Raw genomic sequence first — 70,412 nt, forward strand, 5'->3', positions numbered from 1 at the left:
AAGACTGAACTGTTTGAAACAATCTTCTCCTTAGTCTTCCTAATATATAGCTTATATTTTCAATACAGGGGAGGTGCTCCAGCCCTCTGATCATCTTCATGACCTCCTCTGGACTTTGTCTAACAGATCCATGTCTTTCCTGTGCTGAGGACTCCAGAACTGAATGCAGGAGTCTAGGTGCGGCCTCTCAAGTGCTGATTAGAATCAAGAAAATGGAGAGTTTCAAATGAAGTCAAGAAGGCTCTGTATCAAAGCCAGCGCCTGCACTTTTCCAAATACTCACACAGCGCATGGTCCCTCAATTCTTGCCCTGGAGGTAGATGAAGGAGGCCTCCAGGAAAGCTGAGCGGCACTCTTTATCAAACAGTGAAGTGGCAGGATGAGGGTTAACAGTTTTAAGCTGAAAGATGGGAGATTTAGATGAGATATTAGGAAGATTTTTTTTCCTTTGAGGGTGGTGAGGGATTGGAAGACGTTGCTTAGAAAAGTTGCAGATGCTCCATCCCTGGAGGTGTTCAAGGCCAGCCTGAATGAGGCTTTGAGCAACTCCATCCAGTGGGAGGTGTCCCTGCCCATGGCAGGAGGTTGGAACTGAATGATCTTTAAGGTTCCTTCCAACCCAAACCATTCTGTGATTCTGTGATTCCCAGCAGGACCTTCCCAGCCTGGTAATTGGGCAGTGTGAGCCAATCTTTTGGGATATTATGGGATTTGGAGACTATTTCCAGCATGGATGCAACTGCTGCAGGACTGCTCACATCAGATGAAGATGCCTCCACCCAGAAATTCTGTCAGCTGGCCAGGTAGGAAGGTTTGGCACAGGTTTCTCAGGCTCAAAGTAAACATTTGTCCCTTGACTTTCTCTTTAATTTCTGATAGTAGACTCCTCTGAAATGCAGAGAGTTCTTGTACTTGTTTGCCTTTGAACACATACCTTAGAAAAAGTCTTTTTTCCCCAAGTCTGTCCTGTGGGTTGCTGAGGCACATTTATACAGCTTTGGCCTTTTTTTCTTTTTTCCTTGTAGTTAATGGACCCCCCCCAACACAATAGGCTGTGATTACCCACAAAAAACAAGTTCAATAAAGAGCTGTTTGGATGTTGTGATTCCTTCTTGTTATTTCTCTGGTGACTTGCCAACACTACAAGGCAATCGTGTAGGGTGTGAATAAAAGCAGAATTATTTCAAGACATGCTTAAAGACGTAGATAAGATCAACTGAAACTATAAACAAGTAAGGTATGTTGTCACCCCCTCCCCCTCCAACAACCCTCCAAACTGAAGGAGGTCACAGGATTTAAGCAGGGTGTTGGCATGTGTTCTTCCATCCAAAAACTTCTAAGGTAATGAAGATCACATTTCAGATGTGCGTGTGAAACAAATCAGTGAGCACACATTGTTCGGGGCCACTTAATACCAGAAACCAGAGACCACACCTCTTTCCATGTTTAGTTGTTTGTTTTTTTCTTTTTTTCCTAAGAACAAAGGAAACACAATCAGTGTATACCACCTTTATTAATAGGATTATAAAATTCTCTGCTGAACGTGAGGAATGACAAACCAAGAAAATGCCAAAATGCCTTTCCCTAGATAATTTTGGGCTGGAAATAGCTGCTTAACTTTCATAATCAACATAATGACTGTATTGTGGACGTGAAAACAATGGGTCAGAATTCCTGAGAGTGTAGATCACCCAGAAGGGCTCTTTGTAACTGAGGCATGGTTTGCTAAAATGATGAGATGGTCACCAGAGCTTTGGAGAGATGAAGACTGGGTTGTTTATCAAGGAATAACCAGATTTTTCAGCTGGAGTACTGCATTCAGTTCTGGAATCCTCAGCACAGGATGGACGTGGATTTGTTAGACCGAGTCCAGAGGAGGCCATGAAGATTATCAGAGGATTGGAGCACCTCCTATATGAGGACAAGCTGAGAGAGTTGGGACTGTTCAGCCTGGAGAAGAGAAGGCTCCAGGGAGACCTTATAGCAGTGTTCTAGTGCTTAAAGACAGCCTACAGGAAAACTGAGGAGAGACTCTTTATCGGGGAGTGCAGTGATAGGATGAGAGGGAATGGTTTTAAGCTGAAAGAAGGGAGATGTAGATAAGATATTAGGAAGAATTTTTTTTCATGTGAAAATGATGAGGCACTGGAACAGGTTGCCCAGAGAAGTCTTGGATGCTCCATCCCTGAAGGTGTTCAAGGCCAGGCTGGATGAGGCTTTGAGCAACCTGATCTAGTGGGAGGTGTCCCTGCCCATGTCAGAAGGGTTGGAGCTGAATGATCTTTAAGGTCTCTTCCAACCCAAACCATTCCATGATTCTATTGTCCTATAATAACAGAAGACTGTTTATATTTCTGAATTCAAGTGATGTTAACCATAAATAAAGTTCCTCCAATGGTGCAATAAATAAACAAAGGTGCTGGGAATGCCTCCAAGATCATCCGTGTTTTACTTTTGCTTCTTTACTTTCCTTATTAAAAGTTCGTGTTGGGGGAGTCACCTGGCATAACCACAAAAAGGTTCTCCTTTATAATTTTTTGCAATTCCACAATCAAACTTACCCAAAACACACTGTAGGAGGATTTACTTGCTGGGTCTGGCCTGAGGCACAGGAAAAGGAGGCAGATGCCTTGGACTGAAGCATTTGTTTATGGGAAAGTCCAAGGTGTTTGGCAAGCAAAGAAGTAGTGATGTTGCCGCCACACTCAGAAAGGGTTGGCTTAGAGCAGAGGGGCTTCTCAAGGCACCATTCTGGAGAACAAGGGGAAATGGCCTCAAGTTGTTCCAGGGGAAGTTTAGATTGGATATTAGGAAAAAAAAATCTGTACTAAAGGAATTGGAAACACTGCAACAGGCTGCCCAGGGAAGAGATGGAGTCACCATCCCTGAAGATGTGCAAAACCACACATATTTGGCACTGCGGACATGTTTTAGTAGGCAGAGTGGTGTTGGGATGATGGTTGGAGTTTACCTTCTTAGAGGTCTTTTCCATTCTTAATGATTCTATGATTCTATGAACAGCTTGGGGTAGTGAGCGAAAGAGACTCCCTTGGCCCAGACTTTCAGTCTAGTCCTGTTATCTTCCCAGAGTTCCCATCACCTGTCTCTGTAGAGGACGTGGAGAGAGGAAGACAGACTGCTCTCACTCACAGCCTTCCGAAACCCTGCTCACAGCTAGGGAGAGATTGTACAGTACCAAAACCTTAACTATGCTTTTTGCAGTGAGTGAGGGATTGCAGTTGGGCTTTACACTTCTCTTCCTGGTGATAACACTTCTCTTCCCGGCCATTCACAGGGACTTTGACAGACCTGTGAGGTGGACCTGTGAAAACCTCAAGAAGTTCAACAAGACCAAGTGCGAGGTCCTGCACCTGGATCACAGAAATCGCAAAAACAATTAGACTGGACAGAGAGTGGATTGAGAGCAGCCCTGAGGAGAAGGTTTTGGGGTGCTGGTGGATGAGAAGCTCAAATGAGCTGGCGATGTGTACTTGCAGCCCAGAAAGCCAATCGTGTCCTGGGCTGCATTCAAAGCAGTGGGACCGTCAGGGCGAGGGAGCGGATTTTGCCTCTCTACTCTGCTCTCATGAGACCCTCCTGGAGGCCTGTGTTCAGTTCTGGAGTCCTCAGCACAGGAAAGACATAGATCTGTTAGACAAAGTCCAGAGGAGGTCATGAAGATTATCACAGGGCTGGAGCACGTCCCGTATGAGGACAGGCTGAGAAAGGTGGGGTTGTTTGTCCTGGAGGAGAGAAGGCTGTGGGTAGACCTTAGAGCAGCATTCCAGTTCTGAAAGGGGGCTACAGGAAAGCTGTGGAGGGGCTGTTAATCAGGGAGTGCAGGGATAAGGTGAGGGGGAATGCTTTTAAGATGAAAGAAGGGAGATTTAGATGAGATATTAGGAAGAAATTCTTGACTGTGAGGATGGTGAGACACTGACACATGCTGCACAGAGAAGTCGTGGGTGCCTCATCTCTTGAGATGTTCAAGGTCAGATTGGATGAGGCTTTGAGCAACCTGATCCGGTGGAAGGTGTCCCTGCCCATGGAAGAGGGGTTGGATACAAATGATCTTTAAGGTCCCTTCCAACTCAAACCATTCTATGATTCCATGTTTCTGTGTTAAACTCTAGCCCTTGCTGAGGGGAAAAACATAGAGGAGAAAAGCACCTGGAGTTTCATGCCTTGATGTCCACAGCTACAGATGTTTTTTTCCCTGACCTTTATGGAAACAGCCTATATCCTTCTAACTGCTATGAAAAAGAAGACATATCCACAAGCTGCAAGGCAAGGGATGAACAACAGGATTATTTAATACCCCTGGGTTTACACATCATGCCTATATACAAAGCACCCAGCTTAAACAACCACAACTATTGTCCACCATGCAAACACTCATTTTCTTCTTCAAGGAACTTAAAAAGAGATGACAGTCTAGCAGGAGGTGGGGCCTGCTTTGTAGCTCATTCACTTCATTTATATCTCAAGCTGACTTGTTTTTCCAGTAGAATTGGATCTTGGGTTGGAATCGGCACACAGCAAGCCACCAGGAGGTGTCCCATTAAAGCTGGCAGTGAAGAGTGGTGGCAGTCCAGTGACCGGGAGACAAGTATCCATGCAAGATGAAGGTGTTTCTGTCTCTTCTGTTGGTTGCTGTCACTTGCATGGAGTTTGGTAAGTTCCTGCTCTGACTTTTCCAAACTCTTTTGGTAGATGCAGCATGACGGGTTGGGACGCATCTTGTTCCATCTGAAGTCCATGCCTCTCATTTTGAGCAGTTTTCAGCAATAAAATCTGTATTTGGAATATTTTCAGCCTGTCAGATGTTCAGGATCATCACGGACTCACTGGGATTGTTAGTTCAGGCTCGTTAGGAAGTGTAACAAGACAAAATGTGATTATATCATATCTATAATGCTAATTCCAGCTTTCACTTTTTTACTGTTCCTGTTTGACCTGACTCTCATCTTCCTTTTCTAGCTTTTATTTTTATTTTAACTTTCTGTTCCTTTTTTTATACTTAACACTGAAGCCAACTGGCCAATTTAGTGCAGTGTGTATAGCGGTTCTCTCTAATTATAAGCTGCATGTGTGGTTTATTAAAGTTTAGTCACTAGAATTGGGAAAGATAGGTTGGGACACAAAGCTGGTGGCACGGGTACTGCAGAGCTGATGTTTTTCCATCTCTCTTTTATAACCTAGTGAGGTTTGCATGAAGTTAAATACAGTTTAGGCTGACTATCTTGGAAAACTACCGAGCATGAGTTGTTCTGGGGATTTTTGCAGGAGAATTTGAGGGTTTGTCACCACAGAGAGTGACCTGTACCATCCGCCCTCTCTGCTTTTTGTCCTCGTTAGGCTGCCACCTCACTGGAGGGGGTTTACTTTAAACCCACTGTGGGTAGACAATGGCACCTTGATATTCAGGGTTGGTATTTGGGATGTGGAGTTAAGGAACAAGCCCCATGAGTCCAATCTGTACAGGGATGCCATGCAAAACTTAGCCCTCTACTTCCACCAGTGGGATTCAGTTGCTTCTTTTCCAGCACCAACTCCAAGAAGCTAAACACAGGGGAGTGTTTGGGATATGAGTATTTTCCCCTAGGAAACAGGGAATCATCTCATCGCAGGCAGCCTCACACGAGCCGTGATGCCATAACCTCTAATGGTGGAAAGGAAAGGACATCCTGGCACAGAATCCCCATCCTGGCATTGACTCCCCATCCTTCAATGCTGCCACCAGGATAACTTCTTGTACAAAACCTTCTTTTATACTGATAATCCCAATCTAAGAACTGGTATTAGCCTAGATGGCCAAGGTAAGTCCTGAGCAGGGTCAGTGCAGGAGCAGTGATTGCTAATTGGGATATCTACATGCTCTGCACAACTCCTTCTGAGTCAAGCAGTGTAGGGTCTGATTTTATCTATGCCTGACTCGGAGATGTAGCTATATTAGGATGTTTTCATAGAATCATAGAATGGTTTAGGTTGGAGGGGACCTTAGAGACCACTTAGTTCCAATTCGCCTGCCATGGGCAAGGATACCTTCTGCTGGATCAGGTTGCTCGAAGCCCCATCCAAGCTGGCCTTTCCTTTGGATTTATTTCTTTCTCATGTAAAGATGCTTTCCTTCCTCCATACTGGGGTCTGCAAAGCGGGTTCTGCAAAGGAAGTTGGTGAAGAAAGAACGGGGTTTGGGAGGAATTTTTTTGAGAATACGACTGCTGTTTGGAGAGGCAGAATTGGAACAGCAGCCTTCTCTGTTTTTTGTAATGCACTGACTGCGCTGTTCTCTCTAAGATGTTTCCTGACTCTGTTTGCTGGTAGGTCAAAGGGTTGGTATGCCTGTGCTGTGCCCAGATCAGTGGGAGCTTCATGTGCTCAACACAGGTGATACAGTAAAGATTAGTCATCAATAGTCTCCAGAGCAGGAGATATTTTCTCTCGTCATTATAACCCGTTCATCGTTAGGATTCATGTTTGCTTGTCGATGGAGACAGAGCAGTCCAGTGAAGAACATTATTAATCAATAGAAGATGACTTGCAGAGAAGGGTACTGTCTCTATAGACAGCTCTGCTTAAGAGATAGGCAGGAATCTGAAAGATAGAATGGAGTAGGAAAGTTATAGTTTGGAATACAAATTTGGTGTATGATTGACACATCAAACCAGTTTTGCCATCCTTCTTAATAAGACTTTGTCAAGAGTTGAGCAGCTGGGGAGCAGAAGCTCCTGCTGTGACCCAGTGCTACCACAACTTCTTCCTTCTGGTCCTTCCCACACTTCCTTGTCACATTCACTGACTCACACAGAATCACAGAATGGTAAGGGTTGGAAAGGTCCCCTGGAGATCATCCAGTCCAACTCCCCTGCTAAAGCAAGGTTACCTTGATTAGCTTGCACAGGAATGTGTCCAGGCAGTTTTCGTGTATCTCCAGAGAAGGAGACTCCACAGCATCCCTGGGCAGCCTGTTCCAGCACCCTGTCACCCTCACTGGAAAGAAGCTTTCCCTCATGTTTAGGTGGAACTTCCTGTGCTCCATATTATGCCTGTTACTGGGCACCACTGAGAAGAGTCTGACACAATCCTCTTGACCCCTACCCTTCACATATTGACCAGAATAATTTATATTCCCCCTTCAAGTCTTCTCTTCTCCAGGATAAATATATCCAGGTCTTTCAGCCTTTCCTCGTAAGAGAGATACTCCAGACCCCTCATCGTATTCATGGCCTCTGCTGGACTCTCTCCAGTAGTTCCTTGTCTTTCTTGAGCTGGGAAGCCCAGAGCTGGACACGGGACTCCAGGTGGGCCCTCACTAGGGCAAAGCAGAGGGAGAAGAGAACCTCCTTTAGCCAGCTTGCTATATTCTTCTCAGTGCATCCCAGGCTACCATTGCCCTTCTTGGCCAAAGGACGTGTTGCTGTCTCACAGTTAGCTGGTTCTCTACAAGAACACAGTTTCTTCTCCTCAGAGGTGCTTTCCAACAGGTTGGTATGGTCAAAATGGATGCATTGATTTGATGGGCAAACTGATAGATTTTGGAAACTTCATGATGGATTTGGCAAGTAGAATTTTCTTCTGCACATTCTCTCCTCTGCAAAGCCTGGATGAACCCATAACATATCTGCAGTCCCTCCGATCTTTTCTCTGAGCATGAGTGGAATCTGTAATTTTGGAATTTCCTAGAAAAGCAGTCAGAGTTGAAGGACAGAAGATCTGCCAATATCCAAGTGAAGCTAGTAAAATTTCTTCTAAGAAATTCCACGCTTTTCTGTATTTTTATCTCCCCTTTTGCTTTTACATCTCAGAAAATGTGCTGTAACTGAATTGAATTATTTTGGGATTTTATATTTACCCCTTATTTTAAAGGCTTCTAATGTGACTTTATTCCTTTTGATAGTGGGAAAACTTTGTTTCTAGGCTACTATATACCTGTTTGTCCATGTATAATTTTGTAAGCTCTTAAAACAAAGAGGGAACACTACATTTTTGTTACCTTCACAAATATCGAGCCTTCAAAAATAGGCCAGATAGATATAACATCATAGAATCATAGAATGGTTTAGGTTGGAAGGAACCATAAAAATCATCCAGTTCTAAACTCCATGCCGTGGGCAGGGACACCTCCCACTGGATCAGGCTGCTCAAAGCCACATCCAACCTGGCCTTGAACACTTCTAGGGAGGAGGCATCCACAACATCCCTGGACAACCTGTGCCAGTGTCTCACCACCCTCATCACGGAGAATTTCTTCCTAATGTCTGTTCTAAATCTTCCCCCTTCCAATATAAAGCCATTCCGCCTTGTCCTATCACTACATGTCCTTGAAAATATATGCCAAAGCCTGTTTAAAACAGGGATTTTATACTGGAGGTCTGTAAGTCTCCAAGTCATTGTGTTTCCTACCTGCTTTGTGAGATGCCAGCTGACTACTGCTGCTGAAAAGCTGCCTAATTTGCAAAAGTAAAGCTGTTTTATTCCAGCTTTTTTTTTTTTTTATTTCACTGCATTAAGCATTTCCTGAACTGCTATACTCATAGCAATAGCTACTGTTTAACATATTTAGCCATGTCTGAACCTGTCAGTCTGAGTAAGATTAATGAAAATACCTGGTTTGCCCATGTTGGGAAAAATGCTCTCTTAATTTGATGTCCCTTTGTACTTATCTTTCGGCTTTTGTTTGTTTTATTCGTTCTTTTGTTTTCCCCAAAGAAGACAAATGCTATGGCTTTGACTTGTCCAGTGATGAGTACCATGAAATCTGAGACTAAAGACAAAGCTTCCTCCTTAAAGATATATTTGACAGCTGTCAGGTGTAGAGTTGATGCAAACAGGACATCACTTCGCAATGAGGAAAATAGAATAGTACAGTGAGCTTTTGATAAAAGCAAGATAATTGCTGTATTTGTTTATAAAAGGACTCTCTCTGGCTTACTTGTTAGGGTGAAGTTGCATTATGTGTTTTCATAAGGTGGATTGCTTGCTTGAGCCTGCTGCCATGACGCTCCATTTGAGGTGTGCTGAGATGAGCTGAACTGTTTTTCTTTCAATAGAGTTTAAAGGGATTTCACCAGGTTTGTCACACATGATGGGGGGAGAGCTATTTTCCAGGTAGACCAAGGAGGGTCTGCTTGTCTGTGATGGCACCAAAACACATTGATATGTCTATGAGGCTCACAAATTCAGATGTCTGGCTGGTGGATAGAAAGGAAGACCTACATCAGGCTCCGGGAAGAACTTATAGTGGCCTGCCAGGGGCTACAAGAATGATAGTAAGGGGCTTTTTTCAAGGGCTTGTAGTGATAGGACAAGGGAGAATGGCTTCAAAATCCTCATCCAACCTGGCTTTGAACACCTCCAGGGATGGGGCAGCCACGACATCTCTGGGAAACCTTTGCCAGTGCCTCACCACCCTCACAGGAAGACATTTCTTCCTAATATCTAAAACTCCCCTCTTCCAGCTTAAAACTGTTCCCCCTTGCCCCATCCCTGCACTCCCTGATCAAAAGCCCCTGACTGTCTTCATGGCCCTCCTCTGGACTCACTCAAGCAGATCCATATCCTTCGTGTTCTGAGGGCTCCAGAACTGAATGCAGGGCTCCACGTAACATCTAATGAGGGCAGATTAGAAGCTCTTGCAGGCTCACAAGAGCCTTTGCAGCTCAACAGAGAGGTGGTGAAGACTATCCAGGAAGTGCCGAGTGATGACTCAGGGTGATCTACCATAGACTAGATTTGGGGACTTTAGTACCAGAATCTGTTTCTGTGGTCTGTGTCTAGAGTGGAACGTGACCCAAGGAGTTTATTATGGTCATCTTTTTAAAATAACTTTTTACATGTTCTTTTCATGAAACCAGAATAACAGCACAGGGGAAGGACCTTGCTTAACTTGTTCTCATGGCTCAGTAAATTTGATAGAGACAGTTCCTTCTCTTTGGAATACTCTCCTACCTGAGTGCTTCCCATCTTTGAAATGCAAGTGAAGCAAGTGGTGCCCATTGCCAGAACAAGATGAAATGGACACAAACCAAAGCGCAGGAGGTTCCCTCTGAACACCAGGAAACACTTTGTTACTGTAAAGGTGACTGAGCATTGGCATGGGTTGGCCTGGGAGGCTGTGAATTCTACCTCCTTGCAGATATTAAAAAACTGTCTGGATATAGCCCTGGATAATTATCTCTAGGTGGTCTTGCCTGAGGACGGTGTTTGGATCAGATTATCCCCAGAGGTACCTTCCAAAATCCATCGTTCTTTTATTCTGGGAGTTTGTGATCATTTTCTGAGGCTCTGCTAATGCAAAGGCAAGGAGAAAGCAGATGCAAAGTAAGAAGAGAGTTGAGGTAAACCAGCCACAAGAGTGTTTACTCTCCTGTGGTGATAAAGCGGATTAAAAGAACTTGGAGATGTGATTGGCTGGCAGGCACAGTAGTTAGATTCTTGGCATAAACATATGAGGCATGGACTATTGAGCAATTGTGATAATGATTAAAATAAGGACACCTTCCTAATTTCACAATTGAAGTATTGGACTTCTTCTGGGTTTCTGTGTGTCTTAGCTGGCAGCTGGCACCCAAGGCAAGGACTTCAAAGAATTCAAGCATGAGATGTTAAGGTCATGTAATCATAGGACAGAGGGGAATGGCTTTAACTTGGAAGGAGGAAGATTTAGGCTAGACATTAGGAAGAAAATCTTTGCACTGAGGGTGGTGGGACACTGGCACACGTTGCCCAGAGAAGTTGTGGACCCATCCCTGGAGGTGTTCAAGGACAGATTGGCTGGGGCCTTGCACAACCTGGTCTAGTGGGCAGTGTCCCTTGCCCATGACAGGAGTTTGTAACTGGATGATCTTTAAGTTCCCTTCCAACCCAAACCATTCTTTGATTCTATGGCTCTATTTGCATTTTGCAAATTCTGTCTGCTGGCATCCAAGCACCACAACAAAGAGTCTCCTTTATGTCCGTTCTGTCTTGGGCAACCCAATTGCCCTCACTGAATGATGGAGAAGCAGGTGAATCGAGTAGCTCCTCCTCAGTATTGTTATGAATTTACTCCTGATTTTATTTGTTTGTTTGATTTTTAATCACCATCATAATTTCTTTAGATTTGCATGTTCCAGAACAATTGTCTCATATTTGATTAGCTCACAGTTTCAAGCAGAAGTACAGGCTGAGTGGAGAATGGATTTAGAATAGCCCCGAAGAGAAAGTGTTGGGGGTGCTGACGAGAAGCTCAACATGAGCTGGCAATGTGTGCTTGCAGCCCAGAAAGAAAGTCAACCATACCCTGGGCTGCATCCAAATCAGTGGGACCAGCAAGTTGAGGGAGGTGATTCTACCCTTCTGCTCCCCTCTCCTGAGACCTCATCTGGAGTCCTGCATTCAGTTCTGGAATCCTCAGCACAGGAAGGACACAGATATCTTAGAGCAAGTCCAGAGGAGGCCACGAAAATGATCAGAGGGCTGGATCACCTCCCGTGTGAGGATAGGCTGAGAGACTTGGGGTTGTTTATCCTGGAGAAGACTGGGGAGACCTTATAGCAGCTTTCCAGTACTTAAAGGGGGTCTACAAGAAAACTGGAGAGGGGCTCTTTATGAGAAAGTTCAAGAATAAGATCGGGGGTATGGTTTTAAGCTGAAAGATATTGAATCATAGGATAGTTAGGGTTGGAAGGGACCTTAAAGATCATCTAGTTCCAACCCCCGTGCCATGGGCAGGGATGTCCCACTAAAGCAGGCTGCCGAAGGCCCCATCCAGCCTGACCTTGAACACCTCCAGGGATGGGGCAGCCACAACTTCCCTGGCCACCCTGTTCCAGTGTCTCACCACTCTCATGGTGAAGAAATTCTTCCTAATATCTAGCCTAAATCTATCCCTCTCCAGTTTGTACCCATTCCTCTTGTCCTGTCACTCAAGCCCTTATAAATAGCCCCTCTCCAGCTTTCCTGTAGGCACCCTTTGTGTACTTGGAAGGTCGCTATAAGATCTCCTCTGAGCCTTCTCTTCTCCAGGCTGAACAAGCCCAACTCTCTCAGCCTGTCCGCATAGTGAAGGTGCTTCAGCCCTCCGATCATCTTTGTAGCCCTCCTCTGGACCTATTCCAGTAGTTCCATATCCTTCTTATGTTGAGGATTCCAGAATTGGACACAGTATTCCACATGAGGTCTCACAAGAGAGGAATAGAGGGGCAGAATCACTTCCCTTGACCTGCTGGCCACGCTTCTTCTGATGCAGCCCAGAATACGGTTGGCCTTCTGGGCTGTGAGCGCACGTTGCTGGCTCATGTCGAGCTTCTCATCAACTAGCACCCTCAAGTCCTTCTCTGCAGGGGTGCTCTCAATCACATCATCCCCCATCGTATACTGAAATTGGGAATTGCCTTGACCCAGGTGTAGGACCTTACACTTGGCCTTGTTGAACCTCATGAGGTTCTCAGAGGTCCACTTCTCCAGTCTGTCCAGGTCCCTCTGGATGACATCCCGTCCTTCCGGTGTGGCAACTATACCACTCAGCTTGGCCTTTAATGTCCCTTCTGATCCCAATCATTCTATGATTCTGTTATATTTACTACATGTTTTAGGGTGCAGATCAAAAGTACAATCACCCTTAAACTTTCTTGTGGACTACTTAAGAGCTACCTGCAATAAAAGCCAAAGTACTAAACTTCCAATAGCAAAGCAAGACCAGAATAATCATCGTTTTGGCCCAAACATTCAGAAGCCTGGTGTTGATAGGACTTTCCTGTATCATGAGGTCTTCTCCATGTGTGGCTCTGTCTTGCTCGAATTGTTACAAGGGGTCTGTACCCACATATGAGGCTGTGCTTTGCCAACCAGACTACTGTGTTTCTCATTCCTATGCGTAGAAATGCCTTTTACTATTCCATTTCTGTTCTCACTATGAGTATTTTGGAAAGATGTCCTCCTCATAGCTACCTGGAAGGGCACAGGCAGAATCTCCTGGTCCACACTAAGGCCAACCTCATGTCTTTCCTCTTTGCAGTGCAAACTTTGAAATGTTACACTTGCCATGAACCTACTGCTGTTGATAAGTGCCTGACAATCCAGAAATGTGGAAAGAATGAAACCATGTGCAAGACAACCATGTATTCCCTGGAGGAAGGTAAGAGCAATTACTTCTTTATCCATATTTTTAATATAGAACAGTGTTTCATAGAATCATAGAATGGTTTGGGCTGGAAAGGATCTTAAAAATCATCCAGTTCCAGCTCCCCTGCTATGGGGAGGGACACCTCCCACTAGACCAGGCTCCTCGAGGCCCCATTCAACCTGGCCTTGAACACCTCCATGGATGAGGCATCCACAACTTCCCTGGGCAGCCTGTGACAGTGTCTCACCACCCTCATCATGAAGAATTTCTTCTTCTTCCAATTTAAAGTCATTCCTCCTCATCCTGTCATGACCGGCCTTTGTAAAAAGTCCCCTTCCAGCTTTCCTCTAGCACCTTAAGATACTGGAAGGCTGCTATAAGGTTTTCCTTGAGCCTTCTTTTCTCCAGTCTGAACAACCACAACCTCTTAACCTGTCCTGATACGGGAGATGCTCCAGGCCTCTGATCATCTTTGTAGCCCTCAGTGAATGCAAATTCATAGTTAGTGCTTAGTGTTGAGCATGTTGAATGATGGCTGAGACATGAATCTGATGAGTTCTGTCTCTCCAGAGCATTTTGCATGACTTGCACAGTGAGGTGGGTTAAACAATGTTCTCCCTCCCAAAGGACTGTTTATGAAAGGTAGATGGAGTAGAGGGGCCATTAGAGATGACCCAAGCTTATTAAGGTGGGAACATCAACTTCTAGTCATTTGGAAGCAAAGCAGAACTGCCCTTAAATTCTTTGGAGGTCTTGGGAAGGCATCATCAGTCTGACTGGTGACCTTATAGTCATAACTTGTCCAAATAATTGTGGTGGAGTCATCATCCCTGAAGGTGTTAAAAAAACCCATGTAAATGTGGTACTTTGGGACATGTTTTAGTAGGCCTGGTGGTGTTTGGCTAACATTGGACTTGTTGATACTAGAGGTCTTTTCCAAACTTTATGATTCTATGATTCTATAAATAAAGAAATGCACTGTGAAAATACTCCTTTTTTTTTTTTGCACGGTCCTGGTAAGACTGATCACACATAGGAGAGGAAGGAAATAGAGAGTACAGTCAAAGTAGAGGCAGAAGAAGTGCCTTATTGACTTTTTGCAGGGTAAAACTGATCCGGGCAGATTACGGAGGATAAAAGATGCTGTTCATCTTGCAGCTACTCAGTGGGAACAGTTTCCTATATTCCTGGTTTAGACCACTTTGTGTTCGAACTGGATCTAAGACTTTGATGGTAAGGGAAGCTAATGCTTCACTACGGATAAGGAGAGTTGTCTTTTCCTCCCATTCCTAACTGTTCTTTCATGCTTTGTTGTAGTTTTTCCCTTCGTAGGAGTCTCGACTGTCACCAAGATGTGCTCTTCTGTCTGCATCCCATCTGATGTGGATGGGATTGGCATGACTCGCCCTGTCTCCTGCTGCTACACTAACTTATGCAACTTTGATGGAGCAGCTAGTTTGAAGATCGGCTTTGTGCCAGTTGTGATGGTAGCAAGTTCCCTTTGTGCCCTCTTCTGGACTAGGCTGTGATGAGCTGATAGGTCTTTCATGCTGAAGAACTCAATGAAGAAGAGAATAAGCCTCTACCAGCCCAGCTTTCTGTTCGGATGCCTCATGGACAACCCTCAACAGCTCCTAGAATTTGCTTTTTTAGTAGTCACCCTTTTCCCACAAGCAAGAGAGAAGTAAAACTCAGGAAGTCCTGACATAAATTTTTCAATTTTCAACAATTCCCACAGAATGGAGATTCTTTGCTATGCTTGTCTGGTTGGGTTTGAACTGAAAAATTCTGCTGTATGAAGAGTATTTAATGCAAAAAAAACCCTTTTCCTAAGGCCTTCCATACCTCCTTAGAGCATTTTTCCCCACTGGCTAGTCAGCAAAATAGCTGAATTGACCAGTCTTCTCAGATGAAGTTCAGTTATGTGGCAGGTCCTCTCCACCCTACAGTTCTGTGCTCTCCCTTTGTGCTCTCTAGATCTCCTTCTTTTTGCACAAGAGATTATGGAGACACTTCTATGGCCAAAATATGAGGCAGAAGACTAAACTTACCATGCCAGTGATGTGATTCAAAGAGGCTAAAGTCCCTTGTTTTCTGTACCCTTTTGAGCAGAATAAAAAGATTGTTGTATTAAAACTGCGGTGGTCACTGATTATTTGTAGTGCACATGTCCTCATAAATCCCCTTCCCTTCCCTTCCCTTCCCTTCCCTTCCCTTCCCTTCCCTTCCCTTCCCTTCCCTTCCCTTCCCTTCCCTTCCCTTCCCTTCCCTTCCCTTCCCTTCCCTTCCCTTCCCTTCCCTTCCCTTCCCTTCCCTACCCTTCCCTTCCCTTGTCCTATCACTTGTTACTTGGCAGAAGAGAACAACACCCACCTTGCTACAACCTCCTTTCATCCATCCTGGTATGGTTCTGCATTTTCCTATAACTCCCTTTACAGGATTCAGCAAAAAAGGCCTCCTTTAGTTATCACTCTGTTTGTGATGTTTGAAATAACCAATGAAGATGTGACTGAAAGATTCTATGTATCACATCTCATCATATCATATCATTTCATATCATATCATATCATTTCATATCATATCATATCATTCCATATCATATGAACGGGTTCAGAGTTCAGGCTGAGAGAGCTGGAGTCATTCAGCCTGGACAAGAGAAGGCTCTGAGGAAATCTTAAAGCAGCTTCCAGTACCTGAAGGGGCTCCAGGAAAGATGGAGAGGGACTTTCTGCAAGGGCATGGAGTGATAGGATGAGAGGAAATAGCTTTGAATTGGAAGGAGGAAGATTTACATTGGGCATTAGGAAGAAATTCTTCATAATGAGGGAGGGGAGGCACTGGCATAGGTTGCCCAGGGAAATTGTGGATGGTCCCTCCCTGAAAGTGTTCAAGGCCAGGTTGAGTGGGGCCTCGAGGAGCCTGGTCTAGTGGGAGGTGACCCTGTCCATGGCAAGGTGGTTGGAACTAGATTTATCTTTAAGGTCCCTTCCAAATCAAACCATTCTATGAAGGTTCTCCCTTCTTTTCTGTCAATTGTGGCAGTTGCTAGTCTCAGATTTTCCTGAGACAGAGGCTGTATCAGGACCACTGATATGGTAACCAATAGTGAAACAACACCAGTGTGTGCAGTGATAAGACAAGGGGTAATGATTTTAAACCGAAAGATTCAGATTAGATATTAGGAAGAATGTTTTACTGTGATAGTGGTGAGTCACTGGAGCAAGTTGCTCAGAGAAGTTGTGTGTGCTCCATCCATGGAGATGTTGGATGACGTTATGAGCAGCCTGATCTAGTGGGAGGTGTTCCTGCCCATGGCTGGGGAATTGGAACTAGATGATCTTTAAGGTCTTTTCCAATCCATACCATCCTATGATTCCATGATTCTGTGATTCTATGATTCTATGATTCTGTGTTTCTATGTCTTGTTCTTCTAAGATGTGTCAAATTTTCTCACCAGGCACAGGATATACATGAATGCCAAGAAATGATGTGAGCAGTTCATGATCTTGCTGTGCTGTCGTTAAGACCTAACACAAGTGATTTGTTATGGACTGGTAAAATGGAATGGTGACTGGCCACCTCATGACCATGGGGCTCCATCATTGCCACCTATCTTCTTCAAAAAAGCCAATGAGAGACCCTTTTATTTTGCATTGTTGCAAATGAAGGGTTTATTAGGACATGATTAAAATACCAATGCTCCTTCTCTTGCTAGGAGTAGGAAAACTATTAATATTTCCCATTCACTGCCCAGAAGTTCATGTCAGCACTTTTGCACGTGAAACCAATGTAAATTACATACCAGCAAAATGCAGAAAGAAATGCAACTTCCACAAATTTTTCACTACACAGCACTGCTCTGTCTCAGCAATGAGATACTGGGCTGAGAGAGCCAGTTCTTGTCCTGTGTTTGTTGATAAGCAATGCAGTCATGGCTCAGAATATCACAAAATTATCATGTCAAAGAGCATTTAAAACCAGATAAATCCGCAGCCAGATTATATTGTTATATCGTCATCTTAAAGAACAAGACTGAAAATATCACTGCAGTCATGGACACTGAGAGCATAAATCACGGGCAGAAATAGGCAAATGCTTGAAACCACATCACTGCTGGGCTTAGGAAGGTGAGTGGAGCATGTGGGAGCCTGGAACACTTCCCATACCAGAGCAAGCTGAGAGAGTTTGGGTTGTTCAGCCTGGAGAAGGCTCTGAGGAGACCTTATAGTTACCTTCCAGTACCTGAAGGGGGTCTACAAGAAAGCTGGGGAGGGACTTTTTACAAAGGCATGTAGTGGTAGGACTAAGGGGAATGGCTATAAATTGGAGAGGGGAAGATTTAGACTAGATATTAGGAGGAAATTCTTCACAATGAGGGTGGTGAGGTCCTGGCCCCAGTTGCCAAGTGAAGTTGTGGATGCCCCCTCCCTGGAGATGTTCAAGGCCAGGTTGGATGGGGCCTTAAGCAGCATAATCCAATGGGAAGTGTCCCTGTCCATGGCAGGGAGATTGGAATTAATTATCTTTAAGATCCCTTCCAACTCAAACCATTCTATATCTGGCTGATGGAGTTAAAATCATGTCACCAGAAAGGTGCACAGAAGAAAAACCATTGGCTTCCAGCTGCAGGATGACAATATTGCTCTCTAGACCAGTAGACAAAATAGTGGGAATACTTGTAATAGTCCACAGTTTTTTTACTGAGTTTGCAAGTCCTCAGGGCTGAGGCTTGTTGGGCTGAACTTGTCTTGACCTGCCTTCAGTTTTGTTTTTATTTTGCTCAGCTGTAACAGCAGCTTTGCTAATTGGCTCTGTGGCTATGCTGAATTACTTTTGTTTATCATTGTATGGTGCAACTGTAAGTTTACAGAGATAGCTGTAGCAGGGAGCTGCTGTACATAGAATGAGCTATTTACAGCTTCAACATAGTAATGGGGTGTAAAGAAATACAGACCTGACACAGCAGCAGAAGACTGGAGAGGTGGAGGTGCAGGACACGGCACAGAGGAGTACAGATATGGAGTGTTATATGGGGCACTGGCTTGGCATTAGAGATCCCTTGGCTGTAAACAACCCACCAACTCAGTCATTTAAAGAAACGTAAACACAGAGATGGACTGAATTTGCTTTATGGATGGCAAAGTGTAGTCACCATTCCTGGAGGTGCTCAAAAAATGTGTGGATGTAGCAATTTGGAATGTGGTTTAGTAGAAATGTTGGTGTTGTGTTGATGGTTGGACTTGATCTTAGAGGTCTTTTGCAAACTTAACGATTCTATGCTTCTGTGGTTAAGTAATTGTGGAGGTGTTGGGCTGACGGTTGGACTTGAGGATCTTAGAGGTCTTTTCCAAGCTTAGTGATTCTATGATTCTAAAGAAAACAAAGAGCAAATATCAAACCATTGTACCATACATGGCAAAATTAGACATGAGGGAGACCTGCACCAAGGAAAAAGGAGTAAAGTATGGAAGTGTTTTAGCAAACATAATCAAAAAACTTCCCAGAAGATCCTTGCTTGAGGAAGAAGTTTCCATCATCATACTCTTCCCAGTGAAGGACTTAAGATGCAGATGACTCATTCTACCTCCCTGTAAGGTAGGAGGCAGCAACACTGGGGAAGAGTGAACATGGAAATTGGGTAGAAACTAGTAAGTATGTGTGTAACAGCTTTAAATAGATTGTTATTAAAGCTTTTTCTGTAATAATAATAATCAATAACAATTAATAATTATGAATAATAATTAATTATTATTATTTCCTTTTTCTTTTTATGCCTGTAATAATTTGATCTTCACTAATCATAATTCTTTGATTAAACTGTTAAGATTTCATGGACGGTAATAATAAATTCTTGGCTTTACATATAAGATGTAGATGTGTTTCCTTTTTGCCAATAATGAGTTTTTGAGTGTAACAAAAATATGGAAATTCCCAGTTGGGTATGAAGAGGTGGCTAGATCTACAGATACTTAATTGGGTCTTGTTTTGAGGGCTGTGTAGTTGGCTGTAGTACACATCAATGTCCCCATGGGAGATGGTTAGTTTAGCTCCTCACCCTGAAGGCATCTTTGTGATCTCTGACAAACTCACAGTCAAGAGACATGTTATTCTCGGAAGCAATGATTTTGAAAATGACTGGATGTTGTGGGTCAACATCTGAAGAAGAGCTTCTAGAGAGACACCAAATCTCTCTGGGTTATTGTGGTAAGTGCTTTCAATGGGGCACAACACCACATGCTGTGTTACCTCTCTATTCTAGACTGGTGGGGCTTCTTGTGGCAGGAGAGTGAAAGAGTGGTGAAGCATTGGAAGACGCTGCCCAGGGTGAAGTCGCCGTCCCTGGAGGTGTTGAAAAATATATGTAGATGTGGTGCTTCAATACATGGTTTAGTAGGCATGGTGGTGTTGTGCTGATGGTTGGGCTTGATGGTCTTAGACATCTTTTCCAACCTTAACAATTCTATGGTTCTGTGACATAGGGAAGAGGAACACTTTTCTCCCTCTTTCTTTTGAGCCATAGCACTTATAGAAGATGCTCATTCTATGAGTCTGCTGACAAGCTGTGCAAGTACTTCCATGAAAAAAGGAAATCTAGTAACATAGAACTCTTCACTCCAGCAAGCAATGACATAACAAGATGCTATAAGATGAAGGCAGACAATTTCGGGCTGGAGATAAGATAAAGATTTTTAATCCCAGAGGAAACTGGCAAGGAACAGTTTACTAAGTGCTTGGATGAACTGAGGGGAAATATTTCTTTCGTAGACAGTGGTGTAATTGAGGATGAGGCAGAATTATGGTAGACTTTGACACCTGAACTGTTCCTTATGGCTCCCTTGAGAATCAGTGGAAAGGCAGAGAATCATGATTAATTTCATAGAACCATAGAATGACCTGAGTTGTACGAGTCCCACAGTGATCATTGAGTCCAACTCCTATCATTGAGTCCAACTCCTATCATTGAGTCCTGCACAGGACAACCCCAATATTCACACCATGTGCCTGAGGGCCTTGTCCAAAAGCTTCTTGAATATTGTCGGGCTAGATGCCATCACTACTTCCCTGAGGAGCTGTACCAGTGTGCCACCACCCTCCTTTTCCTAATGTCCAACCTAACCCACCCTAGCACATCTTTCTGCTATTCCCTAAGGTCCTATCATTGGTCACCAGAGAGAAAAAACCAGCTCCTGGTCCTTCTCCTTCTTTTGTGAAGAAGCAGTAAACTGCTGAACTAAATTGGCTAAACTGCTATACTAAACTTAATCCGGATAAAATTAGTGTGATATGTTGTTAATATCTCTTTTAAGATGGAGTACTCTGGAAATGGCCATTTCTCAGTGGTAACTGTTGAATGAAGTATAGAATCATAGAATCCCTAGGTTAGTAAAGACCTTTGAGATCAATTCCAACCATACCTGTCCACTACTAAACCATATCCCTAAGCAGTTAATCTTCCTGTCTTTTAAATACCTCCAGGGATGGTGACTCAACCACCTCCTTGAGCAGCCCCTGCCAGTGCTGGATGATCTTTTCAGTGAGGAAGTTCTTCCTAATGTCCAATCTGAAGCTGCCCTGGCACCACTTGAGGCCATTCCCTCTCATCCTATCACCTGTCACTTGGGTGAAGAGACCAACACTCACCTCTCTACAACCTCCTTTCAGGGAGTTGTAGACAGGGATAAGGTCTGTCCTCAGCTTCCTCTTCTCTAGGTTGAATAACCCCAGTTCCCTCAAACACTCCTCGTAGGACTTGTTCTCCAGCCCCTTCACCACCTTCACTGCCCTTCTCTGGATACACTCCAAGCCCTCAGTATCTTTCTTGTAGTGAGGGGCTCACAACTGAACACAGTATTTGGGGTGTGGCCTCACCAGTGCTGAGCACAGGGGCACAATCACTTCCCAGGCCCTTCTGGCTGTGCTGTTTCCAATACAAGCCAAGAGGCTATTGGCCTTCTTGGCCACCTGGGCACACTGCTAGCTCATGTTCAGTTGGCCACCAACCAGCACCCCCAGGTCTTTGTCTGCCAGGCAGCTTTCAATGAATGAATGTGGAGCCTTCCACGTTAAAAATAGCCCATTGGTCAGGCAAGCTCTATCTTCAGTACCTTTTCATGTTAGTATCAAGCCTGGCATCACAACAAGCCAGAAAAGAAGCATATATTCCCAAAGAAAATAAACTGTAACTAGGCAGCAACCCTTGATGAGGATTTTTCCAACTACACCAAAGCTCAGAGGCAGGTATGTGACAAATTGGGCTGGCATGAGAAGTGTCGACTGGGAGAAAAATCAAAGTCCCAAAAATCTGACTGTCCTGTGATTTCATTCAACGTCAGCGGTGAGAATTCTTTGCATAACTGTGTTCTTCAGCCATCCTCTTTATGATGCACATGAACCAAGGAGATTTTTTGAGATGCTCATCCTCCATAGCTTTAGCTTGTGCGTCTGTGTTGCTGTCAGAGCTTTGACAAGCTACGTGTGGAGGAGGTTAATTTTCCCCTCCCTTCATTGGCCATGGATGCCTTACCTCTTTGATCTCTGGCCAGTTTGTCAGCATGTTTCCCGTGTTTCAGCTATTATGGCAAGAATCACAGCTCCTGCATGAGATCTAGTCTGAAAAGCATAAAATCTGTGTGGGTGAGGCACTTTGTTTCATAATTTCACCCCCAGACCAAAACAGAGCTCTCAAACCATAGGACAACATGATCTGCTTAAACATAAACCTGAACCTCTCTTGCAAGGACCAGGTAGCATGGCATGCCAAATTAATCTATAGCTCTTTCCCACTGACCTGGTGTAAAAGTTCACTGCACCAAGGCTGCTTCTGTAAATGAGATCTCTGCATATTAATTTCCCCTCAACAGTTACAGAAGGTCTTTCTTTGTTCATTTTTTTGCTAACATGTAATTCCCTTCTCATCCAGTTTACCTCTCGGTCCATGTATTTTTTCTAGTTCTCCTCACTCCTGGGCACTGTCTGAGACTGATTCTGTCCCTGAAGGTTTGCCTGCACTTGTTTAGGAATGAGTCTTTTGCTCACTTATGATCTCTCCTCCTAAGTTCTACCAATACCTTGGGTCTGTTGTCTCTTATCCTATCACAGTGCATCTTCAAGAAGAGTTTAGCTCTGTTTTCTCTATACCTTCTTGTTGGGTAGTTGTAGACAGTAATAAGGTCTTCCCTTCACCTTCTTTTCTGCCAAATGAGGAAAACCAATCTCTTAGCCTCTCCTTATATCTCATAGGTTCCATCCCCTTGAAAAAAATGCCTGACTTGCTCCAGTTTCTCAACACCTTTCCAGTATTTGTGTTCCAAAGTAGAAGTACAAGTCTTATGAGGAGCAGCTCAGGGAATTGGGGTTGGGGTGCTGGTGGATGAGAAGCTTGACATGAGCTGGCAATGTGTGTTCACAGCCCAGAAGACCAACCATATGCTGGGCTGAATCAAAAGAAGTGAGGCCAGCAGGGTGAGGGAGGGGATTCTGCCCCTCTACTATGCTCTCATGAGACTCCATTTGGAGTCCTCTGTCCGGTTCTTGAATCCTCAACATAAAAAGGATATGAGACAGTTGGAATGGGTCCAGAGGGAGGCTACAATGATGATCTGAGGGCTCGAGCACCTCTGCTATGAGGACAGACTGAGAGAGTTGGGATTGTTCAGCCTGGAGAAGGCTCTGGAGAGACCTTATAGCAGCCTTCCAGTACCAGAAGGAACAACAGGAAAGCTGGGGAGGGACTTTTTACAACAGCATAGAGTGATAGGATGGGAGGGAATGGCTTTAAACCGGAGGGGGGAAAATTTAGACTAGACTTTAGGAACAAATTCTTCACTGTGAGGGTGGTGAGGCCCTGGCACCAGCTGCCCAGGGAAGCTGTGGATACCCCATCCCTGGAGGTGTTCAAGGCCAGATTGGATGGGGCCTTGAGCAGCCTGATCCAGTTGGAAGTGTTCCTGCCCATGGCAGGGGGGTTGATCTTTAAGGTCCCTTCCAACCTAAGCCATTCCGTGATTCTATGATTCTATGATCCATCCCACCTCTTCTCATCACTTCTATGGGACTGCCATGAGCTGCAACCTAATTTTTTGTTAATGTGAATTAATGCAGATCCAAAGGGATCTGGAAGTTCATAGTAGCTCAACTTGGTGGTGGATGTTTGCAGATCAATCTAGCTGCAGCTCGTGGTCTTCACTACCAGCTTGAGAGCCCTTCTTCTGGACCTCAGAGACATCTAAGAGGGAACCCCCAGGGAGTAGTAGATATCAAACAGGACTTTCCATAAATACAACATCTCTGCATGCAGTGCTAAGATACCTGCAACATATTTCTCTGAATATATTGTATATTCTCCCTCACCCCAGTAGGACAGCAAAGGAAGTGTGACAGGTGAATGCACTACTTGGAATCCCTCCAGGTAAAATCTGGCTTCATGACTGCATGATATTGCAGAGGAAAGGAAGCCAGGAGGCAGCAAACACCCCTGCCAGAATACTCAAGGTTTGAGACCTGGCATGGGTGCTTCTGTAAAGATTGATAAAAAGGACCTGTGTTGTGCTTCCAGTCTTCACAGATTACTGTGAATCTATTGTGTTTTCTAATGCGTGCTCTCGTCAGACCCCACCTGTAGTCCTATGTCCAGTTCTGGAATCTCCAACATAAGAAGGATATAGAACTGTTGGAATGGGTCTAGAGGAGGGCTACAAAGATGGTCCAAGGGCTGGAATACCTCCCTTGTGAGGACAGGCTGAGAGAGTTGCAGTTGTTCAACCTGGAGAAGAGAAAGCTCTGTGGAGACCTTCTAGCAGATTTCCAGTACCTAAAGGGGGCTGCAGAAAAGCTGGGGAGGGGCTCTTTATCAGAGAGTACAGGGTCAGGAGAAGAGTTAAGGGTTTTAAATTGAAAGAGGGGAGATTTAGATGAGATATTAGGAAGAAATTCTTCACGATGAGGGTGGTGAGGAACTAGGACAGGTTGCTCAGGGAAATAGTGGATGCCCCATCCTTGGACGTGTTCAGGGCCCTGTTGGATGTGGCCTCGAGCAGCCTGGTCTAGTGAGAAGTGTTCCTGCCCATGGCAGGAGGATTGTAACTGGATGATCTTTAAAGTCCGTTTCACCACAAGCCATTTTATGATTCTATGATCCCAATTCTTCCTTAGTGGAAGCATTTCAGAAGGCCAAGGCATTTGTGCCCTGCTGTTGAGATTGTGAAGCCATTCAGTAAGACCCATAGGAGGAGGCATGGAGTTTTCTTGTTATGTCCCTGCATAAACATGGACTTTGCTGCTGCTGACATGAGCTGCAGTCTGAGGTTCAAGGCTTGCTTGTGCTGTTCCCTCTGGAAAAGCACTACTCTAATTCCCTGCTGCACACAGAGCTGCACAGCAGGACCTCATCTCATTTACTGCTTATTTATTATTCATGGCTGTTCTTATTTGCTGTGTTACTCCACGTGCCTATCTTGAAGGACATGTATCTATTGAAGCGAGTCTGGAGGAGGCCACAAAGTTGATCAGAGGGTTGGAGCACTTTCCCTATGAGGACAGGCTGAGACATTTGGAGTTGTTTAGTCTAGAGAAGAAAAGCCTCTGAGGAGACCTTATAGCAGCCTTCCAGTGCTAAAAGGGGATCCAGGGAAGATGAGGAGGGCCTTTTATCAGGGAGCGCAGGGATAGGATGAGGGTGAATGGTTTTAAACTGAAAAAGGGGACATTTAGATGACATGAGGCACTGGTACAGGTTGCCCAGGGAAGTAGTGGATGCCCCATTCCTGGAGCTGTTGAAGTCCAGGTTGGTTTGAGCAACCTGATGCAGTGAAAGGTATCTCTGCCCGTGATGGGGGGTTGGAACTGGGTGATCTTTAAGGTCCCTTCCAACCCCCAAAACCCCTATGATTATAGGTTTCTGTCATTCTGTGATTCTATGATTCTAATCCAGCCTAGAGAGACCCATCTTGAGCAACGAAGTGCTATGCTACCCTCCTGGAAAAAAAACCTGGATAGTTGTACCCAGAGGGAGTGTGACAGTTTGCAAACAGAGATGCATGTGTGCATAGGCAGGAAAGCAGATATGTACACCTGCAAAATCAGGAAGCTCTTTTAAAAAACTTACTTTTAAAACAAATCCAGGAGGTTTATTTCAATCAGAGAATACCCCAGTTATATAACAAGCAGATTATCTTTCACTTAATGGCTACGTAAATATGACTCATGCCCATAAGGGTAAGGCTGTGTCATCAGTCAGTGCTTATGAATTTGCAAATCTATTCTCCCTACGGCAGCTTTGCCTTCCGGTTTGTAAATAAACCATGAGGGACAGGGGTATGCCCCCATCACTGCTCTGTAGTGCTCTGAAGGAGAATAGAGACTATTGCTGACATTTGCAAGGGTATCCAGCTCTGAGTGACAGCAACTGGTAAAAGGCATTTTGAGAGTAAAGCAGAAAACAAGAGCTTACCCCAGTGTGGATCTAAATCTGGAATTATAGAATCTTAAAATTATAGAATGGTTTGGGTCAGAAGGGACCTTAAAGATTATCCAGTTCCAACCCCTCCGCTATGGGCAGGGATACCTCCCACTCAGTTGCTCAATGCCTCATCCAACTTGGCCTTGAACACCTCCAGGGATGGAGCAACCATAACTTCTCTGTGCCAGTGTCTCACCACCCTCACAGAAAAAAAATTTCTTCCTAATATCTAAGGTCTCCTCTCCTCTCTTCTCTGCTCCTCTCTCAGCCTGTCCTGGTATGGAAGATGCCACAGCCCTTGGATCACTGTCGTGGCCCTCCTTTGGACTCGCTCTAACAGATCCATGTTCTTCTTGTGCTGATGAAGCAGATGATGTCGGAAGAGAGCTCTGGGTTCTGTGCCTTAATCCCCTCAGCAGAGCAGTGCTGGTTTGGGGTTCAATCCAGCTGATCTCTTCACCACCTGCTGTGATTTTGCATGTGGGCAGACCCCATGTGACTACAGCTTTGTCCTCCCCTTTCCCTGCCCTAAGGCAGCAGCGTGAGGAATAGTATCGCTTTGCACAATCAGACACCTAAGAAACATAAAATGAAGTCCTAATCCAAAGCCCACAGTACATTATTTAGGTTGAGAGACTTTCCCCATCCTACAGTAAGATGAGGGTGGGAACTGAGCCATCTTTCATAGCTGTCCTGAACTGGCAGATCTTCCTTTTTTCATGGATGAATAGTATTTCTTGCAAACAGAACTGTTTCTGTTATTTGGGACATGTTTGCAACCTGCTTCTGATTTTGTTTGGAGTAATTAGTCATTTAAAAGTGTTCAATAACCACACAGAGCCTTTGCTTTTTATATTTACAAAGGGCTTTTGTTCAGTGTCACATACAAGGATGTGCAGGCTTACAGCTCAGCCTCTCTAACTACAAAGTGAGAAGAATATTTATCACCCAGCTTTGATGCTGGAGTCCTTGTGTCTAAATTCAGACTCCGAGCTCCTCAGAGGGGGAGCTGTGCTAGAGCTTCAAAGCCTTGTTTCTTTGATTTGCTAGCTTAGCAATGAGTCCTTAAGAGTGTTCCTATTTGATTTATATCCAGGGAGTGTAGGATGTTTTCCAGATGCAAATGTACTAGTTTTCCTGAGAGGAAGATCTCACAGAAAGCCTGAAGCTTGACTGCAAATGTTGCATTCTTCATTCCCCCAAATCAAGGTCTGGGTACCCAGCACATCTTTGTCCTAGTTATCTGCCTGAATTAGAATACTCAGCTATTTATAATGGAAACCTACATCATGGTCCCAAAAATAGAGTGGAATAAAACCTCATGAGGAATTAGAAAAAAACACTAAAAATAACAGAGTGGCATTTCAAGAGCTGCAGGTCTGTTATGGACCTGGTTTGCTTTAAAAGCTGTTTACTTTGGTGATGGCTAACTCTGCTGCAACCTTCCAGACTTATTCTCACGGCACGATTTGGCCCAGGGCTTGGGCAGATATTGAACTTCAAGGAGAGAAGCGATGCTATGAAATGAGGAACAGGAAATATTTGGCCCTATGCCTCCTCCTGTGATCAGGAAAAAAAAATGATCCCACTCTGTGCTGGACCTGCCTGGGTTGCCAGAGATGGTTAGTGCAGCCATGCAGCAATTTGCCACCACTGATCCCTGTGGCATGGTCAATCCCTTGGGAGAGGAAGGACATGGATATGTTAGAGTAAATCCAGAGGAGGCCATGAAGATGATCCAAGGCCTGAGACACCTCTGCTGTGAGGACAGGCTTAGAGAATTGGGCTTGTTCAGCCTGGAGAAGAGGTGGCTCTGGGGAGACCTTAAAGCAGCCTTTAGTACTGAAAGGGGCTCCAGAAAAGCTGGGAAGGGTCTCTTGATCAGGGAGTGCAGGGACAGGACAAAAGCGTGATGGTTTTAAGCTGAAAGAGAGGAGATTGAGATGAGATTTTAGGAAGAAGATCCTGTGAGAATGGTGAGGCCCTGGAACATGTTGCCCAGAGAAGTCGTGTCTGCCCCATTCCTGGAGGTGTTCAAGGCCAGGTTGGATGGGACTGTGAGCAACCTGATCCAGTAGAAGGTGGCCCGGTCTATAGCAGGAGGGTTGGATCTGGGTGATCTTTAAGACCCCTTTCAACCCAAATCATTCTATTGTTCTATGATTTTACAATTCCATGACTGGGTGCATGTACAACACAGCAGAGACATTTCCTGGAGCTCTTTCTACCTGAGAGCTGGGGTCAGGAGAAGGTGACTATATCAATATTTCTCCCCCAAAAAGAAACCATGAGGATCCTGGAGACAATCATCTGCAGATTTCTGGGAGTGTGTATGTAGTGCTCGACAGCTAGCTGATGCCCGAATATAAACAAAGCATCTCCGAAAAGCCTCATTAATCTTAATGCATCTACTCCTCCTTAATAGAACAGTCATGTTGTCACACGATGTTTCAAGGTTTGCATGATTACAGGATACCATAAAACCCATTAACTCTCCCTTGGCCTCCAGGGCTGTCAAGATCATAGCAAAGTAAACAAGTGAGATTATTGAGAAACTAAAGAGAAACAATAACACAGGCAGTTCCATCCACCCACATGTGGAGTGCCACATGCACGTGCTTCTTCTCTCCTGGCCTTTCCAAAACACACAACCACCTTCCTCCAGAGTTCCTGTACCAAACACTGTTGGCACCACTGTTCAGAGGCTGAGAGACGGCTGTGCCTTGCGTGGGATGGGTCCTACCACCCTGGCTCAAGTCTCTGTGACTTATCATCTTGAAAAGAGCATCTTTATCCTCCCTCAAGCAGTGGACAGTGTGGGACCTGGCTCCCTGCTTGTTGTGTGCAGGATGGTTGAGCTCTACATGTTGGTAGGTTCCAAGGAAGTGTGAGGAGAGGAGAGGAGAGGAGAGGAGAGGAGAGGAGAGGAGAGGAGAGGAGAGGAGAGGAGAGGAGAGGAGAGGAGAGGAGAGGAGAGGAGAGGAGAGGAGAGGAGAGGTTTAGATTGCATATTAGGAAAAATTTCTGCATTGAAAGAGTGGTGAATCAATCAATGGAAGAAGCTGTCCAGGGAAATGGTAGAATCACCGTCCCTGGAGAGGTTCAAAACCACGTGTAGATGTGTTACTTCAGGACATGGTTTATTAGGAACGGTAGTGTTGGGCTGACAATTGGACTTGATAATGTAAGAGGTCTTTTCCAACCTTAATGATTCTACGATTTCTGTGAAAATGTAGTAGCCCATACCAACACACATGGAATTGCAGATGATGCTCTGGAGGAATGAAGCAAGAAGGAAAATCATTCTTCTGAATTACAGATTACACAAGTCGTCTACCATCTCCAGTAAAGCTAACCTTGTACCAGTAGAGCTGGTGGAAGAAACATGGATGGGAGACCGCTGTTAGTGGGAGATAATGGGAAATGTCTTCTACATCTGCTGCTAGCCTGGAAATTAAATGGAACAGGAAAAGGGAAAAGGGAAGGGACATAGATCTATTTATAGTTGACTGCTATTTATCTTGCAACACACAGTTATCTATAGGGGTGTGACAAAATGATTGTCCCCAGATCAGAAAGTTAGTGCTTGACTGCAGACACGATATTTTTTTCCAACAGACCTCATGGCTTGTTAAAGCAGCAACCTGTCAGCAATTGCATTTTATTACATGTGAAAAAAATGCTGCGTGTCTGCCATCCTTTTTCTAAGGAGTTTCAGAGGATTTTGACAAGGGACCCTAAAAGCTGAAGCTCAGCCCTGTTATGCATCCTTGCACTCCTAAGAGAGCAGAGGTGTAGTATGCACTCATGAGTTCTGATTAGGTAACAGAAATGCCTGCCCATCCACATTTTTTTCATTAAATGAAAACCACTTGCTTTTCCTGCCCCATTCAGGAGCAGTGGCATGACAAAAGCACTCCAGCAATCCAGTGCTCTCTGAGGTTACCAGAAAAAGCCTCTGGGCACACCTAGGCTTGCTTCTTCTGCATAAGGAACCCGATCTGGCCTGTCAGATTTTTGCACAGAGCTGGCACAGCAAATGCAAGCTTGCAGAAAACCCTATCATGATTCGAGGACCTCAGCAGATAGAAAAATATCCTCCACCTCCTTGTTCCATTCCACAAAGGCAAAGACAAACTAGAACCCTTTCCCAAGTTGGATGTAGCTGGTGGCTGACAGTTTAAAACAGTTGTTTAAAACCCCTTCTTTTCTGGGGTGAAAGTCAGATGTCTTGCTGTTAATTCTGCCCTCCTCACCTGGATGGCTTTCCTCCTCTGCTGTAAGTATGTCAGAACCTGTCACTGTCTCCTGAGTGTTCACTTCTCTTTCAGATTTGCATGTCATCCCCAAACACAGCGACAGCTGTCTTTACACTAAAAACATGTCTTCCCCTGTGTCTTCTCTCCCTAGAGCCATGGGCAGCAGCCAGGAAAGATTAAAACCAATTTTTGGCATGTTTTTAGCCCTGCTTTATAAGGACATGGCTCATCTGATTGTGTATTTGTGCATGCACAGGTAAGAATATACAGCCGCTGGCCTGACTTTGTTGCACAGTAAAGGTTTGTGAAGTCCCTGTGGGTTTCAGGAAAATGGATTTTCAAGTGGGAGAGACTCTACTGAAGCAGAGTCTGGGACTGAAGATGGTTCAGCCCCTCCTAAGGCTTCAGAGGATCCCCGACAAAGAACTGCATCAAAGCACATCATTAAAGAGGCTTTGCTGTTCTACCACTTCACAGCAGATGGTGAGCGTATCCTGATGCTGCTGGGAACACAGAGCCCATGGCCTGCTGCAGGTCTATACTCCTTGCTGGGAGTGGTAACACATCCCTCTGCAAGCACCTCCCACCACTTCTGCCTCACAGCCACCTTCTGAAATCATATCACTGTCCGGGGGAAAGTTTCAGCTGGCTAAGTGCCACCCACCCCCAAGATTTCACGTAGGCAAGTGGAAAACTGTTGTGCCTCAACCTGTGTTTGTGCCTCAGCCTGTGTTTGTGCCTCGTCCAAGGAACTAGCCAAGCAGCAAAGGTACAAGCATGCCAACAGAGCTCAAAGAAGGTGCAAAACTTCTCCCAGACGCTGGGAACGCTCCTCATCTTTCTCCTTGCAAATCCTGAGGTACTGCAAAACCAAATGCAACATCTCTCCCCAGAGACTTCTGTTCTCCAGGCTGAACAACCCCACCTCTCTAAGCCTGTCCTCATATCAGAGGTGCTCCAGCTGTTGGATCATCTTCATGGTCTCCTCCAGACTTGTTCTAACAGATCCATGTCCTTCCTGTGCTCCAAAACTGAATGCAGAGCTCCAGAGGCGTCTCACAAGAGCAGAATAGAGGGGCAGAATCATCTCCCTCACCCTGCTGGCCACACTTCTGATGCAGCCCAGGACATGGTTGGTTTCTGGGCCTCAAGCGCACATTGCCAGCTCATGTTGAGCTTCTCATCCACCATCACCCTCCAGTACTTCTCTTCAGGGCTTCTCTCAATTGATTCTCTAATGATTAATTGACAGACCTTGTGTTTTTTAAAACCTCAAGGCAAAAAGACTGGAGCCCCAGAGAATGAGGTTGAAGGTATGATGGGAAGGCATTTAATGCACATGCAGGCCATCTGCACCATCCTTTTACAATGCTCTGATCATCCCTCTTGGGTTCATGCCTCTGCTAAATTGAGACACCAACCATGATATTGTGCTTTCCTTCCTGATAGTTCAACACATCCATTTCAGACACCCTAAAGTTTTCTTTCACTTCATTTTTAGGAGATTTGCCTTGTTCTCCGACCTGGGGCTGTTCTGAATAAAGAGGCTTCAGATTTTGGTTCCCCTGGAATTACAGAGTGGGAGTCATGCAGGACAGCAATAAAGACAATAAAGAAAGAGGATGTGCCGGCTTGTCAGAGGCAGCCGTTCTAAGTCATTCACAGCCTAATACGGGAAAAAATAGATCTATTTTAAGAAGAAAAAAAAAAGTGCCCATGATAGGTTTTAGATGAGAAATAATTTGGGAGTGATATTGAAAATGATATCACTCCTGCTGCACTTCAGGCTTGCAGAGCGCATTCTATAATTAATAACTACTTCAGATGAAGTGACTTCCTTTTGAATGCACAGTATTAAACATTTAAATTCCTATCTGTAAATATAAGACTGTGGCAGATATCTCCATAAGCCTTGCAGCTACATGCTAATGTATATTTATATTCTAGATAGGTATTTTTAGCAAGAACTACAAGTTCCTTCTGTATTTGATTGCATCAGAGCTCTGTTTTACATTAAATGTCTGGACTGCAAAAATATCCCCTTCTTTTTTCTCCTGTTGGAGTTTTGCAGTCATTTCTGTCCTAGTCTTGTCTCTTTTTCTTTCCTGCCTGTCTGGTTTAATGCACTTTCCAAGGGGGCTGTGTCTTCCTTCCCTCCCTCTCCCACATGAAGAAGACAGAATATATAAAATTAAAAGAAATCAAGCAGCAAAAAGATCCTGGTGTTTCCCACCTTGCAACTTGAGACAGTCTGCAATCACAGCATGCCAGGATAACTACTACCACTCATGGCTACACATGATGTGACTGGTGTCCTGCTGCGAAAAGCAACTGCAAATGATCCCTGCTGGAACCCTAGCCCTCAAAGCATTAATCATGCTGTTTGTGTAGCTTTGCTCTCCAAAAGCAACTGTGATGCTTTTGTGGGAATCATAGAATGGTTTGGGCTGGAAGGGGCCTTAAAGATCATCCAGTTCCAACATCCCCAACATTGGCACGGACACCTTCCACTTGATCAGGTTGCTCAAAGCCTCATCCAACCTGGTGTTGAACACCTCCAGAAATGGGGCATCCACAACATCTCTGAGCAACTTGTGCCAGTTCCTCACCATGCTCATAGTGGACAATTTCTTCTTAATAGATAACCTAAATCTCTCCTCTTTCAAATTAAAACTATTTGCCTTTGTCTTATGCCTGCACTCCCTGATCAAGAGCCCTGCCTTTGCATTCCTATAAGCTCCCTTTAAATACTGGAAGTCTGCTCTAAAGGTCTCTCGAGAGCCTTCTCCAGGATGAACACCCTGACTCTTTCAGCCTGCCCTCGTATGGGAGGTGCTCCAGCAATTGGGTCATTTTCATGGCCTCCTCTGGATTTGCTCTAACAGCTCCATGTCCTTCCTGTGCTGAGGGTTCCGGAACTGAGTGCAGAACTCCAGGTGAGGTCTCACAAGAGCAAAGTAGAGGAGGAGAACTCAACTCTCTCACCCTGCTGGTCATGTTGTTTTGCATGCCACCCAGGATAGATTTGGCTTTCTGGGCTGCAAGCACACATTGCTGGCTGGTGTTGAGCAATGTCCCCAAGTCCTTCTTTTCATGGTTACTATCAGTCCATTCTTACCTAAGTCAAAGCATCAGGATGTAGCCTGGGTCCTGACACAGCCTGCACCAAGGCTGGGTGTATATTTTGTTCCCAGAGGAGGAAATATCTTTTGGAATTTCACTCACCCATCAAGACTTCTGGAAAGATGAGGAAAGGTCATAAAAGGCAGTTATATCACCCTGATGGCTGTCTGGAAGTGGGACTTGGTACAGAAGTTTGAATATCCTAGCAAATATGGGTCTGCAAATACCTCCCTAGAAGTTTAGTTGTGCTCCACTCTTTAATTTGTAGGTGGATGAAAGCATTTGCAACTGAAAGATGGTGGTGTAGATCAGGAATGGACATCTGTAGAGCTGCATATCTGTAGGGATACCCCACATTTGTAGAAGGTCTAGGAGGTTTTGGAAAATGTAACTGCTGGGCTAGATAAAGCATAGAGGACCAAGGAGTGCTCTCAAGTCGTGAATGTCCTGTCTCTGAAGGTGTTCAAGGCCAGGTTGGATAAGGCTTTGAGCAACCCAGTGGGAGGTCTCCTTGCCCATTGCAGCTGGCTTAGAAGTGGGTGATCTTTGAAGTCCCCTTGAATTCTGTGATTCTGTGATTCTAGAAAGTCTGGGTATAAAGCCTCTGGTAAAACCCTTCAACACAGCAACAGCAGTGCTGGATGCTGCCTTCTGTAAAACCTCATCTTGCAAGGCCAAGAGGCCACAAATATTTTTGTGGCCCTTTGGAGACACATCTTTCTCTGTTCTATTTTATTCAGTCTATATTTAAACTTCTCCCTCTGCATGTCCACTCGACCCAGTGATGCAAAATTCTGCAAACTCCTTTGAACTCCCTGGTAATGTCCTGCTTTTCCTGGGGTAGTGATGCTCAACAGTTTTAACTCCTAGGGCCCAAATAGCAAGAATAAATAAAAGAAGTAATCAAAGTAGCAGCAAATCCAACTTTGCAAGGGCTTCCAGTGACAATTCTTCAGCCTATGGCTTAAGGCTAGTACAGCACGAAGAGATGAATATTAATACAAAAGAACATTTTGTACCCTTGACACTTTATGTGAAGGGCTTTTCATCTCTCCTAATCTAGGAACATATTAGAATTGCTTTGAAGCTAAACCATGCCTTCGACTCTATTTTGGCTAAGGTAGATGCTTGCTGCTCTGTCAATGGAGTCACGTTAGCAGGGAAGTCCTGGTTGACCAGAGTGTGATGCAGGATGCTCACAACCAGCACCAGTGACACAAGGAGGGCAGTGGTCCCACCCACACCATCTTTGCAGCAAAGGGTGAACCCAAAATTCCTGTTTGTCTTGCAGCTCAGATACTTTACTTTCTCTTTGTCTGGTGTAAGAGAAACTGCACTCTGTAATCCCTCGGTTTTCCCTGTGCATGCTGCAGATGAGACTTTTGTAGCCACTGGACTGTACTTTACTGTTCTGCTACACTTCCATGCATCCTCTTCTAGTGGAGATAGCCTCAAATCTGGCTGTTACAAGGAGTGTTTTAGCACTCCCTTGCTTGTCCCCTTCTGTAGCTTTTCCCCTCCCTGGCACAGGGCAGTTTAGGAGCTGTAGGAAATGAGTCAGAGATGTGCTGTGGCCAGCACGTCGTGGGAGCAGATTCTGTCCTTCTACTCTGCTCTTGGGAGACCCCACCTGAAGTCGTGTGCCTAGTTCTAGAATCCACAGCAGAAGAAGGATATGGAACTGTTGGAATGGGTTCAGAGGAGGCCACAAAGATGATCTGAGGGCTGGAGCACCTCTACTATGAGGACAGACTGAGAGAGTTGTGGTTATCCAACCAGGAGAAGGCTCTGGGGAGATATCATAGCAGCATTCCAGTACCTGAAGGATCTACAGGAAAGCTGGGGAGGGACTTTTTCCGAGGGACTGGAGTTATAAGACAAGGTGCAATGGCTTCAAAATGGAGTGGGGGAGAGGATTTAGACTAGACATTAGGAAGAAATTCTTCACAATGAAGGTGGTGATTCACTGGCACAGATTTCCCAGGGAAACTGTGCATGCTCCATCTCTGGAAGTGTTGAAGGCCAGGTTGGGTGGGATTTTGAACAACCTGATCCAGTGGGAGATGTCCCTGGCCATGGCAGGCAATTTGGAACTGGATGATCTTTAAGGTCCTTTCCAACCCAAACCATTCTATGATTCTGTGCCCTCTCTGCAGCCCATGCTGTCCCATGTTCCCACTTGGGTGAAGGATGAGCACACAAGAAAGATGCTGCAGGCTGCAGACGGGAGGATCCAACTTTATTTGCTAGATTCGCACTCGGAAGAGAACCCTCACCCTCTCAGTCCCTCTGTATCCTGATTCTGCTCCATCTGCATGTATAATAGATGGAGGAAAGTTCAGCTCACATTAGCACAGCACAAGACTCTGCAACCAGTGTAGAAAGGCCACTGGGGGCAGAGAATTATTCCATACCTCGACCCAGAATGGAAAAGGCAATGTGACCTAAGGATGGTAATGATGGTGGTTTGCTTCTGGCTTGACACATCAGAGTGGTTCTGGAGCAGGGAAACAGATGAATAGGAAGCAGAAGTTGATGCTCTGTGTCTGCAAGGGTGGGTATAAAATCAATATTGGAGTAGGTCCCAATCATTATCCTCTCAATGGCATTTTTCCCCCCTGTAGGCCTCAGCTTTGAAAGGGTGTTTTGGGGAAGCTGTGATTGTTTTAGTGAAGTCCAGAGCATTTCACTTCCAGAAAAAGTGTCTCATCAACCTCCTGAGCCCCAGGCTTGCATGGCACCCTCTGCCAAGAAATGCAATGCCTTGTCAATGCTTTCTTGCAAATGGTGCTGAGACAGACCTTGAGAAACAATTAGCTCTGTATAGTGAAGGAAAAGACCGCCCCCCCCCCCCCCTTTATTACTTTAGTTTTCCAGCTGGTGTCTTATGGAAACAGGGTAAAAATAGACTTTGCTACAGAGGACATTGTAGGGATGGCATAAATGCACAAAGATGGTGCACAGAATGTACCTATGCTCTATTCTGCACTTGCTTTTGTAGATTGTCTCTTGGATGACCCTTTGAGATCAGAACAGAGCAAATAGCAAGTTGCCTGGCTCTCCTCACCGGAGAGGGAGGCAAGCCAGGCACACCTGGCTCATTTTTATCTGCTTTCACTTCGTCTGGTTTTACAGCAGAAAGGGCATCAAAATCAATCTTACAGCTGTTCCAAGGGAGAACGCAGCAAATCCCTAGCTGGAACTCAGTAGCACTGTTAACTGGTGTGAGTGAAACCCTTCGCTTTTCCCTGAGCTGAGTGTCTGGGATAATCACTACTTTTCCTTTCCTGCAGTTCCTATTGTGAAAGGATGTAGGAAGGCAGAGTGACAGAAGAAGTTGCTTGAAAATATCTGGTGAATGGAAATCCAGGTGTTCTAATTGTAACTTGAGCTCACACAAAGAGATACTGAGGGTTTTGACTAGCCAAACTCCAAAATTTGCTTTTTTAGGTCTAACTTGCCCTGGCCTGTTGGTCCAGTGCATGTTTTGAGCTTCCAAGAAATACATCATATCTCAACATATGAAGGCTGAGCCCTTCTGAACTCATTCTATAGCTTATTCTAGACAGAATTAAGTGCTAGCTCTCTGCAAGTCCAACTCACACATCCCTGAGCAGGTAGTGAGTGGTCACCGACATCGATCTGCAACTCTGACTCAGGAGGTGGCACCAAAAGCAGAAAGAAAATGAGCCAAGTTTCTGGTGGAGGGTTGCAGGATTTCTAGGGGTTGTGAACAGGGACTTGATAGAGGCACATAGACACAGGTTACATGGGAGTTTGAGGACACCTGGAAAATAAAGCACTGTCCACATCCAGTGGTACAGCATCTACTCCTTATGGCACCAGCTTTGATGGCACAGCCCAGTTCTTTCTGATGCACAGTGCTGCAGTGCTTCATCCGCTACTGCTCCCCACAGAGGAAACCTGTAGGAGGAGATGTGGGTCCTGAAGACCAGCAGCAGGTGAAGGTGGGGAACATCTACTTAGCATCTTGAAACTGAAAATTTGAGGGTTTTAGGTCCAGAAGTCCAAACTCTTGGCTTAAATCCACTTGAATTCACAACATCGAAGATGGGTAAAAACACACATCAGTGAAGAAGGTTATTCTCAAGGCATCTAAGAGTTCACAAGGGAGCTTGGCAGAGAGAGGAGTAAGGGTATTTAGGCTGGAGCACAGGCTCTTTTGCCACTACAGAGCACACCGGAAGAGTGTGCCGACAACCATGGCCATCAGACCCAGAGCTGCAGAGTTGCTTCCCACCCCATTTCTGCTCCTGCCGTCATCAGTGCAGAGGTCAGTGAAGCAGCATGTCTTGGGTTTGTTCGCCCCTATCCCACCAGACAAGTGGCATTCCTCCTCACAGCTTCTGGTCACAGTGATGTTGCCAAAAAAGGGGTAACCTGAAACAGGCAGATTGGAGAGGGAGAGAAGAATAAGAGAGACAAATAAATGGTAAAGGAAGGTGCAGACAGCTGACATTGAGAAATACTGATTTTGTACAGTAGAGGGGGATTAAAAGTAAAGTGTTCACAGTAAAAAAAGGCAAGCAAATGCTTGAGCCAGTAATGTGCACTCACAGTCCAGAAGCCCAACTGCATCCTGGGCTGCATCAAAAAAAGTATGGCCAGCAGGGTGAGGGAGGGGATTCTGCCCCTCTACTCTGCTCTCATGAGACTCCACCTGGAGTATTGTGTCCAGTTCTGGAATCCTGAACATAAGAATGATACGGGACTGTTGGAATGGGTCCAGAGGAAGACTACAACGATGATCTGAGAGCTGGAGCACCTCTGCTATAAGGACAGGCTGAGAGAGTTGGGGTTGTTCAGCCTGGAGAAGAGAAGGCTCCAAAGAGACCCTATAGCAGCCTTCCAGTACCTGAAAGGGCTACAAGAAAGCCGGGAAAGGATTTTTTTCCCAACAGTGTGGAGTGATAGGATTGGGGGAAATAGCTTTAGATTGGAGAGGGAAAGGTTTAGACTAGAAATCCTTTCCTGTGAGTGTGGTGAGGCACTGGCACAGGTTTTCCAGGGAGGCTGTGGATGCCCCCTTCCTGAAAGTGTTTGAGGCCAGGTTGTATGGGACTTTGATCAATCTGATCCAGTGGGAGGTGTCCCTGCCCATGGCAGGGAGGTTGGAACCATATGATCTTTAAGGTAGCTTCCAATCCAAACCACTCTGTGATCTGATGACCTCTCCCTGTGAGAGCTCACAGCAACCCTGGAACTTACCTGAGTCTACGGAATGCAGTGTTGTTGTGCACACGTTGGCTTTCGGGGGACACATGGTGATTGTCCTGCACAGAGCAATGTCTGTTGGTTCTCTGCACGTGTAACATCGTAAGGACTGGCCTGCAGAAGTGAACAGAATGTGTCTGAGGTGCTCACAGCAGCAAAAACAAACAGCAAGTCTGCAGCTTCTCTGATCTGTAGTGGGGTCTATGGGACAGTCCCCTTGACCAAGATGCAATGGTCTTGGAAACTAAGTGCATCTGTAGGCAATGGCAAACTTAGATATGTCAGGAGGAAAGACCAAACCCCAGCACCAAAAGAGCAAGGATTTTGTTGTGGGAGTTGAGCACAATTGATAAGAAGCTTGACATGAACTAGTAATGCACTCTCGCAGCCCATAGGAGCAACCATGTCCTGGGCTGCATCAAAAGAAGTGTGGCCAGCAGGGTGAGGGAGGGGATTCTGCTGCTCTACTCTGCTCTCATGAGACTCCACCTGGAGTATTGTGTCCAGTTCTGGAATCCTCAAAATAAGAAAGATACGGGACTGCTGGAATGGGTCCAGAGGGAGACTACAATGATGATCCGAGAGCTGGAGCACTTCGGCTATAAGGACAGGATGAGAGAGTTGGGGTTGTTCAGCCTGGAGAAGGCTTCGAGGAGACCTTACAACTGCCTTCCAATACCTGAAGAGGGCCTACAAGAAAGCTGCAGAGAGACTTTTTACTAGGGCATGTAGTCCTAGGACAAGGAGTAATGGCTTTGTATTGAAGGGGAGAAGATTTAGACCAGACATTAGGAAGAAATTCTTCATGATGAGGATGGTGAGACAATGGAACAGGTTGCCCAGGGAAGTTGTGGGTGCCCTTTCCCTGGAAATGTTCAAGGCCAGATTGGATGGGATTTGGAGCAACCTGATCCAGTGGGAAGTGTCCCTGCCCATGGCCAGGCATTGGAATTGCATAATCTTTAAGCTTCCTTCCAACCCAAACCATAATATGATTCTGTGATTCTAGGATTCTATGATCACTATTTTGGGGGCTCAGCAGCCCAAAAAGAACAGGGATCTAGGGGGATCTATTGCTTGAGCAGCTATGATAGGATCTTCGCATCATCTGTAAGAAATGCTGTAACACAGAGCAAACCGTCTCTTTCTGTTGAGAGCACCATTCACTGAAAGACTGGCAATTCTGCTGTTCATCTTCTCTCAGTGACTGCTCCTTCATGCTTGTTTAGAGGGATTCAATCAAAACTTAGTAGCTGAGAGCAGAATTTAAATTTCAGATCTGTATCAGAGATCCTAAGACCTGAATGTTGCTTAAAACCCACTTTCATCAGGGGTTACCACTGCTTTTTGTGAGAGATGATGCTACAAAGCTCTTGCTGGCTGCCTGCCGACACAGGGATACCTTTGCATATGCAAGCATTGATCTCAGCAACTGCTCAAAAGTCTCAGTACGAGTCCTGTCCATACACAGCTGGCAGACACCAAGTGTGGATATGTTTTTCGGAGTTGTGCTGGTGTGGCTTGGTGACAGAAATTAGCATGGTTTGATATTTTCTGTTCTACTGTCAGCGCAGCGGCTGGAGAACCACCCAAAGGTGCCCACTGCCATCTATTGGTAAAACTGCAGAGAGACGATGTTTTCATGTTACAGTTCAGCGGCATCTGCTGTTTTCTACCTCCTTTGGAAAATTCAGCCATGCAGTAACGCAAGAGCTTTCTTCATCCTCTTTGCAGAGGTAGGAAAGATGTCGTAGTGTGAGCAGTGGGGGTGTTCTTGTGGCCATGTCCTTTGTAAGCAGGGGCAGAGGAACCCTATTTTCCCAAGCTGAGGACCTCTGTAGATCCCTTCCAAACAACCCATCAGAGGTTGTTCTATATTTTTAACATGTCATGAGAGAGAAAAGACAAACATTGCCAACCTGGCAAGCACATGGATGTCTGTGAGGGTGTAAGATTCATTAAGGTATGGATGGAACAGTGCTAGTTTAAAGCATCTGAGAAACTGATCTGTAAATTTTGGGTTGAGCTGGTTTCCAAACCTCATCATTTTCATGGTGAGCAGGACAGTGCCATGGACTCCAGGGCAGATACTTCCAGTTAAGAGCAGGTTTAAGGAAGAAAACCCTCAGCCCCTTATCTTTCATTGACTCTGGGTGGGGCACTCGGAGAATACTGTTTTTGTAGGAAGATTGCTGTGGAAATGCAAAATCTATAAGGACCAGAGCAAAAGAGAAGAACCGAACACGGAGCACAGTGGTGTATCCTGACCTGAGACCGATAATTCACCATCCACCACTCTTTGACAGCACCTTCTACCCCTTGATTTCAAACCTCTAGAAAATGAACAGTATAGAGTCACAGACTCCTAAGCTGCAGGAGCTGTTCCTAGACCAGCTGCCTCCCTGTGGATCATCCTGGAAAAGTCATTTCTGCCTCAGTCTCAACTATAAAGCAAAGAATGGTGATGCCTCTCTGTTTCCATAAAATGCTTTGAGATCTGTGAGTGGAAACCTGCTCTCTCAGTTCCTCAGCAACCCCGTTATATCCAGGACAGGACTAGACACAGAAGAAGGAAAAGAAACATAATACATGAGCTCTAAGAAAGAAAGAAAGAAAGAAAGAAAGAAAGAAAGAAAGAAAGAAAGAAAAGAAAGAAGGAAAGAAAGAAGGAAAGAAGGAAAGAAAGAAGGAAGGAAAGAAAGAAGGAAGGAAAGAAAGAAGGAAGGAAAGAAGGAAAGAAAGAAAGAAAGAAAGAAAGAAAGAAAGAAAGAAAGAAAGAAAGAAAGAAAGAAAGAAAGAAAGAAAGAAAGAAAGAAAGAAAGAAAGAAAGAAAGAAAGAAAGACTCAAACCCAGCAGGTACTGAAATGCGAAAAAAATGCAGTAGCTGTACTGAAGTCACTGCACTTGTCCTGCTTCAGCTCTGCAGTGTGTTTAACCCAGAGCATGTCCTACAGCCAGCAGCTGAGTTTGCTTTATAGACAGGTGGAAAGAGTAATGACAGTAGGGCTTTTAAAAAGAAAAACAATACATCCTGAAGAGACCCAAGACACTTCCATGCATAAAGAATTGCAAAGTGTATGCCTTTCAGCCTTATTCCATTTGCAACTCCTTGGATGATCTCCAGATGGAGATGTTCAACCCCTGCCCAGTCTGCCTTTCCTCTGAGATCTAACGAAGCCCCATGAAAGCAGCCTTAGGATCTCTGCGGTCCATGGGCTGTAGGTTAAAATCCACTGTGTTGGTGTCGCCCCAAGGATGACTCTGTTTCAGGCCAAGGATGTATTTATAGTGTGTCACAAATGGAATAAGAATGTGACGATGATCAGACCCTGCTGCCAGCTTGCACAAGATCCAGACACATCAGAGACCAAACGCAAACAGACACAAGGTATTTCCAATCTCTATCTACCTCCTAATCTCTAGAAGTAAATGGAAACCTTGGAGTAGGTAGTTTAATGAACCTTTTCAAAGTCCTTGGAGTTATTTCTCATTCCCTCACCCATATCTACACTGAAGCCTCCCTCTCCTGTTTTCAGCACTTCCAGCATCCAGCCCAAAGGTTTTAAGGATGACAGGACCTCAGGCTGATCATATACCATCCAGTCCCTATTGGGACAAGTAGGCAGGTTAAGAAGAAGCTATCGGTTCAAGTCCTTGCCCATATTTGTACCACCCTGTGAAATGTGTTATTCACTTCTCAGCCTTATAAAGCAGCATGTCAGTCCCCTCCATCCTGGGGTGCCGAGTGAGAAGGGACAAGTGACAGGCAATCACCTATAGGTCTGAGCAATATGCACTGCTCTCTATCAGGCATCATGTCTCTCCCCATTGGGAATTCACATCTCCTTTCCCCATTCATCCTCTCCATTGACCTTCTTAAATAAAGAAAGGTGTTATTTCCCTTACCTTGGGACTACTAGGTCTTTTTGCATTGATGCCTTTTTTCTTCCCTCCCAGGCATTTACCAGTGGGTCCCTGCAGGGTCAGAAATGCAGCAATCTTACCCAATTCCATGTATGCCAGGCCAAGAAGAAGTCCAAGCAGAAGTGTCTTCATACTGAAAGCAGATCCGTGCAGTTGGGACAGTAAAGGAGGGCTGCTCCCAGGGAGCTTTATATATTTTCCCACCAACCACCTACTGTTGATCCTGTGGGTGGATTCCCTTCGGTTGACCAGGGAAAAGCTCAGCTCCAATCTGGATTGGGATTTGTAGAGGAACAAGTTCCCCAACGAGGTGATGTCACTATGACAAGCAAACTCCTGCTCATCTCTCCTTCAGCTTTATGTCCTGGGGCTGGTCCCATGGAAAAAGAAAAACACAGCTTGCACTGCAAGGGATGGCCCCGTGCCAGTGCTTGGATGGGGAATGTGACAAGGTATGTTTGTTACTTCAAGCCTGGCTTCGCGAGCCAAGAGTTGAGTTGTGTCATGCGTGTTGCATTGGGCAACACCAGTCGAGATGCAAGTGGTAGCGTTCTGGGATTCCACACAGATTGTCTTAACTTCACCAAAACGTGCTTTGTTTTCATGCTGAGCTGCTCTCCAGGCTGGTGGGTGGGAAACTGGAGTGGCTGAGTGTGACCAAAGCATGTCTATTTTCCCAAATCCAGTGCAAAAGCAAGCCTGGTTCCTGGCTTAGTTATGAGCTGTACCTTGGTGCCGAGCTGCTGGGCATGGGAGTCACTTGAAAGACCAATGGAGGTAAGGATGGGAGACAATGCTTCGAAGTCTAGAATTCGGCTATATCAATTTTTTTTCAGGTCCCAGGTCATGCTGGCAGAGCAGGCACTGTGCCTTCTTTTGCAAAGGTGTCAGTTATCTACCAAATTTTATTCTAAAGCCGGGAAATAAACCCAGTGTGGAGAAACCCATAAATTTTTCCACTGCAGTACCTTCCTGATAGAAAGTTTCTCTTTATGGATACCTCATATGCAAAATTTTCCTTTTATGCAATTCAAAGCAACCCCTTCAAACACAACTTTTTTTCATATCTTACAAATTATTTACGGAAACAGCTTAAGTGATTTCCAGGTAGGGAGAAAGGCTTTGCTTCTCCCTTCTACAGAACCAATGGCATTTTATATTTCACGGGGAAAGATGATAGATTTTTGTTGTCATCCAGCATGGAAAATCCCAGCATTATGCAACTTCTTGTCAAGTAGCCAAATAAGCTACAGAAAAAAGTTTGTGAATCCCTGTGAAGTACCCAGAGATTTCACAGGTGGAGACAAGGTGAGTGTACAAGCTGATTTAATGACTGGGGGTTTGCTTGTCACAGGCTTATGGTGATGCATGTGGGCATTGCTACCATTCCAAGCAGCCTATCCTTTATCCTAGTTTGAGAACGGGGCTTTTTTTGTTTGAAGGTGCAGCTCCCTAAAGGGTTCTCAGTAACCTGAGAAGCATTGCTAATGAAAATTTCCACAGTCACGGATGACACAAAGCTGACTGAGCTGGGACAGCAGGATCAGTGCTGTGCATGGGAAAGGGAGGTAAACACAGGCACCCTAACGCTTCCTTGGTTGTGAAAGTGAAAGCCATCTTTTATCATTTAACTTGCTGTGCTGTCAGAGGCCAGGTACATAAAGGAAAACAGCTCAAACATACCTTCTGGGGTAAATAGAGTCATAGAATCGTAGAATAGTTTGGCTTGGAAAGGACCTTAAAGATCATCCAGTCCCAACCATCCTGTCATAGGTAGGGACACCTGCCACTCAATCAGGCCACCCAGAGCCCCATCCAACCTGTCCTTTTACACTTCCAGGGATGGAACATCCACAGCTTCCCTGGGCAACCCGTTCCAGTGCCTCACCAACCTCATTGTAAAAAACTTCTTCTTAATGTCTAGTCCAAACCTTCCCTCTTCCAATTTAGAGCCATTCCTCATTGTCCTATCACTCCATGCCCTCGTAACAAGCCCCTCCCCAGCTTTCTTGTAGCCCCCTTCAGGTACTGGAAGGCAGCTATAAGGTCTCCCTGCAGCCTCCTCTTCTTCTGGTTGAACAACCGCAACTCTTTCAGCCTGTCCTCATAGCAGATGTGCTCCAGCCCTCTGATCATCTTCATAGCCACTCTCTGGAGGGCATTATATGAAAGATCTTCCTTATGTCTAGTCTAAATCTGCCCCTCTCCAGTTTATACCCATTTTTCCTTGTCCTATCACCACAAGCCTTTATGAATAGCCCCTCTCCAGCTTTCCTGTAGGCCCCTTTCTGGTACTGGAAAGATGCTATAAGATCTCTGAGCCTTCTCTTCTCCAGGCTGAACAAGCCCAACTCTTCAGCCTGTCCTCGTAGGGAAGTTGCTCCAGCCCTCCAATCATCTTTGTAGCCCTCCTCTGGACCCGTTCCAACAGTTCCATATCCTTCTTACATTGATGATTCCAGAAATGGACACAGTGTTCCAGATGAGGTCTCAAATTGGCAATTCTTGGCAGATTATGTGCATTTTGCTAAAATGGAATTGTCCATATAGGTGTGTTGTAGTGATCTGCCTGTTCTTGAAAGGCATTGCATACTGAGAAAGCTTTGGAATAAATCACTGTGGCTGAAGGAACAACAATATAAATAGGAAACTAAATGAGGCTGTCCAGCTTGGTGGAGGTTGTCCATCACTGTGGTGTCTGAACACAGGATGCATCAGCACAGTAGGATTGTTTGCTTCTGGCCAGTGCAATGCCGCTTAACTCTGTCTGGTGACTTGAAAAAAGTTTGAGATGTTTGCTGTAAGGTAGAGTGTCTGGAAACCCCCAGAACTGGGGTTGTTAAAGCTCCTCCAAACTGGCTGAGTGTGCAGGAGTGTCAGACTTCAAGGAGAGAAAAGTTGGGACTGTGCCAGTAAAAATACAAAGGGAAGACCTAGAGGTTATTGTTGATCTAAACATAACTAGGAGAATCTGATGAGGTAGAGTCCTGAAAATAAAACCAAATCCAAATACAGGTAACGTCAAATTGTGTATTGGGGTGTAAGGGAGGCTGTTAGAAGAATGGTTAGGAAAGTGTCATCAGCCCTGGTGACTCCTCATCTGGAATTTCTCCTGTATTTAAAAAATGATGTCCTGATGGGAAACAAATGCAGATAGAAGACTACAACAATAGGATGCACCCCAAAAGATAACACTGGAAAGCACTTCCCCCTTTCAGCTTGGCAGACAGAGATTGAGTGAGGTCACAATATTTTTTCCCCAGAAATCCATTTCAAGCATTGAAAAGAAGGCTACGGAAAGAAAAACTGCACGCTAAAAGATCACACTGGAGTAGAACTGAGTTAAGAGCAGCATGAGTTAAATAGGCCCCTTTCTAAAATCAAAGGCAAGGTAGAAAACCCACCTTCTTTAAGATGGAACTTTATAAACATGTGAAAGAAGTGGTGTGATGCAGCAGTCAGGGCAGCCTTAGACAGCTCATAGGGCTCAGGAGGACTTAAATTCCCATCTGTCTTTGTTAGTGGCAGAATAAACCCTGCTCAAGGTTTTGATTGCTGACTGACAGGAGCCATAAGGGACATAAGGGAAATGTCATTTCAGGTCTGAAGATCTGAGAATATGAATGAGCCATGGTGTGGAGGGAGAAAGGTTTTTGTGCCAAAAGCCTCTCTGAATTTTCAGTAGTATCAATTCAAAATCACTACCAGCCTGTCCTTATGAAACTATCCTTATTTATAAGGTAACCTCAGTGGATATAATCTCTCTCTACTTATCACATATGCAAGGAAAGGCAGATGATGCAAATGCAGTGCTCACAGGTGAAAAGGTGATGTGCTTTATAACTATCTGATCTAACTTCCATTACAGTCAATTATTGTTTGAATGAAAAAGAAACCAAATTTTGTAGAGTTGTCCTGTGATGGTTAGTGTACACTAAGCTTTGATAAGCTGTTCTAGTGCCTGATAATGTGCCACATGTAAAATATTTCTGCTCTCGTTTATACAGCTTCTACAGCCAGTAGGTCTCATTGTACCCCTCTACTATATTTAGTTGATCACTGTTGCAATTTTCCTCTCCTCCACAGAGACACATTTTGTCTAGGATATCTCTTTGATGGACTTTGTTTGGTTTTCTGACTCCTTCCTGAAAGGCTTGTCTTCCAGGGCTTTAATCCTTCCAGTGGTCCTCTGAACCAGCTCTGATTTACCACCTTCTCTCCTGCATTGCCCAGAACAGAATTAGATTTTGTCTTGTATCAACAGCCACTTCAGTCCCAAGTGTAATGAATCCTTCCATCATGAGCTGAGCATCAACCAACAGTGTTTGACACTGTGGCCGTGGAATCATCTCTCAAAGGTCTTTTCCAACCAAATGGTTCTACGATTCTGTGATAAGTCTACCTGGGAGCTGCTTATCAGGATGGACTCTGCCATCAGGTTTCCAGATATCATGGTGATGGCTGGAGTACAGGAAAATAGAGAGACTGCTGATCAGCCTTGAGATAACTCGAGTTCAGCTCCTGTGACTCAGGAAGGGGAGATTTTTGCTGGGGAACATTTGGATGACAGTGTGTATGGTCTCTACCATCTCTGTCTGTGACTCAGCTTTGGGAAATATACTGTCCGTGACCATGGCTGCAGTGATGCTTGATAATGTGTTCAGGTAACTGAAGCTCCCACCTCTCAAGGGTATGTACTAATAGGCTTGTTTGGGTGGAGTTGCTCTCCACCCTTCTGATGAAACTCTGCCACTGGGCAGAAAGGAATGCAGGTTTCATTGGGCTGGAGAAGGGTGAAAGTGTGAGCATGACTTGGTGACCACCCTTCCCCTAGGAGCTCTTTAGGTCTTCCAGGGGCTGTTTGATCCAAAACACACGTGTCTCCACAGAGGGGTGTATCAAAGGGAAATCCAGAGTCCCAGCACTGACTCAGTTAATCTGTAAAGAGCTCTTACCTCTTTCCTTTGGTGCTTGTGCTTTATTTTGGTGGTTCAGACACCCCATTTGAAGATGTGACATGGAAAATTCAAACCTCTCCAAGTAGAGAAAGAAATTGTATTCCCATCTCCCAAGTTCTGGTTTAAGCACACTGACCTCTAGGCTAAAAGGCAGGTGCACTTCTCAGATGAGAGGAAGTCCTCAGATGAGAGGAAGATGAGAGGAAGCCTTGTTGTACTTCTAGAAAAAGAATTGAGCTGTGTTCAGTGTTCTGAGAGAAAAAAAAGGCAGTTCAAGGATATGGACTCTATGTCTGCAGTTTCCTTCTCCTCTAGGCACAGGGTGGAGAACAATCCCTTCAAGCATCACCTCACCATCTGTGTTTGGTCAGCCCTGGGAATGTAGGTCTCATATGCATTTGCAGAGGGTGTGTAAAGTGTCCAAAGTGTTTCTGGACTGCATCCTAGAGGGATGGATATCTAAAAGTCAGGCAATTTAGGGCTCCTTTAACATGGACTGGTCCTACTATGGACTTGCGGAGTGTACAGGATGTGTGGCAGTTTGCACATTCCTTGGTCCTGTTACGGTCTGAACCCATGGGATGTATCCAAGGCAGTGCTCAGGCACACTCTGAACTGGCATTGGCCAAGGATGCTTCACACGAGGTTGTTAAGGTTTGAGGCAATAAGGAAATTCACCTGTGTGGCCATGAGCTCTGCCAGTTGTTGTCAGGATCAGAGAACGGATCCCAGCCCCTTTGAAAGACTGGTTTAGGCATGGCCTGGATGTGTCCTCAAATGAAATCCTCTTGCATCAATTTATGTTGTGATTCCCCTTTCTGTCCTTGTGATAGCTGCTGCAAACCATATATGAAAGCCTTTACATTATGATCCATAAGTGCATGCTGCATCATGTGAGAGGATCTTGTGAACATGTGATTTTCCATCTGTATGGCTGGATGATATATAGCCAGGTCTGAAGGTCACCAGGAATGTTCATAGGGAATGCTGTTTGTTGTGAGTCTCCGATATCTTGGTTCACACTTTGATCAGCTGATGGCACTGTCACTCTCTGAGCAACCTTCTGCAGTAGTTCAGGAGTGGAAAACATGCAAGGAGTGGCCAATCAAAGGGTATCTCTTGGTACCACACTCCCTTTAGCAGGGAGACCTTCTGTCTTTATCAAGTAGGATTTGATTGTGCAGAGGACAGGAGAAAGGAAATGGAGTTCTTCCCGTTAACTAAGATATCATTTATCTTTGTCAAAATCAGGGACTGTAACTGAATCTGTGACTGAGCATTGAAGTGATTGGCATCACTTTGTCATCCCTTTAATATCATCAACAGTGGTCAAATATTGGAACAAGTTGTCCAGGGAAGTGGTGAAGTCTCCTTCACTGGAGGTGTTCAAAACACTTGTAGACATGCCACTTTGGGCCATGGTTTAGAAGGCATGGTGGTGTTGGTCTGATGGTTGGACTGGATGATCTTAAAGGTCTTTCCCAACCTTAATGTTTCTATGATTCTATGACTAATAGATGTATCAGGAAGTCTGTCCCTCACGCCACAGCTGCATGCCCCATGTTTGTAGCAATGTCTATCACCAGACACAGACCCAGACACCTTATCATGAGCTGATCTAAATAGTAACCCTTGCTAAATAATAATAATAGCTTATGGTGCATGTTGCCATAGGTATCCAGCACAATGAAAAGTACAGCGTAACACAGACACCAGTTCCCATCATTGGGATCTATGTGGCCAGGCCAAAAGTTGTAGGGGCACCAATTAACAGAAAATGCAGAAGACAGTAACCTTTGGAAATCTGCACAGTCACAAAAAGATTGAAGCAAGACAGAAAATCCCAAATGGGAGTCATCTGGTGGAAGTACAGCCTTCCTCCTATAACACAGATGTCTGCTGGGTGAATCACCATGACTCTTTCTTTTTGTAGTCAGGCAGATACATGCACAATTCATCGGAATTGTTGTAGACAAAAGCCTCATCAAGAAATTAATGGCACTGTGGATTACCTGTTTCCCTTCACTGGCTTTAAAAGGCACCTTTCAAAGGTGAGGACTAGGTCACCTGGAGGCCTCTCTACAGAACATGTGAGTATTTTGTCAGGTTCATCTCACTCCAGTGTTTGTTGGCTTGATAGGTATAAGATCAAATATCTCGACAAAATAAAGTGATTTCTGACAAGGAGCTGAGTGGCCAGTGGAAAAAGAAAACATCTCCATTCCTGGGACTCATGGAATCATAGTATCATAGAATGGTTTGGGTTGGAAGGGACCTTAAAGATCATCTAGTTCTAACCCCTGTGCCATGGGCAGGAACACCTCCCATTGGACCATGCTGCTCAAATCCTCATCTAACCTGACCTTGAACACTGCCAGGGATGGCGAATCCACAACTTCTCTGGGCAACCTGCTCCAGTGTCTCACCACCCTAATTGTGAAGAATTTCTTCCTAATGTCTGGTCTAAATCTTCCCCCTTCAATTTAAAGCCATTACTCCTCATCCTAGAACAACATGCCCTTGGAAAAGATGTCTCCCCAGCTTTTCTGTAATCCCCTTCAGGTACTGGAAGCTGCTCTAAGGTCTCCTCAGAGCCTTCTCTTCTCCAGGCTGAACAATCCCAACTCTCTCAGCCTCTCCTCATGGCAGAATTGCTCCAGCTCTCTTATCATCTTTGTGGCCTCCTCTGGATGTGTTCCAACAGTTCCATATCCTTCTAATGTTGGGGATTCCAGAACTGGACACAATACTCCAGGTGGGGTCTCACAAGAGTGGAGCAGAGGGGCAGAATCCCTTCCCTCTCCCTGCTGGTCATAGTTTTTTTTGGTGCAGCCCAGGATGCGGTTGACCTTCTGAACTCCTTATCCTAGGAATGGGTTTTAAAAAGCCATAGGGAAGAATGATTTTAATCTGAAAGAGGGGAGATATAGATGAGATATGAGGCAGAATTTTTTTCCTGTGAGCCTTGTTGGATGGTGTTTTGAACAACTTGATCCAGTGGATGGTGTCCCTGTCCACACCCGGGGAGTTGGAACTGGATGATCTTTAAGAACCATTCCTATCCAAACCATTCTATTATTCTGTGATTCTGTGTGATCAGGCAGCATCTCTGCTGAGTTGGAGAAGAACCAGGTAATTTTGAAAGTTGTTCTACGTGTGATCAAGACAACAACCAATTGCACTTTGTTTCTGCTGAAAGCACCGACAAGTCTAGTGTCAACTCTGTCTGCATACTGTTGAAGAGATGTCATGAGGATAATAGGGATGACATAAGTGAAATATTCACTTGGTTGTGTTGTGTGGGGTCCGTTTTGGGACAGCAATGTTATTCTGAAATTCTGTATTTGCCTTAGAATCCTATTAAAGATACTTGTTGGAGTAGATGACACCTTTCTCTTAGGCGCTTCTTGGACACACAGTCCAATTATTTGAGGCAGAGCAGCACAGCCTCCTGTCACCAATCTTTTCAGAGAGAGTATGCATAGTTGCTTTGCCTCCTATGTCCTTGGTTGTCTTCAGGACGGTGTCTGCTTCTTGTTACATCACTAAACAGGACAGAGGAACTCTCTGTTCTACTTTAGCTTGAAGACTTTGGGCTTGTTTCCATCAACATCTTAATCCCTAAGCCAGAAGCATGGAAGCAAATGTTTCAGTGTTATTTCTGTGATGCAAAGGTATCCACTGGTTTTTATTTCACAGTGAATCATCAGGGTGGTGATGGCAGGGGATTTACCTTTAACTACCCAAAGAGTGTTGTAGATTTGCTTCTGGTGGATTTCTTCTCCATCCTTTGTATTTTAGGACTCTTTAGAGAAAGCATGGTGAAATATGTGCAGGAAAATAGCCACCCATTCTGCTCCATGTCTGAGGAATAAACATCCTTCCCAGACTCCAGGTCCTCTATTTCTTTTCTTTTCTTTCATATTTTCTACTTTTTATAGAAAGGGTTGAGACACTTCTCCAGATCATGGTTATTGGAAATCAAAGGGTGTCATCTGCAGTTGCCCACAGACTCTTTCATCACAAGAATCATACAACTTTGGAAGCCTACCTTCACAAATAAGCAAGCTGGTCCAGCAGTGATATTAACTAAGCATGAACAACCAGGAGAATACAAAAGCACAGCTCTGGATCTGATGACCTCGCAGCAGCAATGATTATTTTGTAAACATTGACTGGGGTTGAGGTAGCCACTATATGAAAACACTTTATCAAGAGTTTGGACAGATCTAGGCTGGGAGGGAAAAGTTCAGTCTGGGAAGATCCAGGCCCATATGGAAGGAGGTTTTCTTCATTGGAATATTCAGCACATGGAAGCTGCTATTAATTAATGACAAACCAGTTACTTTATGCATATTGGTGCTGTAGAAATAGCTATTTATGCCAGCTGTTAGGTCAGAGTAACCGTCCTCCCTCTGTGGCTGTTTTCAGTCTCCTGCCCCAGATATCACAGAATCATAGATTGCTTTGGGTTCAAAGGTTCTTGAAGACCCCTTAGGTACTGGAAAGCCACTATAATGTCTCCATGGAACCTTCTGTTCTCCAGGCTGAAAAACCTCAACTCTCCCAGCCTGTCCTCATAGCAGAGATGCTCCGATCAGTCTTTGTAGCCCTCCTCTGGACCCACTCCAATGCTTCCATATCTTTCTTCTGTTGGGTGTTCCAGAACTTGACACAATATTCCAGTTCAATAGGAGTCCACAAAAAAAAAAATCCCCCACTTCAGTAAGAGCATCACACTGCTTTTCACTCATACCTCTTCAGTCTCTGCAATCATCCTCCTCTTTGGTCTTTTGCTGCTAGTTTCAGCTTCAACAGACTTTGCTGGTTCATTAAGACTAATATTGCAGAGTACCTAAAAAATTAGAGATGTGTCTGGAACAAGAATGAAAAGATGGAGGTTGGAGAAGGGCGCAGTCTGGATGAAACAAGACAGTGGGTTTTGTTGCGGTGTTCCAACATCTGTGATGGCTGTAGGCACTGGGAGGTCTGGGAAGGATGAGGACATAATACTGATAAGGAGTACTTTTGTTGTACTCAGAGGTCAGTGTGAGTATAGGGAGGGAATGACAGTGAGACTCAGAGAAACATCTCTGTTCTTTGCTGCCTTTAATGCCAACCCCTGGTGCCAGGCAGCAAAATAAATGTTGCATCTCTCATGACCACACATGCTCACCCTTGCATCCAGGTGTGCTGCTTGCCGCCTCTGTATTCGCAAGAGTCAAGGATCACAATGAGGTTTTTCTGCTGGGTTTTTGGGGCGTTCTCTTGGGCTCTTGACTCAGGCCTTCAGAATCTCCCTGGTCTTTCAGACAGCAAATCTTTCAATGTTAGGAAGACAAATAAGGGTTCTCCTCAGACTTCCAGATGGGAAATCTGGGACAATTTTCCATTTGCTGTGTGACTGCTGCTGTCCCCTGAGATGAATGGGTTTTAGTTGCTGGATATTTCTTCATGCCAGGATTGTTCTCTCTCTCTGTCAAATGCCAGTGTCATTGTATCTGCAGTTCATCACTTCTTGAACATGTTAAAGGCTGAGGAGCAGTTTGTATAGCACTCCTGACATGGACAAACTTGTAACTGACTTCAGACTCCTTATTTCCCACGGACGCTAGAAGACATCGTGTCAAAAATTGTCCATGGCCAAGGCAACGGCTTGTTTTCTCCGTACTCCCTCGAGGCTCCCAAAGAAGCAGAATAGAACTGCTGCCTCTGCTACATGGTAGCAGGACATTTACTGCAAAAACAGAGAAAAAGAGATATTAACTGCATGGAATTATGAAGGGCAGGGAAGCAGCTGTCTTTGATAGTACATAGTGTGAAAACAGTTGTGAAATGCTCTACCATTTTACCACAAGGCATTTGGACCAGTACAGAAGCAGTGACTGCATGAGCACTGCGCTCCTGGCAAAGGGTTGCCATTCTCTTACCCTATGGCATGCAAAAGGAAGAGGAGAGAAAGTTGCTATCCTGGTTATCAATGTCTTCTTTTAAATGTTCCCATTTAAACTTTGAATGGCCAAATTCTAACATCAAGTTTCACCTTCCTTTATTTTTCTGAAGAGAAACAGAATAGGTCAGATGTATTCAAATTATCACATCTCAACTAACTATTTGAAACTTTAGCCACACCTTCCTCACTTTTTAATTACTGCAATTGAACAGGCATCAAAAGAACTAGCCGGTGCCTGAATATCAGTATTTTAAGCTGGACGGATGTTTTCCTCTTGACTACAGAAACACTGAATGTTACAAGTGGAGATTACATCATTTTCTCATGAATTTGTCTATGAGAGCAGACAAACCTGTTCCTTTTGCTATACTGCACAAAGCATATTTAAAGGACGTAGCTGAATGTAAATCCAGAGCAGAAGATGCAACTAGTTTGGACAGAAGGCACCAATGTGGGAGGCATCACACAGCTGCCTAAGAAGACAGGCGGGTCCTTGTTAGTAACAACATGTGTAGTGACCCTTGATGAAAACAAATCCCCTCCCTGCCCATCACTCAACTTTCACTCACATGCCCTAGGTGAAGTCCTCGTTCCACAAATTCTCTTGAGGATAGATTGAATCTTTAATGAAAATAACAAGGAAGGAGCAAAACATTTTTCTTTCCTGATTTAGACCCATACCTGTCATTCTTTTGTGGGGGGGTGGGGTGTATGGAGGCAGTCAAACTACCCCAGCCATGGAGGGCCACAAGCAGAGCTGTGAAAAGATCCAGGGCTTGGTCTCTCTAAGTGATTCACATGAGGAAGCACGGGCAGAGGTGAACATGAAGGGCATAAAGGCTATTTCAGTGTGGGTGCTGAACACAGGTGGTGTACACAAATTCTGGTACAGGCAGATAGCAGGAAGTGTTTCATAGAATCATAGAATAGTTTGAGTTGGAAGGGACCTTAAAGATCGCCTAGTTCCACCCCCCCTGCGATGGGCAGGGCCACATCTCACTAGATCAGACGTGATGAAAGAGTATCTGTTGGATAAATAAGTTTATATCAAACCCTATATAATTATTTGTTTATGCACAATAAATAGCATATCGATTTCCACTTAGTATTTTTAATCAGATGATGACTTTATAACATGATGCCCCCATCACATGGGCTTGCAAATGAGAAATCAGAGAAGACATCTAGGGAGGAGATCAGGACTGCAATCGAAGCTGTGGATCAAGAGAGTTGAGTAGTCATGTGTGCAGCACCTTGTTTGCAAGAAGACCTGAGATTCACCTTAGGCAGGCATTAACAGATTTCAAGGTAAGGTCAGAAATGGGCTAGTGAGGGATTTCTCTGTCACATAGAGTTGTCAAGTGGCAGAATGGGAGTAGGATTAATCAAGATGGCATGGGATGAATTTGGCTTCATTGGCATTGTCCTGCAAGCCTTGCCCAGGATGAGTGGCAAGTACAGTTCCTCTAGGTATGTTCTGCAATGGAAGGAGTGGTCTTTTGATTGCTTTTAGTGACTATTCAGTGGTTTAACAACTGGTAGAGCAGAATTAACTGCAGGTTTTCTCTTTGGTCTGTTTGGACTACAAAAAGCCTCGTTGCACAATAATCTGTGCAGAATTCAGAGCACAAATGTAGCTGTGCAGGGTGGGTTGGTTGCAAATAATCCTTCCTTAGCTCTGTTATGTGACTGTATTTGAGTTTATTTTTAGCCTAAGTCTCTCTCCTGGCCCCATTGAAGTCACCGCCTGGGCATCTTTCAATGTATTGGACCTGATAACATCTATACAAAACAGAAGTATGGAGGCATTGAATAACTTGCTGCAGGCCACAGAGGAAATGTGAAGCACAGCAAGGAATTGCTGGTCCTTAAATGCCAGCTCATGCAGCCTTTCACCCCAGGGACTTTCTCCAATGTGATCAAATGTTTTTAATCAGTTGCTGCAGGTTGGTTTCAATTCAGGGGACCCTGGGGACAGTTTTCCAACTAGGTAAAGACACTTAGTGTAGCTTCTGCTGGTCTATGGGAAATATACCCTAATCCATCTCTACTGAAATAACGAATATTAATTAATACTACCAGTAGCAAATATAGCATCATTCCAATAATATAAACAACACTTTTATTTTGCTCTGAATGTGTGTCTGTAACATTTCCTACCATAAAAATCATAGAAAAGCAGTTGGTCAGAGTTTCTTTACTTTTCTCATCTGTAAAGAGCTAAACTCACTGGGTGTATGTTTACATTCAGTCCGTAATGCAATTGCATTGGAAAAGTGCAGTTTCTGCCCTTGAGAAAAAGAAAACATCCATTTTATTGTTCAGCTATTTATTATTTAAATAAATGAAGTGCACTTTGATCATGGAGGATAGAAATCTCTTTCATACAGGATAGATTGAGTTGTTTAAAGAGACTGTCCTCGATTTTAGGCCTTTGGATAACTGTGGAAAAGATAGGAGAGAGAAGAACTGATAAAACTGCTCAACTGACAATGTCAAGCAGCAACTTACTTGGGCAAAAAAAAAAATAGCCTTGTTTTCCAAATAAATGTTGCGCTTGTGTGTCACCCAGCAAACAGCTCTTAGGTCTTTTCTGCAGCACACAGAGAGTAAATCAACATTCAGACAGGATTTGCAGAGCTGCCTGATGTCAGATCATCTGTATCAGCAGAGCTGGTGGTGCTGACAGGCGATGCAGGTCAGATCAGGAGGGACTGAGTCCTGTTTATGTTTGTTAAGCAGAAGGGGAGTCAAGCCTTTCTGTCAACATGCAGTCACTGCACCTGGAAAAACAGTTCTTTTCCTGGTCCTGCCCTGGCCCAGCCCAGGTTCTGATCTGGGGATGAGTCATTTACCTGCTCCAATTTGCCACCTCTTAATCCTTCTGAGAAGTCAGAGGGTTGTCTTTGAGGTTGTCTGTTGGTGACCTGCATGGAGAGCGCAGTTTCGTACTATTGCAAGTGTTGTGCTGGGTACCCATCAGCAAACAGCAAATTCTACCAGTTACTGCTTTGTTTCATCTGCAGAGGCTTCCTACCCTGATCTTTACTGAATCTATCCCAGTCATGGCCTCTTCCAGTTGCACCTTCTCTAACCTGTCTAATCTCCCTCATCTCCAGCTCCGCATGCAAACAGTCCAGATACATGCACAGGGAGGATATAGCTCCAGGTAAATCCAGAAGAGAATCACTCAGTGGCCACCTATGGACTCCTTCAGGAATATGTACAGAGAAGAAACAAGGAGAAGAAATTGTTCCTTCAGGCTGTAAGGGTTTGGCTATAATGGCTTCGAATTGTGCCAGGGGAGGTTGAAATTGGATATTAGGAAACATTTCTTTACCTAAAGAGTGGTTAAACATTGGAACAGGCTGCCTGGAAAAGTCATGTAGTCTCCTTTCCTGAAGGTGTTCAGAAAACATGTAGATGTGGCACTTCAGGACATGATTTAGTAGGCATGGTGGTGTTGGGCTGACTGTTGGACTGGATGAACTTAGAGGTCTTTTCCAACCCTAATGATTCAATGATTCTATGCTCTAGACATCAGGTCTCAGTTACCAGAGCACAGGAAAGTCCCTTCTTGACTCCAGTAAGAAACTACTAAATGCTGTGCTCCAGCAAGCAGATGATATTGCCACACAGGACTACTATGCTATAACACAGGTAAATAACCTCCATTTGTGCTAAAGACTTTTGACTCCTCACTTAATTTCAGTGTTTATACTCTCCAGAAGCTGTCTCAACCAACGTTGCTGGTGACTCCAAAGGCTCTAGTGCTGGCTGACATAGAATCATAGTATTATAGAACGGCTTGGGTTGGAAGGGACCTTAAAGCCCATCCAGTTCCAAACCCCCTGGCCATGGGCAGGGACATCCCCCACTGGATCAGGTTGCTCAAAGCCTCATCCAACCTGGCCTTGAACACCTCCAGTGATCCATGACTTCTTTGGGCAACCTGTGTCAGTGTCTCAGCATGCTCATAAGAAAGAATTTCTTCCTAATATCTCATCTAAATCTCTGCTCTTTCAGGTTAAAACTGTTCTGCCTCATCCTACCCCTGTACTCGCTGATAAGGAGCCCCTCCCCAGCTTTCCTGCAGGTCCCCTTAAAGTATTGGAAGGAATAAGTAAGGAAATACGTTTTGGCCATTTCTGTACAGCTAAAATCCCAGTCTCTTGGTAAGGCCATTGTAGCCAAATTGCTTTTGAGAGAGGCAATGGCTGTGAACACACTCGACTGTCCTGGGAATTGTTTCAGAAAGTGGGAATAGGGCAGTAGTGTGTCAGGAACCTTCTTACAGTTCAAGATGAGCCCTGGGAGTTGAGCGGTCATGAAGCTGTTCAGCCATGCAGAAAACAGCCTGGCTGGGAGATGTGCAGCTTGATGAGTCCCCTTTTCTGTGACTAAGAGTCTGGACGTTTGCAAAAGCCAGAATAAATCATCCCACATGTCCCATAACCTCCCTCTGCCAGTAACCAGCTCAAGTCATATTCGGGGAAACCCCTTTCCTGTTTCCTACAATTAGCAGCTTGTTAATGCCTCGTGTCCCAAGAATTTATGTGTTATTCTCTTTCACAATAGCAGTGTCATTATCTTCTGACATCCCTTTGACTTCATCCAATATTGGATGCCAGCCCTTGTCCCATGCCTATGGGTCCCCAGATTACTCAGGTCCACCAGGTAAATGCTTCTTTGTTATTTCAGCCCATGGCTCAGCACATCCTTTACAGTCTGAATAGCTCTTAGGGTATGAAAGGAGAAAATGAGGCTCTTGGCCATCCCTTCCTCTTTTAGTTGTCCACCCACTGCTTTCCTGACTTCACAGCTACTTGACTTCATGGATCCAACCTGTCTTGTCACTCCTGCCTGGGGTACTCCCAGGCCCTTCTGTACACCCTGTTAACACTAGAATTGTCTTTTTTTTGTTGTGTATTGGGAGGAAGCATATATGGCACAGTGATCTTCTCCAGAATGTTTTCTACCTTGCTTTTCAGATCTCTTCACTTATGTGTTACTTGGAGGTCTTATCTGAAAGTTTCTTTCAGGCAGCTTTGCATGGTACTTTTTCTGCTGTCTTTGCCACACACTGCACAGGATCTCCCAATAAGAGGTGGGAACAATGGAATTTATATCAATAAAATAAACTATGTCGAGAATGTAATTTAGAATCTGTAACTATATAAAGGTGCTAAAACTCTGTAGGAGAGATGTTAAAAATACAGAGTCTGCTTTGCATGCAGTCACCTCTTTGGTATCACCAACAGAGAGGGCTTGAAATGATTTTCTACATATTTGAAGCCTGCATAGTTGCTACATGCATTACACCAGCAAAGGTGGGCAAAACTTGATCGTGGCAACAATACCACGCATTGCTCTAAGCTGCTTCTTTATCAGATGTGAACTAAATCTTCTACATATGTTAAGTAGAGAAAGCCACTCTGGCTTGGTATTAGAAAGAAAATCTTCATGATGAAGGTGGTGAGACACTGGAACAGGTTGCTCGTGAAGTTGTAGATGCCTGCTCCCTAGAAGTGTTCAAGGCCAGGTTGGATGGGGCCCTGAGCAACCTGATCTAGTGAGAGGTGTCCTTGCCTATGGCAGGGGGGTTGGAACTAGATGATCTTTAAGGTCCCTTCCAGTCCAAACCATTCTATGATTCTATGATGAGTAGAGAAAGGCATTCTGACTTTAGCAAGGACTTTCAGGAAGGAGGAAAGATCAGTGGGTGTAGAAGGGAAATGCCTCTTATAAAGAAAGGAATAAAGGACTCTGCAGGTATCCTTATGGCCTCAACAAATCTTGAGGAAACACCAGTCTCACGCTAATGCTGAAGCACTCTTGGCCCTGTCCTGAAAGCACCTCAAGAGAAAAGGTGTCAGTTCTATGTCTTTCCATACCTCCCTTGCTCTCATTTTCCTTTATCTTTCCCCCACACTTGCCTCCTCCCCATCTCCTGTTGATTGTATCTCACCTCAGGTTGGAAGTGGGTGTTTGCCCACACTTGTGTGATCACCTCCATGATCAAGGTATCCCGAGGGGAAAGTGCAAGCTGTGATGTTTACTTTCTCCACTCTCCCTGGTCTGCTAGGCAACTTCACAGGACCTTTAAGATAAACACTTCTTCATCCTTGTAACAGGACCTGAGTCTCAGGCTGTGGCATGGCGAAATGTATCAAGGAGGAAGCTGGAGAAGAACGCTTGAGAACCTGCCTGTGAGAGATGGGGACCTTAAGGGGATGCTACAGTGACCAGGACGGGCACTGGCAATCCCACATTTGGTTGACCAGGACACCATGATGACAACTTTTCCACTTCATTCCAAAGCTTATTGCCCACCATGGTGCCTCAGGTACCTGAAAGTGCAGTCCTGCCCACCATCCCAAGGATGACAGGACTATGGGAAGGAGTACGAACAGCTGCATGCACATATAGCAGGGGAGGTAACTCCAATACCTGAAAGGGGCCTACAAGAAAGCTGGAGAGGGACTATTCATAAAGGCTTGTGGTGATAGGAGGAGGGGGAATGGGTATAAACTGGAGAGGGGCAGATTTAGACTAGACATAAGGAAGAATTTCATCACCATGAGAGTGGTAAGACACTGGCAGAGGTTGCCCCAGGGAAGCTGTGGATGCCCGATCCCTGGAAGTGTTCAAGGCCAGGTTGGATGGGGCCTTGGGCAGCCTGATCTAGTGGGATGTCCCTGCCCATGGCAGGTGGGTTTGAACTAGGTGATTTTTAAGGTCCCTTCCAAACCTAACTATTCTATGATTCTATGAAGGTGAACACTGCTTTTGTCTTGTGTGTTAGCTAACAAGATGCAGGGTCCCAGGGTCTCTAGGTCATAAGGAAGCTCTCCTTCAGGTGTGATTGCTGTTCACAATTTTTCTTAGGGTATGTACCCTCCAGAGTTTGTCATAAACCAGACAAACTTTGGAGATACAGTTGCCACCTCTATTCTACTTTGCTGTGGCACCTCTCTCCACATATTTCATTACACAGCAATGACCAAGATTGGCCATTGGCCAGACATGGAACAGACCCACCCACAGTTGCTGCTGGGTGAAGAAATACGTGACTAAGTGATCTACAGCTAAACACACACTCACGTTTGATTCAGAAATAAGTATATTTTAGGTGTTATGCAGACAGCATGCACACATATTTTCTTATCTGGTAGCACTACAGCAATACAACAATTAAGAAGCTATCATATGGCAAAGATCTGCCATCAGCTCCAAGAACTATGTGTGCTCAACGCACGTTGCTCCAGGTTACAATTCCTGTTGTGAGAGGGGTACTCCAAGACTTTTTGAGGTCATGGGAGTCCTCTTTGGTCCTCACTGTCTGCTGTGAAGGAAGGTCCAGAACACACCAGCTGCTATCCCTGCCACCATCCCATAGCTGCTCCTCACGCTGCCTGCTGCGTTGGCATTGCAGAGGTTGCTGCTGCAGCAGGTGATGTTCCTGTTGCCTACGCTGAAGTCTTCATATTTTGGTTGACACGATGAATCACAGCCCTTGCTGATGATGCTGAAGAGCCCTATGGCCCCTGGAAGGAAAGCAAGACCATTGCTACAAAGATTAAATGCAAGCCAAGCCAAGCTTCATGGAACTGAATAATGAGATACTATTCTAATAATGTAATTAATAATGAAGTAGCCGTTAACATCTCCATTGGGGAGTCTAAGCTACTAATGGATGAGGAGCAAGCATGTGGTGTTATCTTTGCTCATATCCCACACATCTTTGTTGCACAGAGCCTTTCAACACTCAGGGGATTTATGGAATCAGAGCTATCCCCATTTCACAGATGACAGAGTTACTCTTTGATTCGTTTCTGAGAGGCACAACCTATTGTTCTGTGGCAGGTTGATTCTCAGTAACTACTGTTTACCAGCAGATTATGGTCTGCATGAGACCTCCTAATCTTGCACAATCTATTCTGAGCACCAGGTCTTTGACATAAGCAAATCTAGTCTATAGGGCCAGTGAGTTGTACAACGTGTTGGCTCTCCTGCATGGCCATGGGGTTTCACATTTTGAACAAAATGCATACTGGAGATATTACATTTGCTGCCCAACAGAGAGAAGTTTGAACATGCCACTGATGCATTTTGTACCCCAGGTTTAAGAGCAATTGAGCTGTCACCACAGATCTGGACACGGTAAACATTTTTGTTTCCAGATCTAGAGAATTAAATCATAATCTGATAAAGGAGTTTACCAAGAGACATGCAGATGGCTATGCTCAGAGCTGGCTGTCAATTGGTCTAGATGAAAGTGTATCCTTTTCATTGAACTCACCTAAAGTGAGCTCTGTCATTGAATACTCCTCATAACTTCATGACTAAGTTTCACCAGACTCAACCCTCACATTTTAATCCACGTTCCAAATCTTTAAAGACCATAAACTTAAATGTTATCTCTGTAAGCAAGCGAATCACTTTTGGTGTTATGAAACAGAAAGAAACCCAATTTTGTACAGGTGAGAGACATTAGTAGGTATTTATAAAGTCAAATATTTAACAGCCGGCACCCTGTTGTGGAGTTGCACCTTCCTGAGATTTGTTCCAGGCACTGGCACTGCGCTGGCCTTACTGCTCAATTATTAGCATGAGCTGTTGGCAAACACTGAGGAATTTATAGTGCTTGTATGACTTTGTAATCACACTCCTGTGGCCATGGTAAAGAAAGGGCTTGATGATGGTCAACACCTCTATCAAGGGACCAGTTATCACCAAGGGATAAGCATTTTCTTTCTGGCATTTCACAGAATAGAATTTCATAGAATGGTTTGGGTTGGAAGGAACCTTAAAGCCCACCCAGCTCCATCCCCCTGCCATGGGCAGGGACACCTCTCACTACGTCAGGCTGCTCAAGGCCCCACCTAACCTGGCCTCAAAAATCCCCATCATCCATGACTTCCCTGGGCAACCTGAGCCAGTTCCTCACCACCCTCATTGTGAAGAATTCCTTCCTCATGTCTAATCTAAATCTTTCCCCCTCCAATTTAAAGCCATTACTTAGCATGAAAGTAATTTGAAAGCTTTCTTATAGTCCTTTCTCCCCAGATGGCTTTTCTCTTCCTGCTGCACACTGGCCCACACCACATGGTGCATCTAGAGCAGGTGAAGCGGTCTTGGACCATGCTTGGCTCCAACTCCATGATTAAGACATTGCCCACTCCCAGTTTGCCTTACTTATCACTTCTGTCTTGCACATTTCATTTTCCTCGCAGGTCACTTTTGTTTTACATTTGGAGTTGCTGAGCTGTGAGGAGCACTGGTAACATTCCAAGGAAGAACCTGCAAGAGAACAAAGAGGCTTATAAGACTAATCTATTTGAAGTTCTCCAGGGAACCCAACTTAATACTTACGACAGGAAACAGAATCATTCCTGTGAGTTGTCAAAGAAAGTTAGCACCTCTGTTATTGGGAAAACAATAGTGATTTTTTTTCCATTTTTGGTGGAAAAGAGTACATTTGCTTGGGCTGAAAATCAGGTTTTGCAAGTGCTGAAGCTGTTGCTCATCTAGTCAGTGCAGTGAGGGAGCAAAAAGAGTCATCAGTCAATGGGAAATGCTTCCCACAATGCTTTTTCCTCTGCATTTGAGATGCCTAACTCAGATCCTAGCTGGAATAGGCTTTTTGTGATATTCCCACTTCCTGAGCTGTGATGAAGGGATGGAGTCCTAAGGAGGGAATGTACATATCATTTATCTGCCTCTGTAGACGTTAGTTTTACCAGATGGGCTTGTGAGCCTTAGCTGAGGCATTGCCAGGGCTGGATGAAAGATGGAAAGATAAGATGGAAGAAAGAAATGGAGCAGGAGATTTCCAAAGTCCATTGCCTCATTTGACCAACTTGTGACACATACTCTCCATCCCCCACTTACAGAAATAAACAAAGTGCAAACACAGCTTTTGCCTCCTTCTGAAACAAGGCCACCAGGGTTTCCACCCCCTCATGGACATGCCATTCTATGGAGGATGCAAGTCTGTTGTTAACATCTGCTGTGCTGTTGTGCGCATCAAGTAAAGGCAGAATAATCATTGCAGCTTACAAGTGTCTAGCCCTGATGAAAAATGGTCCCCAGGGGACTGAGAGCATGGCGCAATTACCTATACCCATTGCCCACCTGTGCCCCAGGACATTGCTGGAGCCTCAAAGACTTGCAAGTGGGTCATTTAATGTTTATGTATATACTTTAACCCCATGACCATGAGGATTATATCATGAATTGCTCAACTACCTTAATACATAAAATGCTCTTTTAGGACACAGAAAAATTCAATTTAGGAAGTAGTATTATTCAGCACAGGAGCACAAAATGATTTGAGGTATTTGATTTCCCTCTGTCCAAGTTGTTCTGGAATAAACAACTGTTGTGGTCGTATAGGTAAGGAGCCATCGTATAGGTAAGGAGCCAAACCCCAGTTTATCTGCATTGTTGCACTCTGGTCTCACATTTATCTGTCTTTAACATGATGAAAGTCAAAATTCAGAGCACCCTGATGGAAGCTGGCAGAGGAGAGAGTCTGGTCAGAACTGTACAAGATCCTTCTCAGCCTATTCCTTAATCATCCTTTGCTGACTGAGAAAAATTTCTGCTCAGATCTGCCTATTGTGTTCTCTGATACTAGGGAAAAGTTGGTTTATTAACCATTTTTTTTCCCAGTCAGGCTGAAAAAAATAGTGACAGTGCCCAAATCCCTACCCATCCAGATTAAGAAATACATCATGGATTATCCTTTTTTTCTCTCCCATTATAAGTCTGATGGTCTGTGTAGGATGAGACACCACTTTTGAAATGAAAAGTCAGAAAATAAGATGGAACAATACTTACATGTGCATAGATGTTGCAATTTTGATAGCCTGGAAAGAAGAAAAGTAGTTCTCCCACTCCCTCTTTAAAAACGTACACAAATAAAACTGTATGGTCTGGCTCAAATAATTTTGATTTCAACTAAATTCCCTTTTGCTTAGGATATATCTTTCCTGGAAGTTGTTCTACCCAGCACTAGGATCCCACCATCAGCAGGTTTTTTTCCATGCAACGCTCAGGACATTCAACTGAAAGTAAAGATCATCATAAGTCAACTATGTCAGCATTTCTTCCTTCACTACCAAACCCCATCACAAGTCCTTTCTTCTAGCTGAAGGTTGGATGGAGGGAAAGTGGGGAAGATTCTCCATGCTGTCTTACCTGAGACCAGGCACAGGACTGCTGCCAGCAGGAGGAAAAGGAAAGTCTTCATTTTGTGACAACCCCTCTGGTGCTGGATATGGGTTGTATGGATATTGTTTGCTCGTGGGACAGTTTATATACTGTGAGAGGCAGCAATTGGGCATGCCCAGAAGGCTACCCTTGTGTGAAAGCACCTGAGCAAGGCTGCTTGCCTGACCAAGGGAGGGGTTGCTTTGTGCTGGTGATATTTGCGTTAGGCGCCTCTCCTATGTGACTGTGACTCTTGGAGCTACCAGTAGATCCTCTACATCACTGCACCCCCGCCTTTCCTCCTACCCTTGGGCAAAGTGTTCACATGAGTGGAAAAATCCCAAATTCTTTAGAACAAGGCTGCCCTTATGCATTTCGCTGGAATCAGTGAGGTTGTGATTGCACCCTGTAAACAAGGTTTTCCACTCCCATTTCTATCCTGAATGGAGCTTTTGTGTTTAAATCAAGGACAAAATGTTATTTTAATAAAAACTCCAGCTATTTATCTGCATGTGTGAGTGTCGCTGTGACACTTGTGGCATGTGGTGGTAAGGTATGTGAGCAAATTACAGTGCATTGGCCTCTTCCAGTTGTTCAGGTGCTCATTTGCCCTTATTTGTTTATGTTCTCTCTAGTGGAGAAAAAGAAAATGGCCAAGACAAAGTTTTCATCTGTGTTGAAACCAAATGGACTTTGTGATGGCTTTGTTTGGTGTTGGTTTTTTTTGTCCTGTAACTGTACCATGGCATGCTTCTCTTTGCCAGTCTCTCTCTCTGGCGTAGGCTGGGTATGGTTTTGACACCTGAACTCACATCAGAGGGTAAACAATTCAGGCTTGTCAAAGAAATGCCACTTCTCCTCACAGATGAGGGTGAGTTCAGCCACATTCCTACCTGAAGTGTGAATATTTGCTTTGCTGGGTTGACTGGAGACCTCTCCCATCTTTTGTGTCCCTAGACCACTTCTCAGTCCACACTGGTGTAAGATAAAACAGGTCTACCTGCTAAATTCAAGTTGCCATAGTTTCTCACTTTATTTAGGGTTTCTGAAATCTCAGAAACTTAGTGCTTTGCAGCAATAGCCTTCAGGGACTTGCTCTCATGCAATTTAGCTCTTACAGAATCATAGCATCATCATTAAGGTTGGAAAAGACCTCTAGGACCATCCTGCCTAACCGTCAGCCCAACACCACCATACATAGAATCACCCATTCTGATCTGCCAATAAACCATGTCCCTGAGCACCTCATCTACCCATCTTTTAAATACTTCCAGGGATGGTGACTCAACCACCTCCCTGGGCAGCCTCTGCCAGTGTCCAATGATCCTTTCTGAGAATTTTTTTTTTTCTGATATCCTGTCTGAACCTCCCCTGGTGCAGCTTGAGGCCATTCCCCCTTGTCCTGTATCTGTCACTTGGGAGAAGAGGCCAGCTCCCTCCTCTCCACAACCTCCTTTCTGGTAGTTGTAGAGAGCAATGATGTCTCCCCTCAGCCTCCTCTTCTCCAGGCTAAACAACACCAGTTCCCTCAGCCACTCCATGTAAAACTTGTTCTCCAGTCCCTTCGCCAGCTTCATTGCTCTTCTCTGGACATGTTCCAGAGCCTCAACATCTTTCTTGTAGTGAGGAGCCCAGAACTGAACACAGTATTCGAGGTGCGGTCTTACCAGTGCTGGGTACAAGGCCAGAATAACCTCCCTGGACCTGCTGGCCATGCCTTTTCTGATACAAGCCAAGATACCATTGGTCTTCTTGGCCACCTGGGCAAACTGCTGGATCATGTTCAGTCAGCTGTCAATCAACACCCCCAGATCCTTCTCCTTCAGGCAGCTTTCTACCCACTATTCCTACCTACAAATCCACATCCCAAAATGCCGAATCTAAATGTTTTTTTCAACATTTCCAGAGAAGGAGACTCCATCACTTTCCTGGGCAGCTTATTTCAATGTTTTACTGCTCTTCCAGTAAAGAAATGTTTCAAATATTCAGTACCTCCCTTGGCACAACTTGAGGCCATTTTCTCTTTTCCTGTGACTTGTTACTTGGGAGAAGAGACCAGCACTCACCTTGCTACAGCCTCCTTTCAGGCAGTAGTGGAGAACAGTGAGGTCTCCCTTCAGCCTCCTCTTCTCTAAGCTAAACAACCCCAGTTCCCTCAGCCACTCCTCGTAAGACTCATCCTCTATACCTTTTACTAGCTTTGCTGCCTTCCTCTGGACACACGTTAGCCCCTCGACGTCCTTCCTCTACTGAGGGGTCCAAAAGTGAAGACAGTATTCAAGGTGTGTTCTCATCAGCCCCAAGAACTGGAGCACGATCACTTCCCTGCTCCTGCTGGCCACACCATTGCTGATACAAGCCAGGATGCTGTTGGCCTTCTTGGCAACCTGAGAACAATGTTGGCTTATGTACCATGTGCTCATGTGCTCTTAGGACACCACGCAGTTTATGAAATTGAAAGCAGAGTGTGCTGGTGCATTGCTGGATGTCTGCTCTTGACCAGCGACTGTAGGACAAGTGACAGAGGGTCCACTGAACAAAGTCTACTGAAGTTAATGGCACTGCTTTTATTTACACCAGTGGAGAAACTGGTGCAATTTATCATTTCACAAGTCCTATTTTCTCTATGGGGATCTTAAGTGCTTGCCCTTGGGCTTTTGAACTTCTGTTTAAAAAGAAAAAACCCAACCCAATACCTTCTTTCTGTGTCTATTGACTTTATCACGTTTTTGCAGGCCATATAATTTATATCCAACTTCTATGGAACAGCCGGATAAAAAAGTAGCAATGTGTTCTCAGAGTCTACAGTTCCTTATTCAGAGATATTTAAGACTATTTTTCTTTTTTTAATCCCTTATGATTGTCCCTGCAGGGTTTAATTCCTTGGGCTAGGGAATGATAGGGCCAAGGGGAAAACATAAGATAGTCACCCCATCAAACCCATCCAGATTTTGAATTAAATATTTCTTCCTTGAAGAAACTCATCAATAAACAAGAGGGAGTGCATTTTGTACCCTCTGCAGTCTGATTGGCTGCCAATCAAACTCTCTTAGTACTATTATTTCTTCCAATACTTTTTCTAACAGCATCAGTGTTGCCAGTGAAGACCAGGACTCATGACACTACTAAAGAGATGCACTCTTCTAAGAGCCTGGCTATGCCTCAGTCCTGCTTTATTGTAGCCTGAGGTTGTGTGAGAACCCAGGAATTCCTATATTGTAACACAGAATCATAGAATGGTTTGGCAAGGAAGAAACCTCAAAGAAACCTCACGCGGTTCCAACCCCTCACCATGGGCTGGGACAAATTCCACTGGATTAGGTTGCTCAAAGCCCTATCCAGCCCAGCCTTAAACACCTCCAGGGAAGAGGCATCCATGACTTCTCTGGGCAATCTGTGCCACTACCTTATCAATAAAACATATATTCCTAATATCTCATCTAAATCTCCCTTCTTTCAGCATAAAAGCATTACCCCTTGTCTTATTTGTGCACTCCCTGATAGAGAGCCCCTTTCCAGTTTTCCTGAGGCCCTCTTTAAGTACTGGAAAGCTGCTATATGGTCTCCCTAGAACTTTCACTTCTCTAGGCTGAACAACCCCAACTCTCCCAGCCTGTCCTTATACGGGAGGTGCTCCCACCCTCAGATAATCTTTGTGGCCTCCTCTGGACTCACTCCAACAGATCCATGTCCTTCCTGTGCTGAATTGTGTCTTCTCACTGGTCTTTGAACATCTGTGTGCAGTTCCTGCTCAAGCCCTGAAGATGGCAAACGTGCTCTTTTATAATTCTTATATATGCATTAACACATAGTTGTCCATAGGATTGTGTGTACCTGGGATTTTCTATTTATTATTTATGCATGTATTTATGTGTTTATTTATTTATTATTTTCATTATTGTGAAATCCCAAGTTCATCTAATTGCATGAACAAGACCGTCTATTTCCCCATGTCTATAAATCACTTTGATTTTTGTTCTTTTTGTACTTTTTTATATTGTTAAAGCAGATTGGTGACAGATAAAGCTGTAGAGCTTTCTGTTAAAGAGGGACGGAGGAAGGGAAAGAGGGCATGATAATTTGCTGTATCCTAGTTCACCTGCCTGATGTCAAGCTGGGAATGTGCTGGTGAATCTTGGTACAGAGGATGGTGTCATGGGTCACATCAAGGAGCAGTGGTAGGCGTGAGTGGAAAATTTGAAGACAAGAAGATCAATAGGTAGAATGATGCCTGGGAAATATGGGTAGAGATTCTGAGAGTCTCCTAAGGCAAAAGGCAGTTGCACTGATTTCCTGGTCTGTGCAAGCCATTTGGCTAAGTGGTTTGAAGAAGCTTTAGGGAAGTCTGCAAGATGGCAGAGATAAGGCGTTAAGATTTCAATCATAGCCTGCTTTTTTTTTTCTTTTTTTTTTTTTTTTTTTTTTTATGGGGATGTCTTCTATAAGCAGAAGAGAAAAAAACACCCAGTAAAGATGAAACTAAGATGAAGTTCAGCACACTCATCCTATGTGAACTGTAGTCCTTGAAAAAGCCAAATCATCAGGGGATCCTGCAGAGTCTCCAGCCTCTGAGCTCAGAGGTGTAAGACCTTCTTGGATGACTTAATTCAAGCCAGAATTAAATGCCAGAACAAGAGGAACTGCTGTCCAAGGCTGCTCAGACTTGAAGAGAGGTCACTGTTTCTTGCTCAGCATGAATGTGGCTTGCAGCTCCTTTTCATGATATTCTGAAGTATACATGTGGAGGTTGCAATGGACTGCAGAGGGAATCTTATCGACTTTTCCACTCCTGGAAGGTGTTTGGTACATGTGCAGTGAATGAGTTAGTATGGTCTGCAGTGATGTCTGAAAATCTACTTAGGCTGTGGGGGTGTGGGATGTATGATAAGGGATTTTAATGGCTAATTTTAGATGTCAAACTGGGAGTTTCTAACGGTTGCACAGCTGTGTTCCTGGGAATGCAAGCTGCCTCAGGAGCACTGAACTGTCCCAAGTCAGAATGAGTGGGGAATAAATGAGACTGAGTCACTAGATGGTAGTAGGGCAAATTGCATTACGGAATTGTCTGTAAGGAGAGGAGCGTGGATCCTAAGTGATTGGATAGATCGGATAGATTGGAAGACGGATAGATCAGTGGAGAAAAAGATTTAAGAATGCGTAGATATGCAGATGTCCACAGAGATGGATGTATAGTGTTCAGGAGGAGCTGGAGGATCTGCTCCTGTGTGCCCTCTTCTACGTACATGATTACAGGCATGCTTTGGTCTGCTTGTGACAAAATGCCACAGTATGTTCCCTGTCCCAGCCTCAAGTATTTCTTATCATCTCAGTTGTTTGTCATTCCTCCATGAACATGGTTTGGGATGGACAGGCACGACAATGGCCCAGCAGAAGGAAACATGATTCCTGCTGCTCCAAGGCTGTCCTTGACTATCAGCAGAGATAGGTTTCAGCTGCTACATCTGTAGATACTTAACACTGTTTCTTGTCATGATCTAGCTTACACTACAAAGATTTACTTCCAGATTTGCTGTTCAAGTAAGCTTAAGAGCACAAGGAAACAAGGCTAGGCTGCCTGAGACATCTTTAAGTCCAGCAAGGGAGACCAGAGCTGTCATTAAGAGTAGAATATTGAACAAAGGCAAAAAGGTCTTGAGGTCCCTATCACTGGGCTACTGAGGGAGCTTTGGCATGCTTCTTCCTCGCTTTGTGCCTCTTCTTCCTCCAATGGCCAATAGGGCTCACAAGCAAAGTGTTTTGAGATCTGTGGGTGCAAACAAGTACAACCGATGAGCGTTATAAAGGTTTAATAAGAAAGCAATCTGTTTGATCTTGAGCGTTTCTGCAAGGGTCCAGGCAAAGCCCCAAGCATCCAGTGTTCCTGTTTGGGATTTCAGATTTCAGAGTCTCACCTGGCAAGACTTGGAGAAAAAATTCACCTTCATATCACACACGTTCTTGCTGACAACCATGAAATCAATGCAGTACTGCAAATTAATCCCACCATGGTGCTAATCTTGTCTGCAGAGCAAACTGTAGATGGACAAGATTCTGAGGGCTGTAGAAGCTGGAGATCCCCATAAGGTGGTGCTGTTGCTACGTTGCTGGTGACAGACCTCAGTGTGTGGGAGCAGCCCAGACTGTTTGTTTAAAATCTCAGCAACTTCAGAGCATCAA

The 70,412-nt window shown here is 44.7% G+C and overlaps 3 protein-coding genes and 1 long non-coding RNA gene across 4 annotated transcripts; 1 reads left to right on the top strand and 3 right to left on the bottom strand.

Annotated features, from left to right (window-relative positions):
* Window positions 1–709: 709 nt before the first annotated feature.
* Window positions 710–15,199, top strand: LOC104063937 (ly6/PLAUR domain-containing protein 2). Its single transcript, XM_009566217.2, has 4 exons — window positions 710–803; window positions 4,509–4,674; window positions 13,001–13,120; window positions 14,426–15,199. The coding sequence occupies exons 2-4, from the start codon at window positions 4,623–4,625 to the stop codon at window positions 14,635–14,637; spliced, it is 384 nt and encodes a 127-aa protein (XP_009564512.1). The 5' UTR covers window positions 710–803; window positions 4,509–4,622; the 3' UTR covers window positions 14,638–15,199.
* LOC128851532 (uncharacterized) lies at window positions 4,617–15,663 on the bottom strand. The gene is made up of 3 exons (XR_008448900.1): window positions 15,482–15,663; window positions 15,160–15,209; window positions 4,617–6,597 (listed from the first exon to the last, which is right to left on the bottom strand). It is a non-coding gene; the product is annotated as an uncharacterized LOC128851532 (long non-coding RNA).
* A 19,491-nt stretch (window positions 15,664–35,154) lies between these two features.
* On the bottom strand, window positions 35,155–42,423 carry LOC104063961 (secreted Ly-6/uPAR-related protein 1). The gene is made up of 3 exons (XM_054060853.1): window positions 42,188–42,423; window positions 38,177–38,296; window positions 35,155–37,348 (listed from the first exon to the last, which is right to left on the bottom strand). The coding sequence occupies exons 1-3, from the start codon at window positions 42,237–42,239 to the stop codon at window positions 37,137–37,139; spliced, it is 384 nt and encodes a 127-aa protein (XP_053916828.1). The 5' UTR covers window positions 42,240–42,423; the 3' UTR covers window positions 35,155–37,136.
* A 17,711-nt stretch (window positions 42,424–60,134) lies between these two features.
* On the bottom strand, window positions 60,135–64,480 carry LOC104063960 (prostate stem cell antigen). The gene is made up of 3 exons (XM_009566245.2): window positions 64,224–64,480; window positions 62,217–62,321; window positions 60,135–60,565 (listed from the first exon to the last, which is right to left on the bottom strand). The coding sequence occupies exons 1-3, from the start codon at window positions 64,273–64,275 to the stop codon at window positions 60,354–60,356; spliced, it is 369 nt and encodes a 122-aa protein (XP_009564540.1). The 5' UTR covers window positions 64,276–64,480; the 3' UTR covers window positions 60,135–60,353.
* Between the last annotated feature and the right edge of the window lie 5,932 nt (window positions 64,481–70,412).

Source organism: Cuculus canorus, chromosome 2, assembly GCF_017976375.1.
Source record: "Cuculus canorus isolate bCucCan1 chromosome 2, bCucCan1.pri, whole genome shotgun sequence".
In the NCBI taxonomy this organism is placed as follows: Eukaryota; Metazoa; Chordata; class Aves; order Cuculiformes; family Cuculidae; genus Cuculus; species Cuculus canorus.

What these genes read in the sequence shown, in the direction of transcription:
- LOC104063937 (XM_009566217.2), top strand. Translation starts at nt 4,623, where the DNA reads ATGAAGGTGTTTCTGTCTCTTCTGTTGGTTGCTGTCACTTGCATGGAG. An exon ending in TGTCACTTGCATGGAGTTTG is followed by an intron (nt 4,675 to 13,000) that starts GTAAGTTCCTGC and finishes TCCTCTTTGCAG; the next exon opens with TGCAAACTTTGAAATGTTAC. An exon ending in CATGTATTCCCTGGAGGAAG is followed by an intron (nt 13,121 to 14,425) that starts GTAAGAGCAATT and finishes GCTTTGTTGTAG; the next exon opens with TTTTTCCCTTCGTAGGAGTC.
- LOC104063961 (XM_054060853.1), bottom strand. Translation starts at nt 42,239, where the DNA reads ATGAAGACACTTCTGCTTGGACTTCTTCTTGGCCTGGCATACATGGAA. An exon ending in CCTGGCATACATGGAATTGG is followed by an intron (nt 38,297 to 42,187) that starts GTAAGATTGCTG and finishes TCACTTCTGCAG; the next exon opens with GCCAGTCCTTACGATGTTAC. An exon ending in ACTGCATTCCGTAGACTCAG is followed by an intron (nt 37,349 to 38,176) that starts GTAAGTTCCAGG and finishes TGCCTGTTTCAG; the next exon opens with GTTACCCCTTTTTTGGCAAC.
- LOC104063960 (XM_009566245.2), bottom strand. Translation starts at nt 64,275, where the DNA reads ATGAAGACTTTCCTTTTCCTCCTGCTGGCAGCAGTCCTGTGCCTGGTC. An exon ending in AGTCCTGTGCCTGGTCTCAG is followed by an intron (nt 62,322 to 64,223) that starts GTAAGACAGCAT and finishes GTTCTCTTGCAG; the next exon opens with GTTCTTCCTTGGAATGTTAC. An exon ending in GTGCAAGACAGAAGTGATAA is followed by an intron (nt 60,566 to 62,216) that starts GTAAGGCAAACT and finishes CTTTCCTTCCAG; the next exon opens with GGGCCATAGGGCTCTTCAGC.